The 71684-nt window shown below is 49.6% G+C and overlaps 1 long non-coding RNA gene across 1 annotated transcript; it reads left to right on the forward strand.

Moving 5' to 3' along the window:
- Positions 1-13595: 13595 nt before the first annotated feature.
- Positions 13596-25890, forward strand: LOC102389815. Its single transcript, XR_326458.4, has 3 exons — positions 13596-14102; positions 19611-19796; positions 24565-25890. It is a non-coding gene; the product is annotated as an uncharacterized LOC102389815 (long non-coding RNA).
- Positions 25891-71684: the final 45794 nt, after the last annotated feature.

Genomic DNA, 71684 nt, shown 5'->3' on the forward strand with positions numbered 1-71684 from the left:
TTTCACTTGAAAAAAGGGATAAACAGCTTAAAAATAATTGGAAACCAGTGCACCAAGCCAAGTCAGGTCTGTGGCTTGTGCCTCCTGGATTGGTTTGTGATGAGGTGGTTTTCTGCAGGATGGTATAAGGATAAACTTACCGATCAAGAGATGAGGCTGAGTGGCAGAGAAGGCCCGCACCAGTCGGGTAGGGACAGGGCCTCTTCACTTATTTCAAATTTAAAATCTTTAGCTGTTAAAAAATGGGCAAGAGCCTCCTTGATGTTGGCTAGACTGGAGTAGCCAGCTCCCAGGGCAAAGCATGCGGGAAGCTTTTGTAAGATCTGGGCTGCGAGGCGTGGCTCTCCAGGCAGGCCAGCTCCTGAGACTGTGCCAGTGTCTCTGAGCTCCTGGCTGAGCTAAGAGGCAGAACTGACACCGGCCAACACCCAGCTATCGAGCCCTGACCCTCAGGCAGTGGGTAGGGAGGTTGCCGTCCTCCAAGCAAAACACTTCAGTCTTCTTGGGCCCCTCGGGTCAGCTGGGCAGATGAGCTAGCTGGCAAGGCCACTTAAGGAGTTTAAGAAAGTCTCTGATGTTGCTCGGACAGCTGCACAGGCTAAAACAGCAATTTCCTCTCGGTGGCTGGACACGGCGTTCCCAGAGGAACACGAGGCCCCCAGGTGCTTGTGGGCAGCCCCTGTGGGTCCTGACCCTTTCCCTGCTGCCTGGCCTGCTCCCAGCCAGAGTCAACCTGCTCCAGAGCTGACGGTTCACACGGCAGTGAGAACCAGGGCCAGAGTCACCCAGATCGATAAGACAAGCCCATGCCCCTGAAGAGCAGAGGACATGCCAGAAACACCCGTCCACCAGACAGTGAGATCTGGAGGAGATGAGTATAGTCATGAATACAATTTATTGAGAGCTATTTTTTTTTTTTCTTTTTGGCTGCGTCCGGTCTTAGTTTAGGCACACGGGAACTTCATTCTTTGTTGAGGCATGTGGGATCTAGATCTTTGACCAGGGATTGAACCCGGGCTCCCTGTACCGGGAGCATGGAGTCTTAGCCACTGGACCACCAGGGAAGTCCCTACTGGGAGCTATTATTATCCTGTGCTAAGTACTGTGTATGTATTACTTAACTGAATTATCATTAGCATCCAATGTAAGGGGAGTCCTGTTTCTAATTCCATTTACCAGATGAGGAGACTGAGGTACAGACAGCTTAATTCAAATAGTAAGCAAAAGAGTGGAGCCTTGAATCCAAGTCAGATGTTCATCCTTTACTCCAGGGTGTCTGGAGTGAGACCCCACCTCCACCAAGTCTATGAGCCTTAGTTTCCCTACACTAGACATTCTCAGTAAGGGCCATGTCACCACCCAGGGGACAACAATCGATCTGGTGGGGGTTGCAAAAAATCTGACGTTTTCATATATAAAGCATACATACAGATACATAAGGCTTCCCCGGTGGCGCTAGTGGTAAAGAACCTGCCTGCCAATGCGGGAGACATAAGAGATGAGGGTTCGATCCCCAGGTTGGGAAGATTCCCTGGAGAAGAGCATGGAAACCCACTCCGGTATTCTTGCCTGGAGAATCCCATGGACAGAGGAGCCCCACGGGTGGGCTACAGCCCATAGGGTCACAAAGAGTCAGGCACGACTGAAGCAGCTTAACACACACGCGTGCACACACACACACACACACATAGCGTGTTGTTAGTATCAAAAAATTAATGTGGAATGCAATCAAGAACTATTAGCGAGTGCCTGGAACATAGTAGGAACATCATAGGTGCTCAGTAAATGGTTGCTGCCCCCTTTCACTGCTCACTGGAGCCAAATGTGAATTGGTTCCACTTTGAGCTTTTGTGTCAGCCTTAGTCTCCGTCTGGTCCCACCCAGCTCTCCCCCCTCCATCTTTTATCCTTCATGCTGAGGCCCCTGCGTACTCCACACCCGAGTCTGCACCCAGTAGGACCCAAGTTCATTCCCAGCACCCCTGGTTCCTCCTTAGAGGCCCCTGCTCCTCAGAGTTCCCTGTTGGGACTTGTTATAGGTTAAACAGATATAGACTTAGCTCAGCTCAAATGAAACTCGAACACTTCAGGTCATTGTTGTCAATTCTCCCAACACAGGGAAAAAGGTAATTGTCAATTAATGAGCCCATCAACTGAGGCGAGAGAAAAATCGATAACACGGACCAATACAGAGTGTTCTAATGCCAGTCAGGCTTCCAGGAACGGGAGCCTTTCAAATAGGTACATGGAGTAATTGGCTTCTCCCTTGTGACCCATCCCATGGACTCTGCAACTCTCCAATTAACATGTACCGTTGACAGGCACACAATTATTTGGGTTCACTGTGCCCCAGCCAGTGTTTGTTCAATCAGAACTTGCAAATACGTGGAAAGTGCACAGAATAGCAAATGCAGGGTGGCTCTAGGCGAAACTGAACAGTGAGCAGAACTTAAAGGAACCCTGAACTTGGGATTTCTCTTTCAGAGAGCTGCCCTGAGTCTCCCCTCTGATGCTGGCTCAAGCCCTCCCCACCTCCCCATGCTGGCCAGTTTCTAACTAGACCTGTCCTCATGTGTGTATGTGTGTTAGTCACACAGTTGCATCCAGCTCTTTACAACCCCATGGACTGTAGCCCACTGGGCACCTCTGTCCATGAAATGCTCCAGGCAAAAATACTAGAGTGGGTTGCATTTCCGGCTCAAGGGGATCTTCCCAACCCAGGGATCGAACTTGGGTCTCCTGCATTGGAGGCAGATTCTTTACTGTCTGAGCCACCAGGGAAACTCATTTGTCCCCATCCCCACTGACAAACTCAGAGAAGGTTGCCTATGACTTGCATGGCATTGATTCCTGCAATCTAACAGAGAGAAGGGGAAACCATCACCCTCCAAGCCCCATTAAAAACGTGGGTCTGTGCCTTTGCACAGGAAGCTCCTTCTGCCTGGAAGATAATTCTGGCCATCCATATCAGCCTTTACATCCTCAGAGTTTTTTCCTGGTCTGCCCCAGACTACTTCTGGAGCCCTTCTCCCCAGTCAGCCATAGCACCACAGGCTCATTTTGTCCTTAGTACTGACACCATTGGGTTACCCCACTGGTTCATCTCCCAGTTTACCATCACAAGAGTAAGCCATTTGATGTCAGAAGCTAAGTAGCATTCATCTCTAAATATCAGCACTCAGCATAGAAGGTGCTTAGTGAATGGTTGTTGGATGGATGGATGGATGTGTAGGTGGTGCAAAGGAGCGTGGGCAAGTGGATGGATACATGTACGGGTACATAGAAAAGGTGAGCTTCCCTGGTGGCTCAGTGGTAAAGAATCTGCCCACAATGCAGGAGACCTGGGTTTGACCCCTGGGTTGGGAAGATCCCCTGGAGGAGGTCATGGCAACCCACTCCAGTATTCTTGCCTGGAGAATCCCGTGGACAGAGGAGCCTGGTGGGCTGCAGTCCATGGGGTCACACAGAGTTGGACACGACTGAGTGACTAAGCAGCAGGAGCAGAACAGGTAGAGAAACAACTAGTTGGGAATGAAGATGGGTGAGAGAGTAGAGAATGAGTGGCGAGGGATGCACGGGCTTGGGTGGATAGTGTGTGGGTACTTGAAAGGCCACTTAGCACAGCAGTTGGGTGTGTGGGCTCTAAAGTCAGAGCTCTAGGTTTGAATCTTAGCTCTGGTGCTGTGCTATGCTGTGCTTAGTTGCTCAGATGTGTCTGACTCTTTGTGAGCGCATGGACTGTAGCCCACCAGGCTCCTCTGTTCATGGGGATTCACCAGGCAAGGGTACTGGAGAGGGTTGCCATGCGCTCCTCCTGTAGATCTTCCCAACCCAGGGCTGGAACCCAGGTTTCCCACATTGCAGGTGAATTCTTTACCATCTGAGCAACTAGGGATGCCCAAGAATACTGGAGTGGGTAGCCTATCCCTTCTCCAGGGGATATTCCTGACCAGGAATCAAACCGGGGTCTCCTGCATTGCAGGCAGATTTTTTACCAGCTGAGCTACCAGATTTTTTTTTATCTGGTATATCCTGATAAGTGAATTGCTCTTTTTGAGCCTCAGTTTTCTTATCTGTAAAGTGGAAACAACAATAAAATTTCCTCTTAGGCTTGTTGTGAGGACTAAATTGCACCTATGAAAAGCTTAAAACAGTGACTGGCACAAAAAGAGGACTGAATAACCATTAGCCATCATGATTTTATTATTATCATTATTGCTATTAATAAGATGAGAACTGAATCGATGCATGGAAGGATGGATGAAAGATGGTTGGGTGGATGGATAGATGGATGGATGATTTGATAGGAGAATGGGCAGATGGATGAGAATGCATACACAGATGGGTGATAGGTGAATGGATGGATGATGAGAATGGAGAGGACAGGATAGAGGAATAGATCTCTGGGCCAAAAGTAGTGGATGGACCTCTTGCTCCGGAAGCCCTCCTCTGAACTCACCCCCAAGCTATCAGAGATGGTTGTCTACTGAACTCCCTCTACTTATCCAAGTTTTATTGTGGGAAGTCCTATGGGATTCCTGTCTCACAAATATCAAGGCTGGCTCCTTGTATGGTCCATGATAATTCACAAACCCAAGCTGTCCTTCTTTGAGGGTCCTACTGGAACTGAAAAACTAGCAACTTGGTCTCTGCCCTCCTCTCGTAGAGCCATGACCAAAGCCCAGGCTGACTCTTCCTAGAGACTGACACCCTGTGAGCCAGGTCTGAATACATCTGAAGTCTTAAGCGTGGATGTGTGGGAGCAAGACACAGCTTTGCTTCCATCACTCGTTATTACTCTTAGGTCATGGAATTGTCCTCAGGCTCCCAGGCAACTAAGGGAATTGACTGAGCATCTACTGTGTACCAGACCTGGCGTTTAATATCATATTTAATCCTTATTAGAACCCAAGAAGGTAGAGTATAATTATCCTTGATTTAGACACAAAGTCAAGGGCTCATATCACAGCATAAGCGGAAGAGTGAGGATTTGGACATGGGTCTCCTACTCCAATACCAAGCCTCTTTCTACAATCCCAGTCTTCTTGGGGTCCTCAGAAGAAGGTCTCATCCCATTTCCAGGGTGCATAAAAAGTGCTGGTTGGGGACAAAAGCTGGAGCTGTGCCACAATTCTAGACAAACAATGCCTTCTAGGCATAAAATTCTATTTCTTAATGATTTGATGTTAGAACTACTTGGCTGAAAGATGTTCTGTTTATCAGTTTAAAGAGTTTGACTGTCCCCCACCCTCCACCATCCTCCAAGCCGATTTGATATTGACAGTGAAGAATATGGACTTATATCTCCTTCGCTTGCCAAGGATACCATTATCTAATGTGTTATCTCCACAGTGGAAGTGGTCCTTGTACTGGTAAAGTGGGCGAATCAGCCCGTCTCTGCCCTGTCTCCTGGGAAGCTAATCCTGAAATTAGCTTCAGTTGTAACCCACTCTCAGGGCTTCTTGGATATTAATGGGACTCTTGAGGACCAAAGACCCTCAAGAATCATGGATATATTCTGAACTGTGGAATTCCAGGCACTGTGCCAGCCAGGCATCTCACACTGTCTCATGTATAGAATCCAACATACCTTCTGGCCAGGTAGAGCTTCCTCTTCCTGAGCCAGTCTAGAGATTCTTGGAGGCAATTATTAATTATCTAAGTATTTGGAGTGCCATATAATGTTCAAAGCATCTTGTTATTGGATCTTCAAAACAGCCCCAATAAAAAAAAGAAATTATAGATCTATCTCACTTATGAACTTGAGCAGGAAAATTCTAAATAAAATATCAGCTAGTGGGACTCAGCAATATATTTTAAAAAATATATCATGATCAAGTAACGTGTAACTCAGGAATTCAGAGTTAGTTCAATATCAGAAAATTGATTATATAATATAGCATAGTAACAGATTAAAAGAAAAAAATTAGAGGGTCATCTCAAATGATGCAGAGAATGCACTTAATAAAGTCAACACGTGTTCATGATTTAAAAAAAAATCTTGGCAAAGTAGGAAAAGAAGGGCATTTTCTTAATCTGATCAAGTGTATCTGTCTTATTAAAAAAGTAAGCAAGCATTGTGCTCAATGATAGAGCTTTAGACATAGTTCCACTAAAGTCAGGAACAAGATAAAGAGGCCCTCTCTCATTGGTTCTGTACAACATTGAGCTAGAGACCCTAACCAGCACAATCAAGAGCAAATTGCACAAGAATTGGGAAGAAGGAAACATAACCTGCTTTCCTTAAATTTCTGTATAGAAACTCCCAAATGAACTACAATCTTCTGGGATGATTAGGAGAGTTTGCTATGGTTGCCCAGAATAAGTTCGCTATTTAGGTATCAGTTGTATTTCCATTCACTTCCAGTGACCTTCCATTCTAGTAGAATGGAGGACTTGGAGGGTGGAGGGTAGAAGCCCCAAACTGAAAAGAAGGTGCTTCAGCTGGACACCAGGCCTAGCACAGATGCAACTGCCATTATTACTTCCCCATGGGACCCATCCTGAGGAATATCCACTCAACTGCTGTGGAATGCTAACCCTCCAGCTGAATTTTGACCAGGAATCCCCATTCTGGCAGAGTGCTCCAACCTTGCTGAGGATGCGGGGGCATCTGAAGTCAGTCAATCAGACAACGTCATGTCACATCTTTCTAGCATAACTGGCAGCCAGAAACTCAGCACATACTCGCTTAATTTTTGTTTACAGTTGGGAGCCTGCCTTGTGGAAATTAACTTGCTCCTGGCCTGTTTTAGCTCTCTTCTCTCTGAATCACAGGGTTTTAGCAACACAAGGGAATCCAGAAGCTATGTCATTTGTCATTGGAAAAGCTAAAGCAGAGTAGGAAGGCAACCAAGAAAATGGCTATAGCCAGAAGAAGCAGGGCCTGGGTTGTCCATCCATCCGTCCATCCACCATCCTTTCACCCGCATGTACGTGCACATTCTATATGCACACACACCCACCAAGTACCAGGCTCTATGGTAAACCCAGGGGAACTGCTGTGATTAACAGACTCTACCCCTGATCTTTTAAACTGCACAATCTTGTAGAAAAGACCACCAAGAACAAATAAATCTCATTAATCAAATGTGCACAAAAAAATTAAATAACCCCAAATGAAAAATGCACAAGTCGTGTGGGAGACCTTCATGCTGCCCAGAGGCAGTGGGGTGTCAAAGATTGCTCCAAAATGGACTTAACCTATAAGCTGCAAACCAGAGAAGCCTCCACTAAAAAACAAGCAAACCAAACTGTAATAGGAAAAAAAAGAAATATTCCTTTTAAGATAGCAAGCCAATCTGAAAGACACCTAGGGATAAAGACAGCAAAAGACATGCCTGACTTTAATGGAGAAATTTATAAAGCATTACAGAAAGAACTAAAAGAGTTGGGACGACGGAGGGGATGATGGGAAATTAGGAGGAGAGAGAGGAGGCGGGCAAGGGGGTCCCCAGTGCCGGTGCCGGGTGGACTCTGTACGCACTGAGATGAAAATCAATGGAAAAAGCAAAGAACAATTTGGATGCTGGACTCGGGGCTCTTGAGGAAGATTTTCTTTCTGGTAATGGACCATAAGTTCATGCTCACTTGTTACAAGCATAGCTAATGCACAGGCGATTTAGTAACCAGTTTTCTTCCCACTTAACATATAGCCTGGATATTTCCCATATCATTAAATAGTGTTTGATGAAAAACCATAAGAATGGTTCTCCAAGACAGACAAGCAGGGGTGTTTCCTCTATTTTAGAAATGAAGGAGGAACCTGAGGGGTGGAGGAAGGAGGTTCACATTCACGCAGCCTCTATTGTTGCTGCTCTTCAGTTGCTCAGTCGTGTCCGATTCTTTTGTGATGCTGTGGACTGTAGCCCACCAGGCACCTCTGTCCGTGGGATCTTCCAGGCAAGAATTCTGGAGTGGGTTGCCATTTCCTCCTCCGGGGGATCTTCCCAACCCAGGGACTGAAACTGCGTCCCCTGCATTGGCAGGCGGATTCTTTACCAAGGAGCCACCAGAGAAGCTCATGGCATCTATTACATGCCATCTAATTCTCACACCCACACTGGGATGTGGAACTTATCCCTTTATGTTACAAAGGAGGGAAGATGGGTGGGGGTTCAGATTCTGGCTGCTCAGTCGCGGGCTGGGATTGGAACCTGGGTCACCAGGAGTCTTGGCTCTGGGCGGTTTCCCTGGCTGAGGGAGGGGACATCCCACGCCTGTGCTTCTTTGTCTCACTGAGTGCTGTCCCCCTGCTGTGCGAAAGGACATTTGTTCAGTCACTCTGCATGTGGGTGATCACTCTGCCTGGCATGGTGCTAAAACTGGGGATGCCATGGGATGAAACCAAGATCTCACCTGAGTTTCCTAGGACTGATACAAATGGCCCCAAGCTTGATGGCTTAAAACAAGAGAAATGTACGGTCTTGCAGTTCTGGAGGCCAGCACTCTGAAGTCAAGGTGCTGGCGGGGCCTTGCCCCCTCTGCAGGCTCCAGGGAGAGCCTGTCTTTGCCTCTTCCAGCTTCTGATGGCTGCTGGAATTTCTTGGTTTTTGCCAGCATTGCTTCCTCTCTGCCTTCATCTCCATGCGGCCTTCTTCCCAGTGTCTCTGTCCCTCAACTCTCTCTGTCTTTTCTTGGATTTGGGGTCCACCCTAAATCCAGTATGACTTTATCCTGAGACCCTTAACTTAATGACATATCTGTAAAAGCTATCTCAAGATAAAGGTCAAATTCCGGCCACAGGGGTCAGGACTTGAACATATCTTGTGTGTGTGAGTGTGCATGCTCAGTCATTCAGTCGTGTTTGACTCTTTGTGACCCCATGGACTGTAGCCCGCTAGACTCCTCTGTCCATGGAATTTTCTATCCAAGAATATTGGAGTGGGTTGCCATTTCCTATTCCAGAGGATCTTCCTGACCCGCCGGTCAAACCTGCATCACTCGCATCTCCTACATTGGCAGGCAGGTTCTTTACCGCTATGCCCCCTGGAAAGCCCTGGACGTATCTTTTGGGGAAACACAATTCAACCCATTATACAGACCCACATTCTAGTGGAGGGAAGTGAAGAACAAGTAAATATATAGCATGTTGGATGGCAAGAAGTGCTCTGCCACGGGAGGTGGGGGGGAGAAGGAAGACGAAATAAGTGGGGGCAGGCATTGCAGTTCTAAATAGATGCTTAGGGCAGGGCTCACCGTGAAGGTAACATCTGAGCAAAGATGTGAAGGCGGTGACAGAAAAAGCCAGGTAGGTGTCTGCCTGGAAAGCATTCCAGGGAGAGAGAATAGCAAGTTTAAAAAGCCCCAAAGAGGGAATAAACCTGGAAAGACTCAAGCATGGAGAAGTGAAGGAGGGAGGAAGTCCAAGCAGAGATGAGACAAGTACCAGGAGGGTCTGTGGAGCTTGGTTGCCCTGAGAGAGGCAGGGCCACTGTAGGGTTTGAAGTCAAGGTTGATATGACTGTTGCGGAGACCAGAGCGGAGGGAACTATAAAAATCCAGGTGAGAGACGCTGGCTTGGACTGGGGTGGCAGGAGCAGGGGTGGGGAGAGTTGATGGCAGTCCAGGTACATTTTGGAGGTAAGTTCAACAGGATTTCCTGACAGATGGGGAAGGTGAGAAAAAGAGAGGAGTCCAGATAAGAGCAAGCTGTTTGGGTCTGACCAACTCAAGGATGGAGCTGCCACTAACTGAGTTGGAGAAGGACTGCAGGGGGAGCAGAACTGTGTGAATGATGAGGATCTGAGTTTTGGGCATATTGAGTGTGAGGAGGAGATGCTGGTTGGGCAATCAGATATTTGAGGCTGAAGTTTGGAGCAAGGTCTGGTCTGGAGCTGGAAAGGTGGGCGTTGCCAGTCTAGAGACGTAGTTTATAGTCACCCCAACAGGGAGAGACCGAAGAGCGGAGCCAACACAGGAGGCGGGAAGGCAGGACGGGTGAGGCAGGAAGAAAGCCAGGGACGTGTGGCGCCTTGGAAACCAATTAAGAGCGATTTCAAGAGGAGGCGGTGGTAAATTATGTCAAACGCCGCTGCCGGGCCAAGGGAGATGAGTGCAGAGGAGTGGCTCTCGGGGTCTTAGAGGTCTTTGGTGTCTTTCTTGAGAGCAGTTCCACTGGAGTGGTGGGGTGGAAGCTGATTGGAGTGGGATTGAAAAGGACTGCAGGAAAGAAACCGGAGACAACCCGCAGGGACAGCTCTCTTAGTGTTTTGATGAGAAGGGGAAGAGAGAAGTGGAGTAGGACCAGAGTAAAGAGTGAGGTCCAGAGATGCTTTATAATTTTCTAGGAAGGGAGAAATAACAGCATGTTTGTATGCTGATGGTGATGATCCAGCAGAGAGCAGAATTGGCGACAGAGGATAAAACAGAAAATCTCTGAACGTTGGGCTCCAGGGAGCCAGAGGGGCTGGGATCCAGGGAACAGAGAGGGGTGGCCTTAGTCTCAGGGACAGTCCATGCTGGTAATGGGGGTGGAGGGGAGGGAGGCAGAGGACTCGGACATATGCGCTGGAAAGTGGATACAGGGGAGGCAGGAGCTTGTGGAAAGCCTCTATTTTGATTGCTTCTATTTTTTAAAAGAACCAAAGTAAGACCTTCTGCTGAGGATGGGGCTGGAGGAGGAAGTGCTGGGGGTCTGAGGCAAGAGGAGATGGTGGGTCTAGGAGATGGGGGACCAGAATGTGATGGAGAAATAAAAACCTCAACTGCAGATACCATCAAGGGCCTGCTTGAGAGTCATTTTCTATGTGCTGGTTGGAAGGATAAGTGAATGAATGAGTGATTTTGAGATCCATGAGGTCAGAAAACCCTCTCCTGTGATCACGGCTATGTATGTTTCCAGCCCCCAGCACAGAGCTTGGCACTTGGTTCATTTTATTGATGACTGAACAGGTGAACAAGCATGTGACTGGCAAAAAAACAAAAACAAAAAACAAACAAAAAAAACAGGCTGTTCTAACCATTTGAAAGTGTTTTTCTCTTTGTTGTCATCAGTCGCTAGGTCCTATCTGACTCTTTGCAACTCCATGGACTGCAGCACACCAGGCTTCTCTACAATAATTGTCCTTTATGGCATCAGACTTGACTTTCACCCCCAGACACATCCACAATGGAGTGTTTCCGCTTTGGCCCAGCCCCTTCATTCTTTCTGGAGCTATTAGTAATGGTTCTCTGCTCTTCCCCAGTAGCATATTGGACACCTTCCGATCTTTTGAGCACAATAATCTTAATAAGATGGAGCGAGACCCCGGGCAGCTGTAAGACCCATGGCAGCAGCCATCTTGCAGGAAGCTAATTACCTCTGGGCATTTCTCCTTTCTGTTCTTAGTGGTGGAGAGCAAGCCTTTGTCCCTGACAACCTCAATTATTTCTTGCTTCTCTTGAGCTCCCCTCCCTGACTAGAAGGCTGATGTTCTGGTCACCAGCCTGCTTCTGGGCAACCAAGATAGCTTGGTTTCCCTTGAGGCCACTCCACCCTCTCAGACTCAAGACACCCCCTGTGCTGGATGGGCCCAGGGATAACAGCAGGATGGTGCCTGACCTCACCCAATCCATCCTTGTTGGTCAATGGTTTGGACATCGAGGGACTGCCCTGGGCTCACTGCAAAGCCCAAGCTCCTGGCCCTGCCCACCTCTACTACAGTCCTCCCCACTTGTAATGAAGCCCCTTTCCTGGGTTCTTCCCCCAACCAGGTCCTGCCTGGGCATTTGCTTTTTCAGCACCTTGGCAGCAGTTCTCATCTTCTCCAGATGGGACCTTTGGCCAAACACACTGGGGTTAAACCCCAGGAAAAGTTGAGGCTTTAGAGGCACTCCAGCACCTGTAATTTAAAAAGTTCCCCAGATGTTTTTGAAACACAGCCATGGTTAAGAACCATTTCTTTATCCATAAAATCAGCCTTGTTGTTCAGTATCTAAGTCATGTCTGACTCTTTGCGACCACGTGGACTGCAGCACATCAGGCTTCCCTGTCTTTCACAATCTCTTGGAGTTTGCTCCAACTCATGTGCATTGAGTTGGTGATGCTCTCTAACAATCTCATCCTCTGCTGCCCTCTTCTTCTTTTGTCCTCAATCTTTCCCAGCATAAGTATCTTTTCCAAGAGTCAGGTGTTTGTCAAAGTATTGGAGCTTCAGCTTTAGCGTCAGTCCTTCCAATGAATATTCAGGGTTGACTTACCTTCAGGATTGACTGGTTTGATCTCCTGGCAGTCCAAGGGACTCTCAAGAGTCTTCTCCAGCACCACAATTTAAGGGCATCAATTCTTCCACGATCAACCTTCTTTATGGTTCAACTCTCACACCTGTATGTGACTACTGGAAAAACCGTAGCTTTGATTATATGGGCCTTTGTCAGCAAAGTGAGGTCTCTGCTTTTTAATATGCTGTCTAGGTTTGTCATGGGCTTTGCCGGTGGCTCAGATGGTGAGGAATCTGCCTGCAATGTGGGAACCTGGGTTCAATTCCTGGGTTGGGAAAATCCCTGGGAGTAGGAACTAGAAGCCCACTCCAGTATTCTTGGCTGGAGAATCCTGTGGACAGAGGAGCCTGGCAGACCATGGGGTGGCAACGAGTCGGACACGACTGAGCAACTAGATGACGTGATGAGATTTGCCCGAGCTTTCCTTATCATTATGAGGAATTTTTTTTGTTGTTGTTCCCTTTCTCATTATGAGGAATGAAAAGCAAAGCAGAGTGGACACTGTTGATCCAGCAGTCTTGATGTACCCAGAATGTTAGTTGTTGCTGCTGCTGCTAAGTTGCTTCAGTCGTGTCCGACTCTGCGACCCCATAGACGGCAGCCCACCAGGCTCCCCCATCCCTGGGATTCTCCAGGCAAGAACACTGGAATGGGTTGCCATTTCCTTCTCCAATGCATGAAAGTGAAAAGTGAAAAGTGAAAGTGAAGTCACTCAGTCGTGTCCGACTCTTCACGACTCCATGGACTGCAGCCCACCAGGCTCCTCTGTCCATGGGATTTTCCAGGCAAGAGTACTGGAGTGGAATGCTAGTTACACCTTCTTTAACTTCCATAGCAGATGTGGGTAGATATCACTAGTCCTGTTTTACAGGTGGGGAAGCAGATTCAAAGAGGTGAGTGAACTTGCCCTTGGGTATTGAGCTGGTAAATGGCAGAGCTAGGGTTTGAACCCAGATCCATGTGCCTTCAAGATAGCTGTCCATCTGTACCTGGCACATAGTAGGCCTTTACTCACAGAGGATGTCTTCTTTCTCTTCTGTCAATTATCAATATATATAGATAATGATAATCCCAGGTAGGAAGAGTAAAGTGGGCTTTTTTTTTTTTTTTTTTTTTTTACTGGTCTACAGACACAGTCCTATAGAAGTCTGATGGTTGATGCAGTCCATCCTACCTAGAAGGTGTCAAGAAGGCTTTGTGAAGGAGGGAAAGGGGTATGTGAACTGGGAATTTAGGAGCCACTGAAGGACTTGAAGGAGGAAAGGGATGTGATCAGAGCAGGAAGAATCAAGTTTAAGAAGGGAACGAGAACAGACCATAGGGAGACCAGCTGGGAGCCTACCGCACAGACAGGGTGTTCCAATGGTCCAGGCGCGGAAACAGGAACAGACGAGTCGAGATGCAAACAGGCCAGCAAAAAAGGCATACAGGGCAGGACCCTGTGCCTGGCTGTCTCTTGGCTGGACAGCCACGCCGTTTTCACAAGGCAGCTGGAAGCACTCTTGGGCAATCTCATCTCCAAAACGACCGCATTTCATTATCATTTAAGTCTTTCTTGGGCTCCACCAAAGGCTACAAGTGTCTTGAAAAAGAGAAGCGTCTCTTTCCTCAGGTGAGGGGAGAGCATGCCAGAGCTTTCTCTTCTAATATAAACTAGACAAGGAGATGCAGCTGAACTTGGCAGAGCCTGCCGGAGAACACTAATAGACTCGACGAGGAGAGAATTATAGGAGGAGACAGCTCCAGAGGGTGGTGAGGCAGGGAGAGGAAGCCGACCTGGGAGTGCCAGCCCCAGGTGGCCTCACAGGGAACCGGGTCAGTGTGGGCAGCCCAGAGAGCCCCAGGGCCTGGCCAGGCTCAGCTTTTCACCCAGATAGAAGCTTCTCCCTCTCAGGAGCAGAGGTAAGACCCCTCACCCCCAGCCTCCTTCTTGGTGGGTTTCTAAGCAATCTCATTAATTATGGAGGCCCAGGGACTGGAATGGAATCCACAGCGTTTCCTGCCTGGGAGTTCCCATTGGGGGAGTATAGAAGTGACCTAGAAACATTTAGCTAGGAAAAAAACAAACAAACAAACCAGCCCCCGCGGGTTTGACACTCCCACCAGAGACAGGGAAGGGGTTGGGGTCTACTGTGTGTGTGTGCAAGGCTGCAAAATATCCTCTCAGGCAGCGAGCTGTCCCGTGGAACGTTTGGTTCTGACCACAGTGCTTTGCTTTTATAAATCAGATTATTTTCCTTCTGCCTTTAAAAAAAAAAAAAACAACAACCCAGCTTTGGTCTCTGACTCACAGGCTCAAAACAGCCTGCGCTGGTTACAGAGGTTGGGAATTTCAGCAGTGGCACAGGCTGGAACTGTTCTCCAATAGGAAATCGAAGACCGGGAGACAAAGGAGGGGAGGCGGAGTGGGGAGGGCAGGCAGAGCAGGAAATAGTGGCAGAGTTAATGTTCAGCTGGGGAAGGAGCTGGCTCCCGGGTGCCCCCCCACAACCGAAAGGTTGCTCAGACCCAGGAGTGAGGGGGGCAGGATCTTGGCTCCCCGCAGGTCGCCCATTAGTCCCCTGTGGGCATCAGTGGGCTGCTCATCCCAGCTCCTGGGTCTTAGGCAGATGCTGAGCTGAGTGAGAGGCTGTCACCTCCCCCGGAGGGCACCGTCACTCACGGTTGATAAGGTGGCATCAGGGTTGCGATCAGCTGGGGGCTGCAGAGGCGGGGCTGGAGGTGGCGGGAGGCCCGGGGAAGCCAGAGCTGGCTGCTAAGAGAGGTGTCCCCTGTTCTGACTTGTGTCTCTCCTCTCTCTGCGCCTCCCTTTGTCTTCCTTTTTCTACCTTCCTTTGAGTCTCTGGCTCATTTTAACTTGCTGTCTCTCTCATTCTTTGTCTTCTCCCCCTCTTTTCTCTGCCTGAGTCTCTTTTACTCTCTGAAGAAAAATGGCCGAACTTGTGAAACCAGAGATCACACCGCCACCCCCGCCCCTACTCCCGCCCCCAGGCTGGATGTGTGAGAAAGGAGCATGGCTTTCACCTCCAGGCTCTTGTTCTGCTGTGTGGAGGGTTCCCTGAGGAGAAGAGGAAGGGCTGGGAAAAATCAATGCAAACCTGTGTCATTTTCTGGGCCTGGTGACAGGGGGCTGGAGGGCTATGGCGGACAGGGAAACCCGAGAAGGGCCAGACACTGGCTCTGACCGAGGCTGAACACAGCCAGGGCAGGCCGCCACCCCGCGGGAGGAAGCGGGCTGTCAAGGCCAGGATGCCCCAGGGAAGTCAGGAGGCAACGAGACTGCAGTCCGAGGACCGGGGCAACCTGGTCAGGTCCCGCTGCTGTTGCACCAAGGACAGAAGGCCCCAGAACTAGGGGCTGTAGGATCATCATTGCATCAATCCTCCTAAGAGCCCCGTGAAGGGGCAGGGGTTCTCATCTGAAAGGTCAGGGAGGCTCAGACAGGCCACGGACAGTGTCCATCGCGCCCAGCTGGGAAAAGCAGGGCCGGCTCCTCATCGTGGGCTTTTCCTACTAGTGCTGCTTCCTGGAGGAGCCAGATACTCAGCCGCTGGTAGGTTCAGAGTAGAGGGAATCAGGTGAGGATGAGCCCAATGATGGAGAAGATGGAGGGAGGAGGAGGACGGGAGAAAACTGCCCTCCAGATCTCTCCCTCTGGAGACTGCTTGGGAAGGCAGTTCACGGTGTCCACGTCCGCTTTGGGAGATGGAAACGTTCTGCCGCTCTGAAGAAAGCAGAAGGGGAGGAGGAGGAAAGAACCCGACAGAGACAGACAGAGAGAGGGAGGCAGAGTCCTTCCCGCTTACTCCGGTCCCCCGCTCTCCTCCCTGGAATGCAGGCCTGTGGGCAGACAGGACAGATACAAGAGAATAGTTACTGAGCCTACTGTGAGCCTGTGCTGTGCGAAGTGCGGTCACAAAGGGGCTCTTCTGTCATAACACCCCCATCTTTATTTTATAAAGAAGTAAGCTGAGGCATGAGGTGGCTTCCCTCGTGGCTCGGCAGTTGAGAATCCGCCTGCCAATGCAACCCACTCCAGTGTCCTTGCCTAGGAAATGCCATGGACAGAGGAGCCCGGCAGGCTACAGTGCACATATCACAAAGAGTCAGACACAACACTGAAAAACAACAACAAAAGGGAGGCACAGAATGCAGTTTGCTCACGATCACACAGCTAGGAAGTGGCAGAGCCAGAGCTGACTCCCTCCATTTTCCTTGGCCCCAAGCTCTGTCTCTGTCCCCATCTTCTAGCATGGAGCTGGGGGTGGGTGGTCAGGGTGAGGGGGGACACATCAGCTGATCTGCTCAGCCCCCAGGGGGCAGCGGAGACTGAGCCAGGCCTGCTGGGGTGGTACCCTCCGCTGGGAGGGGAGGAGACCAGTGACAGAGCCAGCCCACGGGCAGTCCAAGCTACCTCCTCCCCACTGCCCTGCGATGCCTAGAGAGTGGCAAGCCTGTGTGGGGCCCTCATTGGCCAGCTGGAGGAGCAGACTATGTCCAGCATCTTCTCCAGGGAGCACAACCGAGGCTGCACGTGGCCGTGGCAGGCGGAGCAGCTGGGTCTGGAAGGGGGCTGCTATCAGGGGCCCAGGGAGTCCGTGCCACAGTTTCTGGTGGACAGCTCTACTCTTTAACACCTTGGGGCCCCCAACCCCGCGACTCTACCTGGACAGGCTCTGAGAGGGAGAGGGGACCATCCGCGAGGGGCGCAGAGAGCCAGATGCGGGGCTGCAGCCGAGGGACATGCACCTCGCAACACCCTGTGAGCTGACATGCGACCCTGAGACGTTCACGTGACATGAGTGCACCCACCATGTGGCTCGAAGATGAACCTGCCGCGTAGCACTAACAAAGAGCTGATGTACCCCTAACATCACTTCCTCCCCGACCGACCCGTGCCCAACTCGGACACACTGGAAAGGGTGTAACTCAAATATGTTCTGACATTCAATGCTGTTTATTTAACCCATGACTGATATGTTACTTTCACCCATATTAAAAAATTTTGGAACCGATTTTTCAAATTCAGGGTATTCACGTACAGATCAGAAGCTCTGGCTCTCCCAGGTGCCTATTCCCCACAGGGCTGCAGTGGCTGGAGCTGAGAAGGGCACCCCCTCCAGGCAGGGCAGGGCTTTTGAAACTAACCAGGAACTCTGTCCTGCCCACTTCACTCTTTCCCACTGCCTGCGGGCCCCACAAACCCCAGGGCTTGGGACAAAATCTGACACATGCCTGTGGTGGCCTTCATAACACCATCTTTCTGGTCCTTCTCAAAAACGCAGCCACTTTTCAGCTCAGGAGAGGATGGAGGCAGCCTGCTACAAGCTAGGAAGCCTTATCCTGGGTCCTTCATTTCTGCCACTCTGCAGATGACAGACAACGTATTTCTCCGAGGGACACCCAGAGTGGACAGGCAGAGCCTGTCATGGTAACAAATGGAGTCCCCATTGCCTATTCCTGAGCTGCCAGGGAAGCCTTTCGGCCTGTCCATCATGCTCAGAGAGTCAGGCCAGGCCGTCCTGGGCCTAAGGGGGTGGTTGCCATGGGAACCAGAGCTGGAGCTGGACTGAGGAAGGCAGGGTCTTAGCCCTTCAAAGGCTGCATCTCCTTTTTCAGTTCTGGTTTAAGGAATGTTTGTCGAGCGCTGGTGACTTGCCAAGCCCTGTATGAGATTTGGAAAAGAGACTAAGATTCATCCCCTTGCCTTAAGAAACCCATGGTTTGATAGACTAGGAGTTTAGGATTAACATATACACACTGACATACGTAAAATAAACAACAAGGACCTACCATATAGTACAAGGAACTATATTCAATATCTTGTAATAACCTATAATGGAAAAGAATTGGAAGAAGTTATATATACATATATGTGTATGCGTGTGTGTGTGTGTGTGTGTGTATGTAGCTGAATCACTTTGCTGTACACCTAAAAATAACACGACATTGCAAGTCAACTACAGGGGAGAGACAAGAATGGATCACACATCCTGGCTGGATTTACAGTTCAAGGTTAGGGAGAAGCCCAGTCGAAGGCTGAGGCTGAGAAAAGTCCTTCAACTGGGGCAAAATCAGGACAGTTTCATGCGGAGTATGGTTTTGAGCTGGGCCTTAAATATCTCACTAAGGAGAGGGGGTGAGAGTGGGTATTGGGAAGGGGCTGGGGTCTGGGGGAGCGAGAGGAGGAGAAAGGTGTGGAGATAGCAAGTACAGAATAGGGAGCACCCATCTGGCTACAGGAGCGGGTTCATAGGGACTGATCTGCAGGCTGTTACGGTCCTCCATGGTCAAACACATATGGGGAAGACTGGGTTCATTTCCAGGAAGGAAATAGAGACTCTTCCAGGTATATTTGCCCATAGTCCATCCCTCTGCCCATCCCTTTCAATTTGCAGCTAGGGGAGCACCACGGGGTAGGGGAAGGGAATTGCAAGGGGAGGTAACATGCAAAAGCCAGGTCATGCAGAGCCTTGGGTGACAGGTAGCAGCTTTGTTCTGCAGAGAATGGGAACACTCAAAGTTTCTAAGCAGAAAGTGACTTTATCAGTCTTGCTAATATTTTAGAAAGATCAGGGACCCCTGGAAGAAGAAGAAGAACAAGGTGGGGAGTAGAAGGGGCAGGGAATGTGGACGAATCCTCCAGCTCTGGACCAGCAAGAGGATGTGGGAAGGAGCCGGAGGGGAGAAGCATTGGCTGGCTTCCCCGTGGGGCTGCAGGGCCTACTCAAGGAGAGTGGCCAGTGGCTCCCTTCCCAGTGATGTGGAGCATGCCAAGGGTCTGAGAAGGCTGACCATCCACCTGGGAGAGCTGGGAGGTCAGGGATGGATGCCTCATTTATAAGGGCATTCATCCCTAAAGGTCGGGATGCACCCCTTCTCTGCAGGAGTGTAGGGGCAAGAAGAAGGACTCCACAGCTGTGTGGACTTGACCTCCTGTGCCTCCATTTCTTCAGATGAAACAGGGATAGAGACAAACTGGAGGGAAGGGGGCTCCTGGAGGATGAAAGAGCCACGAGCACCTTGTGGATACTCAGGGGAAGATATTCCCATGATGCTCAGCTCCTAGCCACTTCTTAGGTGCTAAGGTTCTGGAGTCAGGCAGAGTTGGGATCAAAACCTTGCTTTGCTCTGGGCTAACTGTGGGGCCCTGATCAAGTCACCTCCACCCTAAACCTCAGCCTCCTCGTCTGAAAACGGGGCCACATGAAGCTCTCCCCTCAGGAGTGGTAAGGGTTAAGAGAGGTTGCACTATCGTTTAAGGGGCTAAATGGTACCTGACATGGTAACTGCTCAATAAATATTAGCTATCATTAATTTTTAATATTAATGAAGTGTTAGACTGTTGGTAGTAAAAGTTCAATTTGGATTCTATCACAGAACTTTTAAAAGCAATTTTATTACTTTCAGGTACAAACAGTGACCCCTGTTGGACTACGACGGTGTTGGCAGGAAGAGTCTTGGGGGCTGTCTTGGCCCCTTTGAGCTGCTTACAGAATACCACAGACTGGGTGGCTGACAAATAACAGAAGCTTGTTCCTGACAGTTTTGGAGGCTGGAGGTCCAAACTCAAGATGCTAGCAGATTTAGGGTCTGGTGAGTGCCCGTGTGCTGATTCGTAGACTAACTTTAAACTCACATGGCTGGGGGGTGGGGGGCAAGGGATCTCTCCCAGACCTCATTTAAAAAGCGCATTACTGCCTGAAGGCCCACCTCCTAATAGCATCACAGTGGGCATTAGGATTCAGCCTATGAATTTGAGGGATGCACAAGCATTCAGTCTAGAGGTCTCTGTTTATCGCTGGATAATAAAAACTTGACTCACTCCTGTATCTTCAAAGGTGCTTCTCAAGTACTTAAAAGTTTCTCCTGTTTTCCCAGCCCCTATGAGCCCTTAGAACGTGGACATCAATGCTTACCTGCTGCCCAGGGTTCTTTACTGAGCAGCAGCACCAAGGTCCAGGCCTGGTTCAGAGTCTCCGCCAGCCAGGAATGAATGGTCAGCTGGGAGGGGGGCTGAGGAGAGGCCCGGCCACTGAGAGCATTGTTTACAAAAAGAGCAGACTGAGGTCAGAAAAGGTGGGGAGAGAGGTGGTGGTCTCTTCTTAGGAGTGAGTCTCTTTGTTATAGCAGCTTGGCTTCCTCTAACTGATACAAGGAGCTTCCAACGAATATGACAAAAAAGAGTAAGAAAGTGCTTGGCAAGTCACTTCTGAGTCTGTGACTCTTGGTTTCCCTTCTGTAAAACAGAGTTAATGTCCAGTATCACCAGCTCACATCTAGGATTTTTTCACTGAACTTCCACCATATGTCCAAGATGAAAAGAGGGCTAGGGATACAAAGAAATAGAAAACAAGAAAAATCTTCAAATTCCTTGACCCATCCCAGTAGGACCTTAGTGAATGACCCAGCTCACCTTGTCCAATCTCACGACACACCTGCGGGGTCCACACCCTCTCCCCATGCAGGCCTCTGCTCAAGCTGGGTGGTCTACCTGGAATACCCGTCCCCTTCTTCCTTGCTGCAGAAGCGTCCCTCATCCTTCCAGACTTCCTCTGGGGTAGAGTCAACTCTTCCTCATTGGGTGATATGACCAGGAAGGTACACACCCTTCTGGCTTCTATTTAGCTACTAATCAACTTTCAGCTGTGCCAAGTCACTTTCGTCGTTTCTGACTCTTTACAACCCCATGGTCTGTAGCCCACCAGTCTTCACTGTCCATGGGATTCAACTTTCAACTACTAAACTTGGAGTGACTAGTACTGAGCACAAGGCCTGTCAAAGAGCAAGTGCTGAAAAGTGTACATTCACTCAAAAGGCACTAATGAGGCCCTGAGCTACAGATCAGAGGCAACATCGTGAAGAAAACACACACTTTTGCCCTCAGGCGGCTTATATTCTCATGGGGAAAACATTTTCCCCTGGTAGCTCAGACAGTAAAGAATCTGCCTGCAATGTGGGAGAACTGGGGTTTGATCTCTGGGTCAGGAAGATCCCCTGGAGAAGAGTGTGGCAACCCACTCCAGTATTCTTGCCTGAAGAATTCCGTGGACAGAGGAACCTGGTGGGCTACAGTCTGTGGGGGTCACAGAGTCAGACACGACCGAGTGACTTTCACTTTCAAACACACACACACACAAGCAAGCATATACTTACACACAGTGGTGAATGATGTAAGGAAACCAGACAGGCATGGTCCCAGAACATCTCAGCGCGCTGACTGATTTTAGATAGGATGTCAGGGTGGGCCTTATTGAGGAAGTGCCATCTAAGCTGAGACTTCAAGGGAGTGGGCTTTGAGAAGGTGGAGGAGGGTGTCTGGGGTGAGGATGCTGCTCCAGGCGAAGGCACAGTGTGTGCAGAGACTCAGAGTCAGACAAGAACTCCGTGTGAGATTATAGGCTGATGAGCAGCAGAGAGTGGAAGGAGCTGGGGCAGAGTGGCTTGAGGATTTGGGGTTTTATCTGCTAAGCACCCAGCAGCCATGGAAGGGCTTTAGGTAGTGGAGTGACCTGTGTGGCTCCCATGAGCAGGAGAGGAGGTTACTGCCATGGTCCAAACCCAGCAGGCTGCAGCCTTGGACCTAGGAGGTGGCCGTGGGGGAGGAGACAGGTGGGCAGGACAGTGCTGTGGGAGCAAATGGAGGTACTGAATGGGACCGTTGAGGGAGAAGGTTTCTGGAAGAGGGGAAGGACGGATATCAGAGAAATAATGAGGAAGGAGAGAGGACCTCCGTCTTCAAGAATCGTATCTGGAAAACCGGTTGGAGCTGGAACAGATGGTGCGTGAGGAAAGCTGAATGACTAGGCAGAGCTTGCCAGAGAATGACACCATTGGCTTCTTTAAACAAATGCTGTCAACATCTGGGTGAGGCGGAATGGAATTTGCTAAAGACTCAGGCCTGGGACTTTCCTGGTGAACAAGTGGTTAAGACTCTGCCTTCCAATGCAAGGGGTGCAAGACTGATTCCTGGTCAGGGAGCTAAAATCCTACATGCTTTGTGGGATCTTATACTATCTCACCTTAATAATGGTCCACATAAAAAAAAAAAAAGACTCAGGCCTGTAAGAAACGAAAACAACCAGCACATCCATCATTAGGTAAATACTCCAGGGGTCCTCTACAACAGACAGCGCGGCCACATCAAAGAACAAGGGGGCTTGACACAGACAAGCAACTGTCTCCAAGAGGGACTGAGGAAAGGCCGGGCCCAGACGGTGGGCATTGCACGTGGCCATTTATATTATATTGGGGGAAATATACAAATGCTACTTAGTGCAAAGTCACTTTAGTTGTGTCCAACTCTTTGTGATCCCATGGACTGTAGCTCAGCAGGCTCCTCTGTCCATGGGATTCTCCAGGCAAGAATACTGGAGTGGGTAGCCATTCACTTCTCCGAGGGATCTTCTTGACAATATAAATATACAAATATAAACTGTAACTATATTTTCTTCTGGAATAAAAGTAAACTATCTCTTAGAAGCACCCAAGAAACTGAAAACATTTGTTACCTCCAAGAAGTAAAACGAGATAGAGGAACACCTTTCACTCAACATCCTTTTGTGCCTTTTGGATTTTCAATCATGATAATGAATTAACTGTTAAACAATTAATAACTGTCATTAAAGAATAAGTTCTGGCTTAAAGATTAACCGGCTGTTACACAAAATGTATAGATCTAAGGAGCTGCTCTTAGAGAGGAAGTTTGCTTGCTCTGGTGAGGCCCCATCTACTACCTGCCCCCACCGCCATCACCTTACCCCCACCCTCTGGCGCTGGGGAGGCAACAGTGAGCTGGGGGGATCCTGGCTCTTTGCCTCCCTATCCTATAAACCAGTGTAGAGTAGGACAGGTACCAGTTGCAAGGTTCTACAGTTTTGATTGGTGCTATTAAAATTGATTTTTTTTTCTTGAAATCACCTAATATTCAGAAAATATATGGCCAGTTCCACAGCAGCAAAGAGCCTCAATCAACATACTCCAAGGTCAGAATCCCAAGCTAAAAAGTTTCCACTGAAAGCAGGTCCACATGTCATCCAGAGGGGACAATCCCCCTCGTGCCCTTGGAGGCCAAGTCTGGTGAACCCAGGGAGGGCCCAGCCACTGCTGGGTAGCCCCCTGAATTCTGCACATGGGTGGCCCCTGGTGGACCAGTGATGGGCCCAGGTGCCCAATCCAGAGCAGGACAAGACAGGAGATGGGAAAAAAGAAAGTGTGATGTGGTCTGCAGGACCCAAAGTTGAATGAAAAGGAGAGACTGCTCAAGACTTAGTAGAGATTCCAAGATGGCAAGAGCATAGCATGAACGCAAGTGTAGGGCTCTATGTGATCACAGAAATCCCACACCCATGAATCAGGTCTCGTAATGACCCTCTAGGGTAGGCCACCCAGAGGAGGCTCAGATGAGGTTCAAAGAGACGTCTAAGGTCACAGGCACCTTAGTGGAGGTACCAGGATTTGAACTCATGTAAAGGCCATGCTTCCCGCACACACTGCACCAGAACAATGGTAATTGATGTCATGGGCACTCACTCCATGCAGGGCCCTGTTCTTAACGTCATTCACATATTCGTTTAATACACACAACCATCTGCTACATACATTAGTATCTCTGTTTTACAGATATGGATGTAAGTACAGAGAAGTGCAGTAACTTTTCCAAGAACACACAGCTAGTGAATGGCAGAACAAGCATCCAGCCCCAGGTGATCTGATCCCCAAAGCCCAGTTTCACCACCACACTCTCCTGGGAAAGGTGGTTCAGGGGGTCAGGGGCCTGAAATCGACCAGCCATCCAGAGTGGGTGGGTCAGGCTTGGGAGCAGAGAAGAAGACTTTACTGTGACCAGATTCTAGATTAGTCTGGGACAATTCAGGAAGTTCTGTATCATCGCCGCAGGGCAATTGTGCAGATTTGAAACACTCTGCCTGTTTGTAGGAAAATGGGCAGCCACATCTTCACTGACGGCCTCAGACTGGTGGGACAGCCGCTTGCAAAGAGGAGGGATAAGGTAATGGAAAATACTGAGAGAAGCTTGAATGTTTATTCCTGCTCCAGTGTTTCCTCCATGAGGCAAACAGTGACTAACACCAGGGGAAAAGTCCCCTCGCCTCCTCCAAGTGGTATCCCCATGGGCACATCAAGGGCCCCCCTCCCCAGCCCAGGGCCGCCTGCGTGTCCTTGCCCAGTCGACGGGACGCTGAAGCTGGGTGAGGACGAGGAGTGGGCATCTAGCAGTTTAGGGCAGGAAACTCGCATTTTGTGCCTGTGGTTAATGGGAAAATCAGCGCTTTCGTGGGAGACAGAGTGGACCCCAGAGAAACAAGAATGAGACTGACTAAATCCTCTCTCCTCCTCATCACAGTGCTGCGGGATCCCTGAGCTGCGCTCACCATGTGCTTTGTGGCAGCCTCACCCAAACCTTCAGGAATAACTACGTGAGTGTTCCCATGCTCTCAGTGGGAAGGCTCATACCCTTGAAACAGGAAGTAACCTGTCCAAGAATGCTCAGTGGACAAAGGCCAGAGCTGGGATCCCAAGACCGGTCTATCTGACTCCAGCGGGTGCATGGGTAACCACCGTGTTATGCCCCAACACTAGGTCACCTGGGCAAGGTTCTACTTCCGCATCGGAACATGAAGACTGAATAGGTATAGCTCGTGGAACCATGAGAAAGCTAAAATAAGACCCTGTGTGGAGAGCTCCTGGCACAGCAGCTGGTATACAGTAAGTGCTCAAGAAATGAGCTGCAGAAAAGAGCACACTCGGCTCCGGGCTGCTCAGACCTCCCGTATTAGATGTGAACCCACTTGTAGCAGGTTGTATGGTTTCGTTTTATCTCAGACACCTGATGTCTGGACCCTAGACTTCCGCACACTAGTGAATGTAAATGAGACGCAAATCAAACTGGCCCCCAGATAAACAGGGAACCAACCAGCTGGAGATCAAGGGGATGGGCTGCCTCTGAAGACGAGCCGATGCTCACATCCGTCGGATTTACAGGTCATCACCAGTCTTCCCAAACAGATGATGGCACCAAGCACTTAGTGAGGCAGAGCTGCCTTCACAGCCCGATTCTGGGCATCTCCCTTCTTCTCTGTGCCCTTGTAGGAGCCAGGTCCTCACAGGTCTCCATCAAACCTGCTCAGAAGATGTGGAGAGATTTCCTCTTGCTCTGGACTTAGTGACTGAGATTCATTTGAAGTGGCAGCCCTACCAGAAGTGTCCACACCACAAGAGAAGTTAGGACAATCACAGGGGTAGATGGAGCTCTGCATAGAATGATGTAATGCAGAGAGGCAGTGTGCTAATGACATGCAAATACCCAGAGGTAACGTGGGCAACGAAACCAGGTAGGTGGAAGGAAACCACCAGCGCAACCCAAGGACCCTAATGTCTGGAAGCGGTAGGATCTGGGGTAAGGTGAGCACCTTCCCTGAGCCCAGCTGGCCACCCCAACTATGCAGAAGCTGCAGACCCAGACAGCCCGGTCTTTCCCAAGACAACTGCAAATCTTTGAACATGACATTCTTGATTTCTGGTTCAGTTTGCTCTAAATACCATTAAGCTTAACAAAAGTTTGAGGTTTTCTGGCTCACGGGCCTCCTGCTTATAGAACTTCTTACATGAGTGGTTCTCAACCTTCCCTGGGGTCATGGGCCTTTTGAAATTAAATAAAGTCTAAAGAAAAGCCATGGTGTGAAAAGATTCTTGCAACTCCGATAAGGGCAAAGGACTGATGTCTGGAGTACTTTAGTACAAGAACAAACCAAAAGTCCAATACGAATTGATCATTAAAAAATAATACAACTCAATAGAAAAATGGGTAATAGACCAGAGCTCTGCTTTCCAGAAAGGAAACCCCAATGGCCAATAGACATAGGAAAAGTGACCACTCTTACTAATCATCTAAGAAATACAAATTAAACAACAGGGAATTCTCTGGATGTCCAGTGGTTAGGACTCTGAGCTCTCACTGCCAAAGGCCTGGGTTTGACCCCCCAGTCAGGGAACTAAAATCCCACAGGTCACATGGCATGACATAAATAAATAACATTACCACCCTTCCACCACACACACATACATACACCAGATTGGTAAAATCAACATGCCTGACAATGTGGACCACAGTGAGATATCAAGGAACTGGAATGTTTCTCTACTGCTGATGGGACTATAAATTGGAAAAAACACTCTGGAAAACAATCTGGCAAGGCCTAGGAAAGCTGAATGTGCACACAGCCCAGGACCCAACAATACCCCCCAGTTACTTTCCTTAGACAAACTCCTGCATGCACACAAGAAAATGTCTACAGAACATTGCTCATAAAAGTCAGGCCCTAGAACTAGCCCTCATTTCCAGAAACCGGTGAGCTGCAGCTGAGTTATGCAGCACAAGACCACAGAGCAGAGAAAGGGAGCGAATGTCAGGTTCACACTCGACTCGACGGATCTCAAAAACAAACGTCGTGTGTTCCTTGGGAAGCAAGTCCGGATATTCACGGTCAGAGTTCAAAAGCAGGCGCCACCGAACAAGCTGTCATTTAGGAATAGGCTCCTAGGTGGGAAAATGATAGAGGCAGCCAGGAATGATCATTAAAAAAAAAAAAAAACAAACCAGGAGAGTAGTTACCTCAATGGAGAGGAGGATGATACAATTAAAGTGGGGCTCACTCGGGACCTCCAGCTACGGACAGTGCCGTGTTTCTCAGTGCAAGGATTGATCCCCAGCACTGTCTCCGTTATTCTTTCCATTATTTGCAACCCCATGGACTGTAGCCCACCAGGCTCCTTTGTCCATGGGGATTCTCCAGGCAAGAATACTGGAGTGGGTTGCCATGCTCTTCTCCAGAGGATCTTCCCAACCCAGGGATCGAACCCACGTCTCCTGTGGCTCCTGTCTCGCAGGAGGGTTCTTTACCACTGAGCCACCGGGGAAGCCCCCTCTTTATGTGTATTCCATCACAAAATAAACATAAAGATCATTCTTCTTTCTGCTATTTAAAAAAAAAAAAGATCTGATGAAATCTAGGGATCTTCCTTCCAGAACTATGAAAAAACATCATATATTTCATCTAAATGCAGGGGGCTCACAGGGCCTTTTGAGGTCCTCTGTAGGAGGAACCCACCGAGGCTGCCACAGCTGACTCACACACTTGTCATCCCGGGAGGTGGGCGGCCATCCTATCCCACTGGTGCAGGGACGCAGCTCAGGCAGCAGCCAGGAAAGGAATGTTCTAGGACCGGCGGAGCCAAGCTGGCACCCCAAAGAGAAGCTCTCCACATCTGCACGGCCTCCTGCCACCAGCCTCGGCACACTTCCTTCCCTTCCTGGAGCATTTCTGCCTCCAAGACCCCAGTATTTCCGTTTGCCAGCTCTGGCTGGCACCCCTAATCTGCAGCTCCCCCAGAGTTCAGTCCTTTGGGGGAAGAAAGAAGTATGGAAACACCAGAAGGTAGCTAATCGCTTGTGTTACAAATAGTAATCTTGCTTTTTAAACCTTAGGAGGATAATGATCTGTTTTTGGTGTATTAAAGCTTAATTGTTTAAGTAGGGGAATAAAAATCAACTTCCAAACAGGGGAGTCTAGAAGCAGAACAGACTTCCTGCAGAAGCAATGCTGTGAGGTGGTGGAAGAAGACTCACCGTGTGGCTTGGGGAAGACACTTCTTCCCCTTGGGCCTCAGCTGCCCATCTGTTCAGTGGAGACGCTGGGTTTCTAGAAGACGCCTGAGAAGTCCACAGCCCTGACATCCCGGGGTTCTGACCTCCAGCTTCGTCTGCTCCCTCCTGGAATTAGGTGAGGTGAGAATGGTCTTCCTCATCACCGCCTGGGGCCAGGCACATGGTAGATGCAGGCTGATAAGGCTGTTGACCTTACTCTACATGCTCCATATTCCTCGCAGGGCTAATCACAGACAGAAGCCTCGCTCTCCTCATCTATAAAGTGAGAAGTACCGTGTGGGGCCAACATGAGCCATGCAGGATGTGAGAGCCCTTGCCCAGTTCCCTAGGACACAGTAGGTTCCATCTGGTTGGTCCCATCTTACCTTGGCCGCCTGAAACAGTGCTCCTGCCCTGGCTGAGCTCACCCTCTCCCAGCACACACAGCGCAGCTGCTCACCCCTGGGTCCCACCGCCATCCCACTAGATGGGCCAGTCCATGGGCAGACAGGCCCTATGCTGTACTCCAAGTACAAATAGAATACCAAGCCTCTCACTCCCAGGAGGTTCTAGGAGCCTCTGTTTGTTGGACATCGTTTCCAGAGCTTTCGGGGCCCCAATACCCGAACAACTAACTGCACACCCCTCTCCCTCAGGGCCAGGGTCCACAAATGTTGGGTCAAAAGTGAGGGCAATAAATCCATCTAGTAAATGAAACACTCTGTAATAGACCCATCAAGCGCCTTGAAATGTAAAGACAAGTGAAATAACGAAATTAGCAAGCAAAAAGCAAGAGCAATTCTGACTGAAGAGTGGCTCCTTTGAGGTGTTGGCTATTAAAGGAGGTCAAAAGTGGGAGGTGGAAAGACAGAGAGGAGAGAAAAGGAAAAAAAGAAGAGGAAGAAGGAGGGGGAAAGGAGGCAAAGAGGCAGAGAAAAGAAGAGGGTAGAGGGAGACAGGACATAGAAAAAGATAATTTCAGGTCCTGGTGGTAAGGGCTTTGAATAAATCTGATTTGGTGTCAGCAGCTCGCCGTGGCTTCTCCGTCTGATTTGCTTTGGGTGAGGAGGCTGGAGTCAAGACTGTAAATCCATGCTGACCTTCAGATAAGCTGATTGTTGGCTAGGGAGGTCCACTGCCTTGCTCACACCCCAGAGGAGACAGATACTCAGTCTCTTGGGGCGTAGAGTGACGAATGGGGAAGAGGGGTAGCCTCTGTATTCCTAGACTGAAGGTCACAGCTCCTGCCAGGTAACCTTCCCCACACAGGCCTGGGGCGGTAACGGGAACCACAGTCCCCCAGGGCACTGCACTCTTCATTGAGATTTCCCTGCATCCCACCCAGGTCTTCGCGAACAGTCCCTTTATTAAACCCTTCTCCAGTCACCCAACTTGAGTGAGCTGTCTGCTTCCTGCTGGGACCTGCTTGAAACAAGCACACAGGCAGTGATCCTCAAGGCAGCCCTACCTGCAGGGTATCCCCTTTCCAGGTAAGAACACTGAGCCCAGAAGCTCAGAGAGGGCAAGTGACTTGTCTGAGGTTGCACAGCTGGTAACAGAGGAGCTGGGGTTACCACTGGCACCTACTGGTTCCCCAACCTGCCATCAGGTTTCCAAACTAGAGGGAGGGCTTCCCAGGTGGCTCAGTGGTAAAGAATCGCCTGCCAATGCAGGAGATGCAGGTTCAAGCCCTGGGTCAGAAAGATCCCCAGGAGAAGGAAATGGCAACCCATTCCAGTATTCTTGCCTGGGAAATCCTGTGGACAGAGGAGCCTGGCAGGCTATAGTCCATGGGGTCACAAAAGAGTTAGACATGACTTAGTGACTAAACAACAGCAAACCAGAGAGAGAAAGAAAGGGAGTGGTTCAGCGATAGAAGACCGGGCCAGAAGTCGGGAAGCTCAAAGGCTAACAGCATCACTGCCCAATTGAGTCCTTTCTAAGCAGGAGCCTCAGAGGCTGCTGGGAAACCACCTTCCTTATCTCCCAAATCCCTGTCAATTCCCAGCATCAAATGTCTCCATCAAATCTTCCATCTCCACTGCCAGTGTCCCAAGAGACTCTTCTTCGTCCCCTCCTACTTGGTCAAAGTTGCCTGGCTGCCTCTTACCACCATCAGCTTCTCTACCATGGGAGGGATCTTTCTAGAATGCCCGCCTCACTCTGACATCTCTTCCTAGAATCTGTCTCTCCTTCTTCATTGCCTGTGAGATCAAGTCTAAACTCCTAGGCATCAAAACCCTTTTCAGCTTGGCCTTTGCTGACCTTACCTCTCCCAGTGACCTCCTTACCACCCGGCGTGGCAACCTTTGGAACATCTGCAGTTAACGTGTGCACCCTGCCCTACCCACCTCCGGGCCTTTGTACAGACTCTCTCCTCCACTCGGAGTGCACTTCTGAGCTATCTGTTTGGGGCAAACTCCCATTTTTCTTTCAAGATCAAGCTGAAACATGATCAAGAGGAAGATCTCCTAAGTTCCCCCACTGTCATCCCTTTCTCTGCCCTCAATCTCCCTCCCTGACCATCTCTTCCACTATTGTCCTCAGAATCTTTGTTCCTGCCTCGTCACAGCTTTTGGTTTGTATTTTCTGCATCAAAAATCCTTCAGGAAATAAACCGTGGCAATAAATCTAAAACGAACCATGAATTTCTTTGCCCCACACAATAATCGCTAGCCTGCCTTTCTCCCTTGCTGTTCTATGAATGTCTGAAGGCAGGGATGTATCTTCATCCTCTAGGTTCCCAGGTCAGGGCCTGGACACCTGCAGTGCTCAGTACATCTTGTTGACTAAGCCACTAAGATCACTGATCCTTGACCGCGTGAATAAGGAGCCTTTGGACCTGAGGCCACTGTGTGGCCTGGGGCAAGTGCCTGAACCTCTCTGTTCTTCTTCCTAAAGTCTCAATGGTAAGCCCTTCCACTTATTCTTAGATATATAACTACCCTTTTCTTCCTCTTCCTCAGAGCCCAAGCCCTCTCCCAAGTGCTACAGCACTTTATATTTTATGTTTATCCCCAGAGCCCTCTTTTAAATTCTCCTCTTTGAGTTTCCCTAAGTTCTCCTGCTGTTGATTTACTTATGCTCAGAGGAGAGCTTGTTGGATCACAGAGGTGCCGCTGGCAGAGCCCGGGAGCCCCCACGCATGCCCACAAAGAGTTTTCTCATCCATAAAGGATTCTGGCTCCAAGGCAAGTGTGATGGGCCATGGGAACACACAGGCCTTCTTGGTACCCACAGGCGTGTGACGGCATTCTGGACCAAGACTCAGGACTCTCTGAAAACCCAGCTGGGGGTGTGGGGCATCCTGAGCAGCACTCCACCTCTTCTTAGGATCATCAGGCAGCATCTGGGGTGACAAATACCATTCTCTGCTTGCGATTTACTTTTCCCTGTTGCTACACCCCCATCCCACCTCCCCCAGTCTTCCAATAAATGTGCTAACCCCCTTGAGGCAGAAGTCATCCAGAAGCAAGGCTGTGTGAAACATCAGGCTGGTAGCAGACACCCCCTGGGAAGACCTGGCCTCTCCTGTCACCTCATTATAGCAAGCTTTCCCACATACCACCACCGAATCACCAATCCCAGGAAGCCAGGAAGCCAGGAAGCCATCCCCTTACAGTAACGTGACTTATGATTTACGGTTGTGATTGCAATTCCCTTCTCCACCCCCCCATTTTTTTTTTTTTTGCAAAACATCTGATTTAACGGGGAAAATGCTATTCAGAGGAGCCGTGAGCTGTAAAATGCAATAGCAGGGGAAAATGCTAGTATATGGTCTCTACTAGTAACGGTTACAGGGATCTGCTCTCAGATCGGAAACAGAGGCTTCTCAGGAACTGGCCTGTGACATTCCTGCCGCTGGCTGAAAGAGACCCAGGCTCAGCCCCAGCCTGGAGAGGCAGCCTGGAAGGAAGGCCCGTCTCTGCCTCCTTAGCCAGCCCCTGCCTTTCATCACCTGCTGGCCCTCCCTGGCTTGCGCTGTCAGCGATGGGAGAGGGGCAGAGACCTTAGACTCCGGGGCCAGTAGCTTCCTGCCAGGCTCCTTGGCTGAAGGAGGCAGCCAGCAGCTGCTGACAGGGCTTTCAAACCTACCTCTTTCCTCCAATTACAAGGTGAACAACCCTGACTCAGAGGTGCGTTTAGCTACTTTAACTCCTATGAGCAGCCTGGGGTGATGGGAGCTCTGCTGGCTAGTGCCCAAGACGCCTGGCTTCAGGGACTTGTGTGACCCTGGGCAAGTACCTTCCCTCTCTGGGTTTGCTTCTCTGTAATATGCGACAGGTGGACACAGTCTTGAGAGCCCCTTGGACTGCAAGGAGATTCAACCAGTCCATCCTAAAGGAACTCAGTCCTGAATATTCATTGGAAGGACTGATGTTGAAGCTGAAACTCCAATACTTTGGCCACCTGATGTGAAGAACTGACTCATTGGAAAAGACCCTGATGCTGGGAAAGACTGAAGGTGGGAGGAGAAGGGGATGACAGAGGATGAGATGGTTGGAGGGCATCACTGACTCAATGGACATGAGTTTGAGTAAACCCCGGGAGTTGGTGATGGACTGGGAAGCCTGGCGTGCTGCAGTCCATGGGGTCACAAAGAGTTGGACACGGCTGAGCGGCAACTGAACTGAACTGGACAGGACCTCGGGGTAAGCAGGACGACCTCTCTTCTCTCTTCACTGGAACATGAGCTCCAAGAGGGCAGGATTCTCTAACCTGCTGAGTGTCCAGCACCTAAAATACAATGCCTGTCACCTGGAAGTCACTCCAAAAAATAAATAAATAAATAATAAAATCTGATGTATGAATTCTGTAGAGCCGCAGACTCATAGCCTGAAGGTTTATGAGCAGAGGTTTGAGAAGGACCTCAGAGCAACTCAGAGATCCCAGCTGAGGCGAGGGCTTTTCCAAGACTCCTCTGCTCCCTCACCAAACCCTTGTTCCCCCACAGGAAGCTCCTTCATTTTCCTTGAAGGAAAGTCATGTTCCTGGAGCTGATGCTCCCAACCCCAGGTCAGCCAGTGGGGCTGACTCCTCCCTCCCACAGAAGCAGGCCTGGCCAGTGGGCCTGGGTCTCAGGCCATAGCGGCTGCCGCCCCTTCTAAGAGGCTTCGTCCTGACTTTGAGAGCCAATTGCTCTAAGCCCATGTCTGGATGGGCCTCTTGAAGCTCTGCCTGCTTTAGCAAGCAGGACAGCAATTGGGCAGTTTCCAAAAATCTTAAACTTTGGCCTTTGATGGTTGAAAGTTGCAATGGACACACAGACTAAGGAGATCTCAGGACATACGAGGGTATGAGGCGCAGGGCCGTGACTGCGTGGTCATTCAGTGCCCTGCTCCCCCGTGTGTGTCGGCGCCAGGGAGCTTCAGGGACCTGGAGGGGCTAAAGGAGAGAACGGAGGACCCCAGGGCCTCCCCCAGGGCCCTCCCATACCCCTACAAGCGCCCACTCCCCAGGAGTGCAGGCATCACTCGACTAAGGGGCTCAGTGCCCCCTTTGTCCAGGCCTCTCTCTTGAGCTCTGCTAATTAGACACTTGCCCCTTCTGCTCATCCCTGCAAAGTGTCAGAAATCAGACTCAGCATCTCCACCCAAACCTGGTCCTCTGGGAGCTCAAGACGCGGCTCTCCCTTGTGGTTGAGGAGAGAGACAGCTCAGAGATCAAGCTGGCAGCGGCAGCAACAACCCTAATATTAGTGTGAGGCAAGCCTGGACAGAGGTCCTTCCCGTGGGTCTGGGGTCGGGCACGCGTCGTGCCCATGGCTGAGGGTCTCTAGACCCCCTGGCCCGGCCCCGCTTGAGAGGATCAGTCCCTTTTTCTGCCCTCGGACGGGGCGCTCCAGGGGCCCTGGGAGCCCTGGGAGCCAGTTTGCAAAGCACAGAGCGAACAAGGGTGCTGCCTCTGCCTCCTCCCTGCATTCCGACACACAGTCTGGTCTTTGTAACAATCACTTGTTTATGACTGTCTCAAATTCTACGGGTGGAAGCACCGTAATTGAACCGGCTGCAACAGGAAAACGCTTAGGACAGCGAGGGAAGAAACCAGAGTACGTTCATTCCAGTTGCGCCTGTCTCACGGGCCACCACACCGCACCCCTCCACCCCGCCCTGGAAGGGGATCAGCCAACACAAAGCTGTTTTCCGCCGCCCTTTGCCACTGGGTTCTTTAATATTCTTGCTGCTGTGTTTTCGCTTTTGTTTTTAAATTGTGTTTCAAACCTCCCTGAAGCCGTGACAACCTTCCAGCCTCTTTTGCAAACTCTGAAAGTAACTTTTGGGGGAAGAAGAGGTGGAAAGAGGGCAGAGTTGGGTTTCAGTAGAGCAGAAGCCAAGGTTCCGAGTGAATAAATACAGAGACTGGTGAGAGTTCCTTCATCTCCGGTTTGCACCGTGTGAGCTGGGAGTGAGCTAAGGTTCACGAGGGAGAGAGGCAGGTGCAGACTACCCACGCCCCTAACCAGGCTCCATGGGCCTCCTGGGGCTGGGCTGTCTGGGCAGGGAGCAGCCCTGTGACTGTTGGTGGCTTTCCTATGTCAGGGGTGCCAGCCAGTGCAAAGGCAGGACCCTGCTTAATCGCTTTTAATTTTAAAATCCTGACTTTACAAAAGGAATCTCCCACCATAATTCCCTAACTATTCCAGGGGCTCAGAGACACTTTCCCCTTGGGAAATAAAATCACATTTCCACAGAAGTAACTTCAGGACTCCAAAAGCAAAGATATAGTCCCTCATCCAGAGATCCCAGAGCTCAGACCTGCATCTCCAAGGCTGAGACTTGCCCCTGGGGGAGAGGGTGAGTCATCCTGGACAGAAGGCAGGTCTCCTCTGCGACCAGACAACCTGAAACCAAATCCTAGCTCCTGTAAGTCAGGGAACCTTTCTGAGCCTCAGTGTCCCCATCTGTAAGATGGACCTACTAGTCCCTGGCCTGACCATCTCCTGGAAGCCCTGTGAGGCTGTCAAATATGGGCATGCATGGATGTGGCAGTGCTTTGGCAGTGGTTAAAACTTGTGTGCCGTCAGAAGGGCTCGTTCCTCTGCAACTGGTAGGCTCTGCTCACCAAAAATCACAGCGTTTGTGAAATCTGCACCAACCAAGTACACGTGGCTGCAGATTTTAGCTTGTCTCCTTCTGCTGTGGATGAGGGAGGGGTGGGGTGGGGGGGTCCTGGCAAAGCCTACCGGCAATCTGAGCTGATAGAGAGTAACGGAGGCTTTTGTGGGGGAAGGAAGGGTTGATCATCAAGCAGCACAAATAAATAATGACAAAAAAATGTTATTTTGAACATTTCCTCTGTGCCATGCACTTTACATCTGATATCTTTTCCAGTTCTCATCCCAACCCTATGGCAAAGGAACCATGCTTTTTTCAGATGAGGACATTAAGGCCCAGAGTGACTCAGTAACTACCTGCAGCTCACCACAGCTGGGATGGGATCCCAGTGCTGTCTGAGCCTGGAGGTCACACCCTCCATCACTAGGAAAACTGCCTCTCTGTTAGGACAATGGCCCTGGTGACCCCCAGGGAAGAGGACACCAAAGTGTTGCTTTATCTCTTCAAGAAGAGTACAAAGATCAAAGAGGCTGTGGGGCAGATATATAATCACTGTATCAGTTAGCTATTGCTGCATAACAAATCATCCCCCAAATTAGTGACTTAAAACGATAGCTATTTGTTAGTGTTCACAGTCTGCAGTTTGGCTGGGTGACTCTTCTGTTCTCTGTGGTAAGGTGCAGGTGGGGAGAGCCCTGCTTTTCTGGGCTGTTGGCTGGTCTGAGATGCCTTGAGTCTTCTCCACAGGTCTCTTCAATCCTTCCAGCAAGCCAGCTGGAACACATTCTTGTGACCAAGGCAGAGGAGCAAGAGGGACATGAAAATACTCAGGTGCTTTTTCAAGCCCTGCCTTGCATCAAGTCTGCTGCTGTTCCATTGGCCAAAGCAAGTCCTGGCCAAGCCAGAGTCAGCGTGGGAGGGTGCTACCCAAGGGCAAGGAGACTGGAAGCAGGCAAAACGGGGAACGGTATTGTCAGCAGCCCCATCTGGCAGCACAGTCTCTGCTGGCTCACAAGACCCTCCTTGGTAGATCCCCAGAAAGCTCATCCAGGCTCACAGACGATACCCTTATAAGCACTGGGAAGTCTTTCCACTTTCCTAAGAGCCTCCTGGTCTTCACTCATCCACAGGACAACTCTGAGGGTCTGGGACCAGGAACCCCTGTTACTGGCGAAGAGACTGACAGACCTTTACAGTCAGTCACAGAGCTAGAAAGTGATCAAGTCTAGTCATGCGTTCATTCCACAAACGTTTCATTCAAAACTCACTCGGTGCCCTTGACACCCCACTCCTGGTAGCTGAAAAGCCCAGGTCACCTGCTTCAGGGGCCAGAGCAGCTGGAGAGGAGTCTCCTGCAGGTAGGAACCCTTTCCAAAGCCTCTCCCACCCTCTCAGCTGTGAACTGGAAGGCCATTTCCTCTCATTTACAATTGACGACACAGAAACCCAGAGGGGACTAGTGATCTGCTTGCCTGGGGTCACACAGCAAGGGCACCAGAGGGTCCAGACTGAAACCTGGGTCTTCTGGAACCCACAAGGGCACTCTTCAGAACACCAGCGCTTGATTAGTCCAATTCTGCAGATTCTTTTTTTTTGTTGTTTTTAAAGAACTTCTGTGAAGTCCTCTTCCCTCCTCCCCGACCCTAGTCATTCTCAGCCTCTCTGCCCTCCCATCCCTGTCATTGCAGGATTCTGCAAGAGCCCTGCTGAAACGGAGGCATGGCCACGGAAGGGGTTAAAATCCTCAGAGTCTCTTATAAATATTTCATGAAAAATATCTGCTGAGATAACCCCAGACTGTTGATGTCGACATTATGGCACCTGCACATTTTAATTGGTCTGAGAGAGCTGGCCCGTAATTGGTGCCTGGAAATTGGCACAAACCTGACTTGGTTGTAAAAGGCAAGAGTGGATTCTCCAGAGAACTGGGCATTTTAACTCCTGCCTGGCCGAGGGATGGGAAAATGTGGAGGAGAGTCATCAGGGAGAGGAGGAGAGGGACAGGCCCGCCCGAATGTTCCAGCCCCCAAGCTAGTCCAAGCTTCTGACTCTGCTGGAGTCAGGAGAAAAGGGAGAAATGAGTCAGTGGTTAGGAGCGCAGGCTGGGGGCAGGCTGTCTTAACCTTTTCTATGTCATGACCCCTGAGACTGTTTGGTCAAGACTGTGGACTCTTTCTCAGAGCAATGTTTTTAAATCATAAAATATGTATGATTACAAAACAAGCCAACTTTGTTGCTTTTTTAAAAAAAATTATCAAACAATTTTAAATTGGGCTATAGCAATGTATGTGTCGACAAAGATCTGTAGAGTCAAATCTATGGTTTTTCCATTAGTCGTGTATGGCTGTGAGAGTTGGACTGTGGAGAAAGCTGAGCGCAGAAGAATTGATGCTTTTAAACTGTGGTGTTGGAGAAGACTCTTGAGAGTCCCTTGGACAGCAAGGAGATCTGACCAGTCCATCCTAGAGGAAATCAGTCCTGAATATTCATTGGAAGGACTGATGCTGAAGCTGAAACTCCAGTACTTTGGCCACCTCATGCAAAGAATGGACTCATTGGAAAAGACCCTGATGCTGGGAATGATTGAGGGAAGCAGGAGAAGAGGACGACAGAGGATGAGATGGCTGGTTGGCATCACTGACTCGATGGATGTGAGCTTGGGTGAACTCCGGGAGTTGGTGATGAACAGAGAAGCCTGGTGAGCTGCAGTCCATGGGGTCGCAGAGAGTCGGACACGACTGAGCGACTGAACTGACTGTGCTTCCTTATTCCTGTTACGTGGCAAGATCCAATGTCAGGTGTCACAACCACTGTGCTTTCAGAGTAGAAATGAGCACAGATGATATTTCAGGATCTCTGCCACAAGTGTGACATGGAAACACCTGTGATTTCGACTGGGGACAAAGTCAGAGGTGCTGTTACTATAACTGGGGTGTTGCTTACATTTGCACTTGAAGGAAATACTAAATTTCAGTTAGAGGTGAGTGAACATAAAGTTGTATTTCTTCCCACCCATGTTCATAGACCCCAGGCTAAGGATCCTGGCCTCAGAGCCTCACAGCTCTGATATTTCCTAGCGAGTGGCCTTGGCTTCCCCTGGCCTTGGTTTCTTCATCTGCAAAGAGGGCTTGGGAGGTGGGCTGAGCTGGCTTTAAAAGCAGCTCTGCTGCTCGGGTGTGTCTGCTGCTTGGCTGGGCCTGGCTAAGCCTCACTGGCTGCGGAAGGGGACTCCTGGCAGTAGCACCCTCAGGCTGATCTGGGATGGGATGAGATCGTGCAGGCAAAGTGCCCAGCAGAGTGCCCAGCAGAGGAGCTCAGGACGATGTAGCAACCCCAGGATGAACCCAGTGCTTTGGTGGCCAACCCAGGCTTCCCAGAGGCAGATGAGAAGCCCGTGTTTCCCCCACTAGACCTCAGATGCTCAATCAACACACTTAATCTGCCATCCTGTGCGCATCTACTGTCCTGGCCTCTGCTGCTTCCTGCCATAGCCCAAAGAGGGTCCTGAACTCCGGAACACATCACTTCCCGAGTAGGGCTGCTCTGGGATGTTTTCAAGTTGGTACTCACCAAGCCAGCTGTGGTGGGGAAGCCAGACCCATGTGGTGACTGATACATCCCTGCCTTGGGCGGAAGTGCCAACTTTAAGAGTGTTCCTAAGTTCCCAGCTCTCCTGCAGCGTGGGCAGTGAGGCCACCTCCCCTCCCATCCCCCATGCCTGCTGAAGGGCCTCCTGTGCAAGCCTCAGGCTTTACCCCAACACCATGCTAGTGATGGGGAGGCAGGACCGTCCTCAAAAGAGTCAACCCCTTTAGGGCAGTAAGGTGGGAGCAGTGACCGACCTTGGCCCCACCAGTCCTCTCTGGGGCTTCTCCTAGACCCAGGAGGTAGATGGACATCTCCTGTTTTGGAGTGACAGGAAAGGTTGCCATGGCTACCTGCCTGTTCTGAATCCCATCCAGCCCAAGCCCCGCCCTCTTCCTTGACTGGCAGCTGCAGAGTTGCAGCAGCCCCTCCTGGTCTTCCTCTGCTCTTGCAAAGCCAGCCAGAGTCCCTGGAAGTCAACCCTCCACCCCATTCCTGGAGAAGCCCTCCATCCCCCAGGAGACCCCTCTTCCTGAGACTTGCTGTGGGTTCTGGGGGAAGCCATACTCTAATTTTGGACATGTTTAGAGCCCATCAGTGCCAAAGTGAGCAGAGAGACAGTGCCTTGGGAGAGCAGAGACTGTGGACCTGAGACGGTGGGGCAGCTGGAGACATCCTTGTGAAGCCCAGGTTGGGTAACTGTGGAGGCACAACAGGGGACAGATAGGCAGGGGGCTGGGGGGCCAATGGCCCTTCTGCGACCAGGTGCCCTGCCCTAGGGTCCTGGACCTTTGCAGGCTCCTGCTCCCCGGCTCGCCACAGACCCCCTGGAAGGAGGGAAAGGGGGGCCAGTGAGCCTGGATGCCTGCTCTGTGCCTGGACACATCGTTCCACGTCCCAGTGACTCTCTGGGGCAGTAGGAGGGCTGATTTGAGGCCCACTTTACAAACAGGACGCTGAGGCTCTGAGAGGCTCCGTGATTTGCTTAAGGTTATGGAGCTAGGAAGTGGCAGCCCCAGAACTCAAACCCAGGCCTCCCTGATGGGTGAGGCTTCCATGAACCACAAACTTCCCACTCCAAACCTGACCCTCAAAAGCCAGCCTGCCAGTTTCCGAGTTGTATCTGTGTGCCGGGCACTGTTCTAGACTCTCCAGACGCCGTGGACATTCCACATTAGGAAAGTGAAGAGGGACTCAGAGCCCAGTGTCACACAGCCTTGAACCGGAATTTAATCTGATGTGTCTGCTTCCAAAAACAATGATCTGAGTTCAATTCAACCAACACTAACTAAGCATCTAGTATGTGCCCAACCTTGACCTTAGTGGGGCTATGGCAGCAAACGCAAACGAGACACCCCAGGCCACCCCACACTCGCCCCGTGGAGCTCACTTTCTAATTAGAGCTTACTCTCTTACAAAAATAGTGGACAAAAGGTAAATCACCTAATATATTAGGTGGTGGTAAGTGCTGGAGAAAAATTCACACAGAGTAAAGGAGGGTGGGTGTGCCCAGAGTGGGGTAGGAAGGGGACAGTATTAAAGACGGCAGACAGAGGAGACCCCAGTGAGAAGGTGACCTTCCAGCAAAGACTCGAAAAAGTTGAGGGAGGGAGTCAGGTGTCTTAGCAGTTCCTGGCACATAATAGATGCTTAGTAAATCTTTGCTGAAAGGAGGAACTAATTCCAAGACCCACCGGGTAATGGTATTTGCAAGCTATTCATAAATAGTAATAGTTACCACCCATCAGCATAGATCTGCGTTCCCTTCTGCATTCTGTGGACTTCATTTACAGCATGTGTGGACACGGCATTCTATGCTCAGTAAACATCTGTGGACTTGAACATGAAAGGTGGGCAGGCTCGGAGGGAACGCTTAGTGCATCACATGGAACAGCCTGGGTGCGAGTTCCCCCGCAAGATGGCTAAATCTAGTGCTGTCTGCAACTCCTGACTTTTCTGCAGGGTGAACCACTGATAAACCCAGATATGCATGCTGAGCAGAAACCTGTGTACAGGCCAGACAGTCTAGGGTGGCTGGTAGGCGATTGTGGCTTTGTGGTTGGGTGCTAATCAGGGGACTCTAAAAGGGGACCCGGGTCCCTCTCAAGCCTGCTCAGGGCATTTCAGCACAGCCTGGCTCACTGCAAAGAGACCAGCTGAGATGGTATTTCTGAGGTTAATGCCCAGTGGGATGTGGGCAGGGGCCTGGGGGGTTGGAACACTATCTGCAGACTCTGCTTGCAGGGGGAAATCCTGACAGTGCTGCAAAAGTAGACTGTGCTTCCCTATAATTAGATACATATTTATTTAAAGAGGTTATAATTTCCTACTGGTTTGCTGCTTGATAAATACCGAGTTTATTATTATTATTTTTTTCTTAACTGCAGCTTTGGAAAAAAACAAATCCAGGTTTGGGCTTGAATAGGGATGTATGTCATGATGATTCTAGGCAGCAATTCTCCTCCAAACTCCAGCAAAGCCAAGAGCAAGATGGGGTGGAGCTGGAGTGAATGTGGGGTAAACAAGATGTGGCGGCAGGGGCGGGGGTGGGGAGGGCAGGCAGAAGGGTGGGAGAGAGGCCTGGGTATAAGTGGAGTGACAGCATTACTGCCCTGAGATTCCCTCCTCCGTGCTTCCACTCCTGCATCCCCCTCTGCCTGGAATGCCTTTCTTTCTCCATAGCTGCATGTCTAAATCCTACCTATTAATACATGGCTGAAAGGCCACCTCCTCCAGGAAGTCATCCCGGATTCCCCTGCTTGCCAAAAGCTGTCTTTAGCCTGATTTCCCAAAGTCCACCCTCAACTCATCTAAGGCGGTTGCCACAGTGCATTGTGGTTACTTGGTGTTGTGGGTTGAACTGCATCCCCCTCTCAAAAAGATACTTTGATGTCCTAACCCCTGGTTCCTATAAATGTGATGCTATTTGGAATTTGGGTCTTTGCAAATGATGTTAGTTAAGAAGAGGTTATACTTAGTTTGGGGCGGGGGGCAAGTCTAGTAGTATGACTAGTGTCTTCATAAGAAAAAGAGGAGAGACACAGAGACGGACACACGCACAGAGCCCCATGCGACCACAGACGCAGAGTTTGGACCCATGCGGCTGCAAGCCAGGGATTTCACAGCCTCCGCCAGAAGCTAGGAAGAGGCAGGACAGGATTCTATTCAGAATCTCAGGGGGAGCATGGCCTTGCCCACACCTGTACTTTTTTATTTTTAATTGAAGGGTAGTTGATTTACAATGATGCTGCTGTACACCTTCATTTTAGTTTTCCAGCCTCACGAACAGTGAGAGGGCAAATTTATGTTGTTTTAATCCATTTAGTTCATGCTGCTTTCTTACAGCAGTCCTAGGAAATGAACACCCTGGGGGACAGGCCTTTTCTTTCTCCTGGAAAGATCCCGGCTGTAGCACAGCGGGGCACAGTATCGGTGCTCAGTTAACACTGATTGATGAGTGAATGGCTGGATGGATGTCTCCCTGGAGAGGGGGATCCACACCTGGTCTTTGTGTCCCCAAATGCCTTGTGTGGACCGAGGTCCTGGCCTAGCTCGTGTCCCTGTGGCTTCCAGTCTAGGTCACCACAGTAGATCCCCAACTGGCCTCCCTGCCTCCACTCTTGTCTTCCAACCACTTCCTCAAGCTTTGCTGAGCTCTTAGGTCATTCCACACTGAGAGGACTTCCCCATCTCTGGGCCTTTGCCCAGGCTGTGCCCTTGGCCTAGAGTAGTCCCCACCCCAGGCAAACCCTCACCCATCGTGCCAGCTACCCTGCGCCTTCTGTCTGTTCTGTTTCTAGGATAGCTCCTTTCACCCTGGGTTCCAGTTACTTGTCTCCTTCTCTGTCCAACCTCCTGGCCTGTTAGTACCTTATTTTCTGTCTGTGTCCCTGTGCCTTCCCACTGAGGAGGGGCTGGTGGAAGCCTGAGGGGTGAGCTAGGGCATGGATCCGGGCTGAGTGGTGAGAGGAATGGTCCTCCCTTACCTTAGCTTGTTGAGTGATTTTCACATCTGTTTCACCTGCTTTCAGGGCTCGGGGTCCCAAAGAACAAGGCTTGTGGGGAGACCTGATGGGCAGGGCTGGAAGTGGCTCTAGAGTGGCTTCCTGGCCACCCTTCTCAGGTCTGAGATCACAGGAAAGGAAGATGCTTGTCCCCTCCCAAGGGACCATGTGCCCAAACCCCAAGATCTGCTTGGAGCCTCTGGTCTGCTTACTTAGTAAGACTCTCCAGCCTTAGAGGCTAGAATTGAGGGAGCTGATGGGGAAAGAAGGAAGGAGAAGATAACCAAGTTCCTCAAGAGGAGATGAGAGTCAGACTAACATTACATCGGCCACGTGCCAGGCCCCGAGCCAGCTGCTTTGACACTTTATCTGGAATTCTCAGCATAGTCCTAGGAGGCAGGTACTATTAACAGATGAAGGAACTGAGGCTCAGGTGCCCCAGGTCCTGCAGCTGCTACAACTGGGATTTGAACCCAAGCTTTCTTGGCCCAAAGGCTATGAGCTTCCTACTACACTGTGGTGTCTTCCACGAAGGGCACCAGCATCTGAGTCAGGCCATGGCCCCAGAGACGGCCAATCCAAAGGGGCAGCCAACCCTTTGTTCTCAGATGCCTGGAGAACCTTTTGTAATCTATGTTTTTCAAAATGGAAGAGAAAGTTCTGGGGTGCTCAGGCCCTTGAGGAAACTCTTCTTTCCAGTGGAACAGTTAAGTCAAGTGGAAGAGGGTAAGGATCCAGGCTCAGGGCTCAGACTTGGAGGATTCCATTCACAGCATTGAAGGGACTAATACAAAGGTCACATTAATGGGGGTGTAGTATCCAGAGGAGGAGGTGATTATTCTGTTGGCCTTGCAGGGGCCCAACAACGGTCTGAGCAGGGTCCACTCCTGGGAACTCACGTTGCCTGGTGAGGGGGCTGGGGATTTTTCACCCAGAGAAGATACATCGGGAATTGAGAAATGTCATTAATACCTCAAGGGCTCTCCAGTGGATGAGCAATTAGACAGATTCCTTCTGGTTCTAAGAGCTGAAGCGAGGACCAGCTGCTGGAAGGCACAGGAAGCCAGACCTCACGTGTCTCCTCTAAAAACACAAGGGGCTCCCTTGGTGGGAATTAGATCTCTATGGCAGGAGTCATTCAAGGGAGATGGTAAAAAGTTGAATCGGCATGAAATTTTGAGTTGGACCAGGTGCCTCACCACAGATGAGAATGTCCGGCCTCAGGAGATACTAAATAAGTCCATCCTCATCATAATATTTTCTATCGCAATACATTAAGTGCTTGCTAAAAAGTCAGAGGCTCTGGTCTTTTGAATCAGGCATTTCCCTTGAGAGTGGGGTTCTGGGAATCTGCATTTTAAAGCGGTCCTGTTATGCATCCAGGTTTGAAGGTCACTGTCTGTGAGGTCATAGGGGCAGGGACATCCCTCAACCCCTTCCCCTAATTCACATCACAGAGATGCTCAGTGTCTCTCATTCAACCCATGAGCCTCTCAGGTCTTCTGCCCCAGACCTGATCTGCTGCAGACCAAGGGCCGCTGACTGCTCAGGCTGAATTTAAGCCTGCTCATTGGTCCCTTTCCATCATGATCCTCTGGGGAAGCAGGAACCAAGTGTTGCTATTACCTGGTCTGGAATACAGGGTAGGGAGAAGCATCCTTGAGGCCCAGACTATTTCTCCGGTATGTCTGGCAATAACAGACTGCTGTTGTTATTTATGTTGCTTCAGTCATGTCCGACTCTTTTGCGACCCCATGAACCGTAGCCCGCCAGGCTCCTCTTTCCATGGGATTTCCCAAGCAAGAAGACTGCAGTGGGTTGCCATTTCCTTCTCCAGGTTATCTTTCTGACCCAGGGATGGAACCCACGACTCCTGCCTTGGCAGGCAGATTCTTGACCACTGAACCACCAGGGAAGCCCCATCATTAACAGGGAATGGTGGTTAATTATCTGTGTCAAACTGGCTGGGCTGTGGTGCCAATATATGGGGTCCAACATCATTCTGGATGTTTCTGTGAAGGTATTTTCAGGTGATATTAACATTTAATTTGGTGAACTTTGAGCAGATTTGCCTTCCATAAGGTTGGGCCTCATCCAATCAGGTTAAGGCCTGAACACAATATTGACACCCCTCCCCCCACCCCGAGTTCTGCAGCAGAAGCCTTCAAGCTTGAGTCACATCCTTGGCTCTTCTCTGGGTCTCTAGCCTATTGACCCATCCTGCAGATTTTGGACTCGCCAGCCTTCATAATTGTGTGAGCCAACTCGTTGAAATGAATCAAGTGTATGTACACACACATATGTGTATGTTGTTGTTCAGTCGCCCAGTTGTGTCTGACTCTTTGCCATCCCACGGACTGCAGCATGTCAGGCCTCTCTATCTCTCACCCTCTCCCGAAGTTTGGGAACTTGAACTGCCCAAGTTCATGTCCATTGCATCTGTGATGCCGTACAGCCGTCTCATCTTCTGACACCCTCTTTTCCTTCTGCCCTCAATCTTTCCCAGCATCAGGAACTTCTCCAGTGAGTCAGCTGTTCACATCACATGATTGAAATAGTGGAGTTTCAGCTTCAGCATCAGTTCTTCTGTTGCAGGAAGGGGGTTCCCTTCCAGGGCCCAAAGCTGGGCTCTTGTCTAACACTCGGAAATGAATTGTCCGAGGAGACACATGTGCTGACAAAACAAGAGATTTTATTGGGAAAGGGCACCTGGGTGGAGAGCAGCAGGGTAAGGGAACCCAGGAGAACAGCTCTGCCACATGGCTCGCAGTCTCGGGTTTCATGGTGATGGGGTTAGTTTCCGGGTTGTCTTCAGCCAATCTCTCTGACTCAGAGTCCTTCCTGGTGGTGCACGCCGTGTTCAGCCAAGATGGATGCCAGAGAGCAGGATTCTGGGAGGGGGTCGGACATGTGGTGTCTCCTTTTGACCTTTCCCGAACTCTTCTGGTTGGTGGAGGCTTATTGGTTCCACTTTCCTTACCAGGACCTCCTGTCGTAAACCAGCTTATGCAAATGGTTACTATGGTGCCTGGCCAGGGTGGCTGGTTTCAGTCAGTGTGCTTCCCCTAACACTTCCAACAAGTATTAAGGGTTGCTTTTCCTTAAGATTGACTGGTTTGTGTGTATGTATATACACACACTCATACACCCCGATCACTATACCTGGTGATGTAGTATATATATATACACACAATGTCTCTCACACACATGCACACACCCTATTGGCTCTGCTTCCCTGGAGAACCGTTACTGAAACACAGGACGACAGACCAAGACAGTCCACAGAAGCGTCCACAGAGTCGAGCTCCCTGGGCCCCCGGGGCTGCCAGGCATAGAGGCGGCACAGACAGTGAGGAAACTCAGTCTGCCAAAGCCTTTTGCCTCTGCTCTGAAGTCAGTCTCAGAAACACAGAGCGCTGGAAGGTGCGGCAATTCCATGAAGCTCCTCAGAACCTTCTCGGGAAACGCCTAGTGAAGCAAACCCAGAGGCCCAGTAATTGGGGAGCCAGCAGGTAGGCGGGGAGGGCTGATTGAGAGGCATGCCTTCACTTGTCCAGACACAGGAGGGGATGCTGAGAGCAGGGGATGGAGGAACGGAGCCTCTTGAGAACCTGGAAAAATTAAATAGAGACCCCACAGAGGCCAGCTTTCAAATCACCCCAAGAATCAAGGGAAGAAAGTTCACAGAGAATATTCCCAAGCCTTTGAGGTCCCAGACTCCCAAATCAAAAAGACCCGGGGCAGGGGGTGGTCATCCAGTCCAGCCCTCTGCCTCCAGACTGAACGGCTGGCAGCCCAGGCCAGAGGGACCCCTATATTGGGAGTATTTGCAAAGGAAAGTGGAGAATCCTGATAACATGATGACCATGACCTTAGCAGATTTTGAGCACCCATTGGGTGCCAGCCAGTGAGCTCAGAACTTTTCAAACATCATCCCACTGAATATGGGCACTAATAATATGCAGTAGGTACTATTGCTGTGCCCATTTGACAGATGAAGAGACGAAGGCCCTGGTGAAGAAGCATCTGTCACGCGAGCGTATGTTCCTCGGCTCTTTGTCTCGTCACAACAAAGATTTGGAATGACGGACATTAAAGCCCCCTCGGCGGGTCACAGCTCTCAGGTCTTGGATAGACCATGTTATAGCTCTCAGGTCGCGAAAGAACAGTGTTATAGCTCTTAGACAAATCAGTGCTACCACTCAATGTCACAGCTCTATTTTATTTAGAAGATAGCAGGAAAATCCATCTTCAAGGCATGAGGGCATGTCGATCCAAAGACGTGAAGAGAAGAGCACCCCAGTGCGTGGGAGGGAGAGCGAGAGAGCTAGCTTTGGCTCCTCTTTTTATATGTTTATCTCTCCCTGGGCCTGTCCTATGTAAACTGGGCCAGCCAGGAGTGTTGTTTGTTTTACCTGAGGTCCTCACTCTGGTCCTCGGACCTTCCCTTGTTCTATTTTCACGGGCTTTTCCCTTGTCTTTTAGCCACCGCTGTTTTGGACTCCTTTTCCCTATTCTGTCTACCTAACACATCCAAATAGAAAGCGATGAAACTGAAATTCACACCCAGGTCAGCCTGATTCCAAAGCCCTGTTCTTAACCACTAAGGAAGGAGGAACAAAAGCTGGTGGAGGGGAAGAAAAAGAGCCTAATCCTGCTGTTTCATGAATAAGGATGAGAGCCCAGGAAGGACAGAGAACTTTCCTGGGGACTTGAAGTTGGTGGTGTGGGCTCAGTGTGAAGGTAGGGGGTCGGTGCGGGGAGCGGGTGCAGGGTACGTTCTTGAAGACTGCAGAGCTGGACAAGCAGGCAAACAGGAAAAGATGCCAGAAGGAAGGCTCCAGGCCTGACCGGTCCACCAACTCCAGTGAGTGTGTCCTCAGGCCCCGGAGACACGATGGGGTGACCTCCCCAAATCTCCCTCCTCACAACCCTGAAGTTCCACCTTTTGAGTAACTTGTCTAGATTTCTTTTTTGAAGTGCAAACACCGCAGAGAGGCAGCACACACTGGGATCCAGTTCGAGCACCTTCAGCAGAGGTGCGTCTCTCTGCTCGCTTTTTACACATGTCTGGCACCTGGAGGTGAAAAAGATTAGCCCACCTTCAGGCCACCCCTTGAACACAGGTATAAGCGGTAAGTCTGAGAAAGATCCACAGAAAGGGATTCTGGGGAGAAAGAGGGAGAGGGGGCAGGGGCTGCCCCAGGCACCCAGGGGTATCTCCCAGGCTCCTCAGATCCGTATTTCCTAAACAAAATGCCATCTTTCCTCCTCAGACCTCACCTCCACCTTGGCCGATGGTGTTGAGATTCTCAGAGTCATTCTGACCTCCTCTCTCCCTCACCCATCCCCCCAACAACTTGTCCTGCAGATCCGGCCTCCCAGGTGGACCTTGAACCTCTCCACTTCTCTTCCCTCCACTGCTATCACTGAGCCATCACGGCTCACCCGGACAATTGCTACCACCTCCTGCCTGGTCTCTCTGCTTTGCCTGTTGCCTTGCAACCATCCATTTTCACTCAGCAGCCCAAGTGGTCTCTTTAAAACACAGATCCAGTCAGGTTCAGGCCTCCTCAAACCCTTTCCGTGAGGGTCCACTGCCTGCAGGACAAAGCCCAGACTGCTAAGCAGTGCTTACTGGGTCTTCTGTGATCTGACAGCTACCCACTTGCCTGATTCCACCTCCTGCCAATGCCGAGGACCCCCTGCACTCCAGCCATCAAAGCTCCTCGGGGTTCCCTCCCTGAGAACTGCTCTCCTGCACCTCCCTGCCTTTGCAGGTGCTGTTCCACCCCGCCTGAATTTCTCCTTCTTTCCCATCCCCTGTCCTTTTGTGGAGCCCACCCTCTAAGGCATCGTCCCCTCTAGGAAGTCTCCTGGGTCTCCCCCACCCCCACCCCAACCCCAGGCAGATGGCCCAGCCGCTCAGCATTCAAGGCAATCTGCACATTCCTCCACACTGCGTTTTAATTATGTGTTGACTTGTCTGTCTCTGCTAGACTGTGAGCATGTGCACTCTTTAAGTAACACAGGAATTGTATCTTTCTCATCACCAGTGACTAGCTCTTCCCAAAGAGCATCTCCGAAATGAAGGCAGGTGGAGAAGCCACCATAATGCCAGGTAGAAGGTGGGAAGAGGAGGGGATGATGAGGGGTACAAGAGAGAAAAATGAGATTGATTCTGTCTCTGGAAGTGGTCGCATTGGAGAGGGGGCCCAAAGCATGGACAGGGTTTCAACAAGCAGAGATGGGAAGACAAGAGACATCTGGGGGCTCTGCTGACCGTTTGCACAAACATATCATAGATGCCGGGCTTGCCTGGTGGCTCAGATGGTAAAGAATCTGTGTGTAGTGCAGGAGATCTGGGTTTGATCCCTGGGTTGGGCAGATCCCCTGAAGGAGGGAATGGGAACCCACTCCAATATTCTTGCCTAGGAAAGAAATCCCATGGACAGAGGAGCCTGGTGGGCTACAATCCACAGGGTCACAAACAATCAGACACGACTGAGTGACTGACACTTCCATTTTCGCTGTAGATACTAGCATTGCATGCTCAGAGGCAGGTCCGAGATCCCACCTTAGCATCCACCAGGGTCTCAGTCCTCCCCCTTTCAACCATGACAGTAAGGGATCTGTACCTCCAGGGCGGGCTGCTATTCCTTTGGGCCACTGGAAAAAGCAATACATTTGGGCCTTTAAATAGCTTGGCCAGATTCTCCGTCGTCCTGAGTTGCCTTTATTCACCATGCTGCTTGGTACTACTCAGTGCTCTTTTCTATTTCCTTGTCTTATCCTCTGTGGGCCCAAGGCCTGCAAGTAGCTGGAAGGGAACCAGAGCCTCAGGGGGAACACTCAGTGACTTGGCCTTTCCTGTTACTTCTTGAGATCCTCTGCTCTTCGGGGCTATGAGCAGAGACTGATGAGAAGACCAGTTTCTGTGCTAAGAAGAGTATTTGGACATCTTGACCAGGTCTCTGTATTAACCAGGAACTTGAGTGTATCCAGAAAGCCACAAACAAGAAAGCATGTTTTCTCCCAAATTGGTTGTTTGTATTCAGGAAGCTGGCTGCGGGCTGGGGGTCAGCACGCATGCGTGCAAGTAGAACCCAGGCAATCGTGCCCCTTGGCTGACTGGCACTGGGAGCTTAGCTGAGCACAGAGGCTCACCTGGTGCCCAGGAGCACAGGATCAAGAGATTTGCTTTGCTGGCAATTCAGCTGTGCTTTTGATCAAGGAACAAAAAATGTGAAAAACCAAACCAACAACAAAACAGAGCCGAAAAGTGGTTCAAGGCGAAATGGTTGAGTTGGGTGGACTTCAGGTGTCTGAGAAACCCCAGCGCACTGTTTCTGGGGCCCGCCCACTCCTGGGAGCAAGAAGTGGGTGGGTGAGGAAGGGAGGGACTCGCCAGGGAGGGAGGGAGGGGGAGAGGGAGGGGCCTTTCTGGAGCACCTACATGCTAAGCACTGGGCTTTGCCTACATTGAGAGGCCAAGGGGCAGAGTGGTTACGGTGGTGGGATGCTCGAGCCAGTCCACCTGGGCTCAAAATCTGGCCCTGTCCTCCCCAACTGAGTGTCCTTGGACTCTGCTTAATCATTCTGAGCCTTTTTCCGCAGTAGCGAAATACAAGTTGTTATGAGGATTCTACGTGTTTCCTAAATGTTCGTAGCGTTATTATTATAATATTCACTTGTTTAATCTTAACCATAACCTATGAGGTATGTGCTTTTATTCTCCTTGGTTCTCAGACCAGGAAACAAGCTCAGAGAGAGCGATTCCCTGCCAGGCCACACAGCTGGTAAGAGGCAGAGATGGAGCCATCCCCTTACACCTGCAGGAGGAGTCGACTCCACGCCGGCTCTGGTTGATGACGGGACTGGTCCTGGATCCTGCGATCTCGGTCCCATGACGGGGGCTCCACTGACCCCCCAACACGAGGCCCCACATGATGGGGATCGTGGGGCAGAATGGGTCTCCCTTGATGACCCCCTTCCCCTATTCTCCTCACAGATGCAGGACCAGAAGGATCAAGAGAGCATCCTGCAGCCCTCCCTTCCCACTGGGATGACAGAGCCGTGGGCTAGCAGTCAGCAGCTCTGCCACTAACCAAGGGCGACCTTGGCTAAGTCGTTTCCCCCATCCCTAAATGGAGCTGGACTCAATCCTGGGCCCTCTAAGGCTCTGCGTTTACAATTTTGAGGATCAGTGTCACATCTCACATAGGAAGATGTAAGAGTGGGTGTTTCAGCCAGTCTGCCACAATGAGAAGTGACAACCTGTTTGTTAAGTGCCCCTTGGAAGCACATCCATGTGGCACATACCATCAATTCCACGGGCTTCGAGAAGAGTTAGAGCAGGGAGAGGGTCAGCCGGGTTTGCTGCGTCCCCGCACCAGCGCTCATCTAATCCCCGTCCCCAGCAGCAGCCCGGTGACATGGGGACTGTTGATGGTGCCATTTTACCAAGGAGGCAGCTGAGGCTCAGAGAAGCCAGGTCAAACGTAGAGATGACCTTTGAGCCGTAGATTTCTGACTCCAAATCTGTGCTGCTCACAAGATTTCAGACAAACCGAACATTGCAAGCAAACAAACGACTTCACTTTTTGTTCTTTTTTTAAGCATCTCACTGTTCTTCCACAGTCCCTCCTCCACCGGCAAAGCGGGGGCTGAGATCCAGTTCATGTTTTACAGCCCCAAACCTTGGCTGCCCTGGAACAAAATAGCCTGATCAGGGCCTGGAAACTTGAATCTGAATGTCTAGCACATGTCCGGCTGGTGTCTTCTGAAGTCCACCGCGCTGGAGCCTGCTTGGGGGCCGAATGGTCGTGTCCCCGGGGGCACAGAACGCACTCCCCACACGTTTCCTCCTGTCCTATATGAGTCCCTTCTTTGCAGGCAGTTTCCCAGATCTCCAGCATCAACCATGTCCTGTATGTCTGGCCTAGTCCTCCAGGCAGCACAGGGAGCCACTGCCCCCATCTGCCCCTCCTTAGGAAGCAGAGCACCCACTGTCTTCCAGGCAGAGTTGGGGGCTTTGGAGTCAGACATGCCTGGGTCCACAGCCTGGTTCTCCACTTTATTCATTATTTTATTAATAATCTTATTTTATTAATCATGGGATCCTGGCAAATCACCTCACCCCTCTGGGCCTTAGCCTTTGTATTTGAAAAACAGGGAGACTATCTAATTCCTTTAAGAGTTGTATGCAGGTAAATGTGCACAATGCTTTAGATCCAGCTTGGGTGGAAGCACCAGGGGGGCTGCTGGGAGGGGGGAGGGGGGTGGGGCCGTGAGGGGCAGGGTCCTCGGTGCCCCCCTCATCCCACCAGAGCAGCTCCCCTGGTGTGTCTGGTTTAAGTAGCAGGTTGGGCTGGTGATTTTGGCTGGTGGAAAGGGTGATGCTGCTGGAAGTATACAACTCATGGCTATAGCTGTGTGGAGGTGCTGGGCACCCAGCGGGCACTTCATAAACGTTCGTGTTTTCCACTCCCTTTCTCCTTGCCCCCATCATTCTTTCCTTCCGGGCTTGTTATTCAGTGTGTGCTTGCTAAGTCGCTTCAGTCAAGTTTGACTCTGTGCGATCGATCCTATGGACTGTATCCCGCCAGGTTCTTCTGACCATGGGATTCTCCAGGCAAAAATACTGGAATGGGTTGTCACGCCCTTCTGCAGGGGATCTTCCCGACCCAGGGATCAAACCCGCATCTCATATGTCTCCTACATTGGCAGTCGAGTTCTTTACCACTAGCGCCACCTGGGAAGCCCCCGTTATTCAGTGGCTCAGCTAAAAGATGAACCCAAATGAATGGAGAGAAGGCAACAGTAGAAAGAGTATGGAGTGCTTTCAAAATGTCATCAGCCCAGGGTGTTGCTGGGGGTCGGAGGTGTGGGTCCAGGAGGCTATGTCAGAGACCCCACGGGGCTCCGTACCGAAGGCCCCCTGCAGGCACTGAACACCAGGGAACACCAGCAAAGACCCCACTCCACCCACAAGCCATTTGCAACAGGCTCTCCTCTTCCTCTTCTGAAGGGAGGACCAAGAAGGAAACCGACCCCTGAAGATGTGTGAAGGGGGCCCAGCAGGTGCGGAGGCCCAGTGCGCTGGCCCGGGGGCTTCTTGCAAACCAGTAGGGTCTGCTGGACAGTGAGGGCCCCGCCAAAGGAGAGAACCTGCCCTCAGCAGTGCCCAGTCCCCACCGTGCTCTGAAACACGCAGACCCGCTCCGGAGAGCAGCTCGGCAACTGGAGCCACAGCGCCACCTTCAGGCTTGCATCCACCTTGCATTTCCCCTGCAAAACCGTCTCGGCTAAAGCGAACCCTGCGGGGGCACTCAGATCCAGTCCACTAATCCTGCAAGATGTTGTGCTGCTGACGTGCTGAGACAGATGAGCTTAGAGTGGGGAGAAAATGTAACGGAGCTACAAGCGCATGGGAGCCAGAGTGTCAGGGCTATGCTCCAGGCAGACACTGTCAGAGCTGAAAGCCGATCTTCCCTCTCAAAGATGGGGAAACTGAGCCCCAGAGACCGGCCCTCAGTTACCTAGTGAGTTGCAGGCAAAGCTGGAACCTGAACGCAAGCTCTTAAGCATCCCATGCCTCTCAACTCGGATGGCTGTTTACCTCTTTAATTGCAGAATGACTTTGCTGGGCAAGAGACAGCTGCCACGAGCCTGCAACACACAACTGCAGAATGGTTTCTTTCCGCCCTGAAGGACCAGAAGATGAGGCTGAGGAAGCAGCCAGAGACGAACATTGGAACATGGACCCCAGGAAGCCCAAGGAGAGGCCTCTGCTCTCGTAGAGGATGTGAAGAGGTTTCATTCACGGGAGTCAGCTACCTTCCTACATACCCTCGCGCGTGGTCTCCCCATCTGGCAAACTCCTACTCCCCTTCACGATCTACTCACAGATTTCTGTCTGCGAGGCCTTCCCTTTCCTCATTCCCGTGGAATGCATCATTTCTGTCTTGTACCACCACTGTACCCCCTTGAGACATTGCATGTTGGAAGGATCCCCCTACATTAGGATGATTTCTGTGTCTATTTACGTAGATGGGGGATTCTGGCCAGGAACCAGATCTTGTTATTCCCTGTGTCTCCAAAGCCCAGCCGGGCACAGAACAGGCGAGGACTAAATGATGGATAATGGATGGATGGATAGGTGGGTGGGTGGTGAATGGGTGGATGCATTGGAAATGGAGTAAGTCTAGAGGACGGGGTATCACTCTAAATTTTGTATCCTGAAAACAGTGATGGCATCTGTCCTAAGGAGACATACATCCAAGAGCATCTGTTTCTAAGCCAACATGAAAAAAGCATAACTGAGGATATATGTGTGAAGAGGAGTGGTGTGCTGACATCACCTATTAGCTACTCCTTCTGCCTAACTCTTTCTCCTGGTTTCCCAGGGACTCTGTCGGAATTCGGTGATTGTGGAGGTGCGGTTCCTGAGATGCCTGTACCAGAATCACCTGGAGAGTTCCTTAAAAGGCAGGTTCCTGGGCCCTGCCCTCAGGAATTCTGAGTATCTGAATGTTTAATTGGCCCCACCCAGGTGACTCTGATGCATAGGTAAATTGGGCCACCACTTACTAAAGAGGAACAGCGGACAGGGACATGCCTTTGTTGACTGGTCCATCCAGAGAGGTTGACAAATTGACCTGAAGTCCCACAGATATTACATGGCAGGAACTGCCTGGAGAGTCCTCCAACACCTAGAGGCCAGGGGGAAAGGAAGGGTCTCTGAATCATTCCCGCACCCCAACGCTGACCTAGCCTGAGGAGGCTGGCACACTCCCTGAAGAGCTGGCCTTCCCCTACACCCCGCAGGCCATGGTGAGCAGGGCCTGCCTGGCGCTCCCATCCCTTTGCAAAGCCCAGAGTGGCCGGGTTTACTCCGTGTTTACCGTGGCAGAGAAGCCAGCAGCTGTTTTCAGTGTCTCTACCTAAACAGAGCTGTCTCTCCCAAACACGGGCTCTGCCAGCAAACATGTCCAGACCTGGAACACCAGCCCCGGCTGTGTTCAGGCTGGAAAGAACTCAAGGATGACGACAGAACCAGAAGACCATTCTGGACCCGGGGATGACCAAACATCCTAGCAACTCTGAGTGGGCAAGCAGCCCTCCCAGGCCAGCTGGTGAGTTCCTGGAAGGAAAGGGGAAAGGCCCGTTGGAAGGCAAAGGAAAATGCACAGCATCACCCAACCCCCTGCCTGCCCTGTGTTCCAGAAGGACCTACCCTCCTGCCATGGCGGGCCTTTTGTCGAGCACCTACTATGTGCAGGCCCTACATTTGGTGCCTCACTGTTTTGATTCATCCTCATAATAACCCTCGGGAGACATAAGGCTGTTATGCTTGTTTCACGTATGGGGCTTCCCTGGTGGCTCTGCGGGGGGCACCTGCCTACAATGCAGGAGACTGTCTACACTGCAGGAGATGCACGTCTGAGCCCTGGGTCGGGAAGATCCCCTGGAGAAGGAAGCGGCAACCCACTCCAGTATTCCTGCCTGGAAAATAACATGGACAGAGGAGCCTGGTGGCCTACGGTCCATGGGGTCACAAAGAATCGGACTGAGCTACTAAACCACCACCACCAATATCCAGAAAGGTAAAGTGACTGGCCTAGATCCTGAGTGGGTCAGACTAGGAGCAGGGTCAGAACTTGAATTCAGGTTTCTCTGTTTTTTTTCCAGGCTCCCTTGCAGCCAGCTGTGCTGTTCCCCACTCAGCCCAAGCTGTCTGGCCCCCCTGCCTCTGTCCAGCTGCTCCCTCAATCCAGAAGGCCTTGTCCCTGATTTCACTGGGAGTCATCCTTCAGCTTCTTCAGACCCACGTCACAGGCTGCTTCTTCCCTAAAGCCCTCCTGGATTCCATCTCCCATCAGAGTAGAGAAATTAATTGCTATGTTCCCAAAGCACATTGGGGAATTCCCTGGTGGCTCAGACGGTAAAAGGTTTGCCTGCAACACGGGAGATCCAGATTCGATCCCTGGGTCAGGAAGATCCCCTGGAGAAGGAAATGGCAACCCACTCTAGTACTCTTGCCTGGAAAATCCCATGGACGGGGGAGCCTGGTGGGCTACAGTCCATGGGGTTGCAAAGAGTCGAACACGACTGAGCGATTTCACTTTCTTTCTTTCAAAGCACATTGCTCAGACTAGTATTCACCTGCATTTTCATCTGCCTTCTAGTCTCTGATTTCCATGACCATCTGCCTAAATCTTAGTCTCCACCTCCCACCCCCAGTTCCTGCCCACCACACCCCTGCCCCAGGGCCTAACTCAGTCTTTTTTTTTTTTCCCTCAGCAGGCAGGCTTTCAGGCTGTCCCTGTGGTTGAATCACACGTGGGGCCCATGTGTAGACTGAGTAATGTGTCCCCATCTCCCACCTCCCTGGCCACCAATGAGGGGGATATGTCTATTGGTCTAATGGAGGAGCCCTGAATTCTAAGTTAGAAGACCTAGGTTTGAAACTTGACTCTGAAGCTGAGTGACTTTGCCTAAGTCACTGAGCTTTCCTGGGCCTCAAGTTCTATTGGTGGGATGTGTGGGTGGATGGAATAGATGATCTCTGTGCTCCGTGGCTGTCCTACACTGACCACGCATTGAGTGTGGCTTCCTACATGGGGCATTTGCATCTTTGATGTTGTTCTGTCTCTCAGTCTTGTCCAACTCTTTGCGACCCCATGGACTGCAGCACACCAGGCTTCCCTGTCCTTCACTATCTCTCTGAGTTTGCTCAAACTCATGTCCATTGAGTTGATGCTGGCATCTGACCATCTCATCCTCTGTTGCCCGCTTCTCCTCTTGCCTTCAATCTTTCCCAGCATCAGGGTCTTTTCCAATGAGCCAGCTCTTTACATCAGGTGGCCAAAGTATTGGAGCATCAGTTCAGCATCAGCCCTTCCAATGAATATTCAGGGTTGATTTCCTTTAGGATTTACGGGTTTGATCTTCTTGCGGTCCAAGGGACTCTCAAGAGTCTTCTGCATCTTTATCAAGAATCTAATTCCCTGAGCCCTCAGAGAGGCTGTGGGGTGCCTGCCTGATGGAGACTAAATCAGGCTCAGCCGGACAGGGGGGTTCAAGTGTGAAGAAATGACTTTGGGTGGGTCAGCTGAAGGGCCATGAATGCCAAGGAAGAAGAGTGGGCTTGATGCAGTGGCTGCTGACCCCTAGCAGGGAAGGACAGGGCAGCAGGGCTGGGCGCCAGTGTTGGGGGTGATGGAAAGACAGCTCCACCCTCCCTTGGACACCACTCAGCAGCCCGAGAGACCAGGTTCTGGGCCAGTATGAGTGGCAGCAGGACTGAGAAAGGAAAGGTTCTGGAAACTTCTCAAGAGAAGAATCTATAGGGCTCAGCGATGCCAGCACGGGGCAGGGAGGAGGAGGGGAAGCAAAGATGGCCCAGGGGTTTGATCCTGGAAGATCAAACCATTGATGAGGCCCAGAAGTGACAGGCAGATGAACCCATGGAGGAACAGCTGAGGGGCTGGGAGCCTGGTGTGGAGGGGAAAGGGGGCAGGGGGCGGGCCCAGCACAGAAGACCCAGCTTCCAGGCTTCTCTGTGAGCAGGTCAGTGTTTTGAGCCTCTCTGTCATCCGTGAAATGGGAGGAAGAATCCTACCTGACAGGGATGGTGGGAGGCTTTTAGCCACTGAGGCATATACGGTGCCTTCCATGATAAGCCTCGTAAACAGTGATGAGTTCGCCATCCATTTGTATTCCACGAAGTGATCATAATAATAGCTAGCATTTATTGATGACCTGCCAGGTGCCAGGCAGCGTCATAAGTGATTTGCTTATACATGTGATCTAAACTCTTCCTCCCCCAAATTCTACAAGACCCCCTGCATTTTCGTGGATGGTAATACTACAGATCAGAAAAGTGAGACGACTTTCCCCAAATCTCACAGCTCGAAAGGGACAGTCACCTCTACCGAGCTTCAGTAAGCAGCTGGAACACGGAGGGTGAAAACCCGGCTGAGGTCTTCCAGGTACCTCGTGGCAGCTCCCAACCTACAGCAGAATAGGTCTCTGGGAGCTATTTGCTCTGGAATTCTATTCTCTCTGCCATGAATGCTGCTAGACCAGGAACAAATATCTCCTGGCTTGACTCTCTGCGAGCTGGGCACTGGGAAAGGATGTCAGGCCCGAGACCATTGTTCACGATCTGCGGCTGCACCAGCCCGCCCGCCCGCCCGCCCGCCTTTCATGCAACTTCGCCGGGTGCTATTATTCAGCTCTGAGCCATCACCAGGAGCTGCAAAGCAGTTAATTACAGAAGTATAATCCCCTTCTTCACAAGAAGCTGATCTTCGAGGGTTGCAAGAAGATAAGATTTATGCCTCTTTCAGTTCCTTTATTCTCTCATCAACATAGATTCATATTTCAGTTTCCCGCATCGGAAACAAAAGAGGAAACTGCTCAGCGCCCTGCTGCTGGAGAGAGATAAATTAGGTTACACAAAGAGCCAGTCCTATAAACTCCATCTCTTTCCCTTCCTTTCATGTTGGTGATTATGAAGAGAGTCAAGGGCAGTTGAAATAGATCCCTCTGCCTGCCTGCCTGCCTGCCTGCCTTGTCTACTTAAAGACAGGAGACAAATGGGTTGATAGCGATCCGCATGGTACCAGGGAAAGAGGCCTGCAACGATCCAACGCCGGCTTGGTGAACAGATCAGATAGAAAGACCTTTGTCTCCTGCCCTTCCCTGGTCACAAAATTGTTTCCAAAGGCCACAGAGAGAAGCTGGACGCTGTGCCACTGTGAATGCTTTCATTTTTCCGATGGCAGCATGTGCGATGCTATTTGCTCAAAAGAAAGGGCTTGCGATTTGGCGGCCCACGTGGCCTGACGGTGCCAGGGCCCCCGGCCAGTTTCAGTAAAGTGGACACAGGTCGCCAGCAGATCAGACCGCAGAACAAGGCCCGATTTAGCAGCCCTGAGGAACAGGTTCCAGCCTCTTCAGAGATAAAAAAAAAAAAAGACCCACTTACTGAGAGCAGTCGCCAGTGACATATTATCCTTCTACAAAGGAATCGGGGTGGGTTATTTTGATCATTGGCCTTTGCGCCTCTTGTGGTGCTTTTCTGGGCTTTGCTGGAGCTATTAGCTGTCAAGAACTCTGTTGGTAGGAGGAACAAGGGGACCCCAGGATTGACCTGATTTGCCCTAGGAAACAGAGCAAGTTGGTGGCAGGGCTGGGGATGGCAGAGGTTCTGAGGGCAACAATTGACTGGGCATCAGTGCAGGGTGCCAGGCACTGTGCCAATGCCCAGAGTCCCTGTGCCAGCCTGCCACGTGATGCCACCTCCCCAGGGTGCTCTTTTCAGACATCCTGGCTCTCCTTGGAGGTTTTCTTTATTATTTTATTTTTTAATTTCTGGTTGGGGGAAGGGAAAATCTAATATTTGAAAGATACAAAAGGGAAGAAAAGAAATTGAAAGCAAGAGCCAAGTTGGCCTCAGTAATAAAATGTCAACCCACAAGACACAAAACAAGAGTCTTTAATAGACTTGGAGATTCAATTATGCCTTTATATTTCCAGCTGAGTCGTCATCATCTAAATCATTCTTTCACTGTAAACACACCTTAATTCACAAATAGAATATAAAACAAATCATGTTTGAAAGTCGTGTCGCTTCTGAGCCATCCCTCTTCAAAGACACACACCTCAGCACTGGCTCCAGGGAAGGTTAAGGAGAGCCTTGGGCACTGTCTCCAGTTCAAAGCCTGTGATCCGTCTCGCAGATGACTAGAGGTGTGCTCAGAGGCTGAGGCCGGATCCATCTTTCCCATTCTGGAACTTTTAAAGGCTGTTCTCCTCTCAGCTGCTCGTCACCCTTCCTCAAGCCCTCAGAGTGTGTGTGTGCGTGCTAAGTCGCTTCAGTCGTGACCAATTCTGTGCGACCCCATGGACTGTAGCCCACCAGGCTCCTCTGTCCATGAGATTCTCCAGGCCATGCCCTCCTCCAGGGGATCTTCCTCACCTGGGGATCGAACCCCGTATCTCTTACGTCTCCTGCCCTGGCAGGCAGGGTCTTCACCGCTAGAACCCCCTGAGATAACAGCTCCTGCCTCTGCCTGGATCGTTCCAATTATTTTTTTCCAGAAGCCATTTCAAATGTGATAGTGCAGGTGAATGCCAGCACAGTTGATTCTCTACCAGCTGCCAGGGGAAGGACACAGCCAACCCAGCCCCACTTGGCTGGGAAGTGGGGCCTTCCTCTGTGGGATGAACCCATTTTGCCAAGAGGGGATACCCAACCCTGCAGGGCACCTGTCAACCAGCTCCCGAACCAAGTTCCCTTCTCAGGCCATTCCTCTCCACTATTTTTTTTCCCTTTTTGGGGGCTTTCTTTTATTATTTTTTTATAACTTACAAAAGTAATACCTGCTCTTTGTAACACATTATTCAATTGAGTCGTGTAAAGCCGAGGTCTCCTCAGTCTTCTCTGACCCAAATTCCGCATTCCTAAGGAGCCAGTTACCAACAGTCTCATGTATGTTTCTTCATGTATTTCTTTCAGTTCATGTAGATAGTAAAGAGTCCCCTGAATTCAGTTTTTGCCTTTTTTAATTTTTTTACAAATATGGCATCAAACCATACATATTTTTCTACAACTTACTATTTTGAATAACAAAAGAACCTGGATATCTTTTCAAGTCAATACAGAGATGCTGGGTTGATTCTGTTTAATAAGGTTGTTTGCATGAGATTGGACAAGTATGGCATGAGTATGGCTATACCACAACTTTCCAAACCAGCCTGGAACCCTTGATTCTTCTGGATGTTTCCTGGATATTTTGATATTGTATCATGTCTGACCCATCGTATCTAAAAAAGCCATGGTTTCCCTCCATTGATAAACTGTCTTTGGCAAGGCCTTTTCCAGGCTGACCCAGCCTTAGGAAGAAAATTCCTTACTCATATGGTGTTCCCCAAAGTAGTTCCTGCCAAGGGAGTCCTGGCTTTTTGAGGCTGGACTCAGATAGACTTGTAAAAGCAGGTTTCATTGCCATGAAATCTGAACTTCCTTTTGGCAATGAAACACACACACACACACACACACACACACAAACACACACACACACAACCATAAGGCATTACTAAACCCTTAAGACATCATGAGCAGGCATGCAAAAATTCTCCATGCAATTCTAGACATAAACCCAATCCCCACCAGAAAGACTACTTCAGAAAACAATCCTTGAGAACACAAAAAGAGACTGTTTACCGAAGAACAATTTTTATAATGCTGTTGCCGCGTTTTATTAGAGCAGGAAGAAGTCTGAAGTGGAGACAGGCTACAGAAGATTTCTGCGCTCATTTAAACTGAATGCTAAAACAGTCTGGGCCTGAAATGTTTCAAAACTGGAAGTAAATTCTTGGAGGCAATCTGCTTTCCTGGAGCTCTTTTATGGAAGTCACATTCAAACAGTTTTAGAAATCAAAATGAAATCTCACAAAATGTCTTAAGAGTTTGTATCCCCTAAAACTAGTGATTCCTTTTCTGGGTCTCTATCCTAAAAAATAATCAGCAGTGCCAGCAAAGATTCACATCAAAGGATGCTTATCCCAGAATTATTTATAATTTTGAAAAATATAAAATAAGCAAAATGGTTTACAACGGGGAAATGTAATATTGCACAGCTATTTAAAAAGATGTGAGCAAAGGGTTGAATACTAAGAATAAATGTTTATGTTACAATGTTAAGTAAAAAAGAAAGATAAATTGCATATTTAAACTGTGCACGAATATACATAGAAACACTGGAAGAACATACAGCCACATAGGGAATAGTAGATATCCCGCTACAGGGATAACACAGTGGTTATCCCTGGGTGGTGGAATAATGTGTTATTTTTAATTTTTCTGTAATTTATAAATTTTTCTAAAATGAGCCTGTGCTATTTTTATAATGGAGTAAATTAGATAGTCTTAAACCACACACAAAAGATAGAGCTGACTTTACCATTTTGGGGAACATGGGGTGGTATGTGTGAGAGGAGATGGGTGTGGTTAGTTAAGGGTTTTCTGGCTTTGGAGGGGCTGTGATGAAGAAAGTCCCCCCACTTTCTGGCATCTTTAAGAGTGTGGGCCATAAAATGAAATATCTTCTGCAGAACAAGCAGCAGAAATGCCAAAGTGATGATACTGTCCACTCACTCGGCATGTGGTGTGCACCAACTACCTGCGAGGCACTTGGGGAGATAACTAACTTTGCGTTCTAGTTTATTAAACAACAAGACTACATTTCATCTCCATCACCAAACAGGTAGCATTAATGATCTTGATTTTCCCTCTACTGTTCTCAGAGAGGCAAGCAGAAAGATAAATGAACAAGTTGTGATTTGTAATGTATTCCCTAGAGAACATATTGGAAGTAGCCCGTAGCCCTGGCACCTTCATGACTCTGCTAAGACTGTGTATTTTTCATTAGAGCCAGCTTGGGGGAAAGATGCAGGGAGGCAGTTATCATGCTAAGGTCTGCAATTTCTCCTGTCTGTTCTGAAAATTCTTGACTGATGGGTGATTTCAGCAGGACCAGTAAAGAGTTATTAACCCATTCATTTAGCAAATATTTATTGGATACCTGTGATGAATTGATGCTATTCCAGGGGCTGGGCTAGTGCAGCAAACGGAATCCTCCACCTGACAGCATTTATATTCTAGTTCAGAAGTGGGCAATAAATAAGACCGTAAACTAAAATCAGCCAGGTCACGATCACCTTTATGGAAAAAAAAAAATAAATAAAGCCAAGTTATGAGCAAAGACTGTGACAAAGGGTTATTTTCTAGATAGAGTATTTTAAAAAGTGCTCCCTACAGAGGGGACATCTGAGCCACTACCTGAATAAACTGATTGAGTGGCATGACCATCTAGAGGAGCTTTTTATGTGGACAGAACAAATGCAAAGGCCCTGAAGCAGGAATGCAGCTGGAAAATCAGTCTGGCCAGAGCACTGTGAGTGACGAGGAGAGTGGATGGAAACTGAAGTCAAGGAGGCAGCCAGGAGCCAGATCATGTGGAGCTTGGTAAGGACTTCAGGTTTTATTCTAAAAGTCAAAAGGGGATGGTTTTGAGATGGGGAGTAAAGTGATCTACGTTTTAAAAGATCACTCTGGTTACCATGTGGGGGATAAGCATATAAACAAGAATTCAGACTAGGAAGCTATTGCAGAAATCTAGTGAAAGATGGTGATGGAGATGGCGAGAAGTAGTAAGATTCAAGATATATTTTAAAGATAGAATTTGTAGGATTTGGGGTTAGACTGACTGTGTGGCAAGAACAAACAGACACAAAACAAAACAAAAATCCAAACCAAAAAATATATCAAGGAACAGTATAAAGTCTTCGGCATCAGAAGCTGGGTATATGGAGGTACATTTAATGATAGGGGGAGTCCTGGGGGAAGCTTGGATGCTTTGCTTGTTTTAAGGGAACATAGAGGATGTTATTAGTGCCCATCTCACAGCCTTTCCACCTCAGTGAACACTGGTTGACTTCTGACTGCCAGCATTTGCATCTCTTTGCCTGAGAGCTTTCTCCCAAGCTGTGGAAACCACTTCTGGGCCCAGCACACCTCATGGGAACTTGTCAATCCCTGACACTCTGCAGTTGATGGATAAATATCCCAGCTTCCTTCCCTGGGTGGGATGAGGGGGCATTGGATGATTCTGACATGTGCCTGTGTGTGTGATCAGTTGCTCAGTCGTGTCTGACCTGTGGAATTTTCCAGGCAAGACTACTGGAGAGGGGTGCCATTTCCTACTCAGGGTATCTTCCTGATGCAGGAAGCAAACCTGTGTCTTTGGGGTCTCCTGCATTGGCCGGCGGATTCTTTACTACTGGCGCCACCTGGGACCACTGCATCTCAGGGTTCACTGTAGCTCTAGTTCCTAGTCACCAGTATCAGCTAGCTTGATAACACATCCCTGTATTGGCCTTTTTCCTTTTCCAGCTCATTCTCCCCAATTCCCTGCCTATGGTTTCTGCACCTTCCAAATAAATAACCTACACTTGAATCCTTGATTCTAAGTCTAGTCTGGGGGATTCCAAACTAAGATGAGGAAAACAAGAGCATCTTCCAATTTCTTACGCCCTGTTCTTTTTCACAGCCACTAATCATCTTGCCTTTGGCCATTCTTTCTCATCACCTCTACCAGAATGGTAGGAGTCAAGATAATCAGTGAACTATATGTGGTAGAGACAAAATGGAATGATTTTAATAAACCAGATAGTCAACTGACCTCCCCATCCCAATCCCTGGCCTTGCTAATAATCAGTTTTCCTTTCTTTTCCAACCACTAAGTGCAACTACTCCACCTTGCTTTTTCATTTTCAAAACTGATTAAGAAAAAAATAGAAAGCTCAATCACCTAAGAACACCAAGGGAGATGTCAAAATGGAATAGGCAGGAGAATGACAGAACTTTTCATCCCCTCCTTCACTGGACAGTTCAGCCAATGCCCGGCAACATGAAGGTCACAAAATATTAGCAGCAGCAGCAAATATTATTTACTAAGCATTGACTCTACGGGCTTCCCTGGTAGCTCAGCTGGTAAAGAATCTGCCTGCAATTCAGGAGACCCTGGTTCGATTCCCGGGTGGGGAAGATAACCTGGAGAAGAGATAGGCTACCCACTCCAGTATTCTTGGGCTTCCCTGGGGGCTCAGACAGTAAAGAATCTGCCTGCAGTGTGGGAGACCAGGGTTTGATCCCTGGTTTGGGAAGATCCCCTGGCGAAGGGAATGGCCACCCACTCCAATATTCTGACCTGGAGAATTCCAAGGACTGTACAGTCCATGGGGTTGCAAAGAGTTGGGCAGAATTGAGCGAATTTCACTTTCACTTCACTTTCAAGCATTGACTTTAGGAGGAACTAGAGTCTCTCATCAAATGCCAGAGGGAAGGGAGACCTGACTTGCCCTATGCTGTACCTCTTGGGGAAGATGCTTGTTTGTAAAGTAGGTTTTATATGTCACAAATGATTCAGAGTCATCACTTTCCATTTTCCTTCTGTTGACATGAATTGACTGTGGGAGGAGGTGGTTTAAAAAAGCAAAAGCTGCACAAAGATCTCTCGGTTTGAACAAAAAAAGGCTTGCTGCAAATGCACTGCCGGCAGCCACCATCAGGCACGCTGTGATCACCAGTGTCCTTTCTACAAACGAGAAGACGACCGAGGCACAGTCCCACTGGTGGCGAGGATGCTGGAATTCGGACCCCCTGGAGGACCAAGGGGTCCTGAGAACCTTGAAATCAGTCAGATCTGGGATCAAGCTCCAGTTTAACCAACTTACCAGCTGGTGGCTTTGCATATATTATCCACTCTGAGCCTTGGTTTCCTCATGAGCTAAGTGAGGAAAACGTACCCACTTCACAGGGTGGCTGAGATAAATCACGGAGAGCAATAAGCACACCATCAATGTCAGCTCTGTTTTCTGGGTAACTATTTGTGCTGAAGGCTGCCTGGCAAGTCTACCCTGACTCAGTAAAAACTTGAGAAAAATCAGCTCAGTGATTCTCGGGAAAAAAAAGGATGACACCCAAATAATTGTTCCTCCCCAGGCCTTCTGCGCTGCTCCCAAAGCCCTCCCATGTGGGAACAGCAGCTCCTCCTGAACCCGTGTCTTGTGCTTCAGTGTCCTCAGCACTGATCACAGGGCTTGGCCCGTAGAAGGGAGCGAGCTTGGTGTCATGGAAATGACATGGTTTTGAGTTAGACAGGCCGGGGTTCAAGTCCCAGTTCTGCCACATGTCTTTGAGCAACTTGCTTCCTTAAACTTCAGGATCCTTATCTGTAAAATGGGTGATAACATCTACTTTTTAAAATAGAACTGAGATGATAGATGTAGAGCCTAATACCAGTGCCAAATTATAGACACTAGAAAAAAAATTAGCATTTATTAACAAACATTTGCTGAATTGACTCATGGACAAAATAACTGAACTCCATTCAGTTGTCAGTGTACACCTTCCCCCATCCAGAAGCAGTAGAAACCTGCCTTAATACCATTTTCTTTCTGCCTCTCAAGATGTAGCCACAGGTCTTTCTTACAGCAACAAAGTTTTGTTAAAAGCACACCACCTGCCCCGATGTGCACACAGAAGGAACATCAGGTCACAAATAACGCCCATCGAGCCTCACAGCCTCTCCCCCAAATATACGTTAATTACAAATGGAGTTCTCCACCTTACAGTGAAGATCCGACAGACACATCTTAAGCCCAGTAGTCACGGTTGTCAACACCAGAATGAAACATGCTGACATCGTGAGCCCCCAGCACGGTACACTGAGGACGCGTCACTTCTGTGAAGGTTTCTTGCAGAAACTTCAAAACCCCCGTCTAACCGTGAGAAAACATCAGACAAGTCCAAACTGAGGACAGTCTGCAAAATAACTCAACAGAGCTCCTCAGAAGTGCCAAAGTCATAAAAGACGAGAAAAACATGAGAAACTGCACAGGTTGGAAAAGACCAAGGAGACGTGAAAATAGGATGCAACGTAGGAAGCTGGATAGGTTCTGAATAAAGTTTGCAGTTCAGCTTTAAAAACAAAAATATACTGCAAGCAGCCTTGAAGGGGTAAAGATTGACAAAGGGTTCAACCAAGAGGTGAACAGAAGAGAGAAGGCTAATCCTAGTCTTCATATAGTGAAGACTATTTGGGGCCCTGGAGATAGAGTAACACACAAGAAAGACAAAGATCTTTACTTTCATTGTTTATGTATTATTGGGGTGGGGTTAGTCCATAAACAATCCATAGGGTCACAAAGAGTTGGACACGACTGCAGCGACTTGGCACACAGTCAATAAACAAAGGAAGAAAGATGCAAGAAGACAGCCGTAATGAGGAGTGTCATGATGAAAGGGAGTTGGGATGGTGTGACAGGGAGCACAGGGGGCCACTGAAGTGTGGGTGGCAGAGGAAGGGCTTATTTGAGGAGATAGCATTTAAACTTAGATAGAAACCAAGAGATTCAAGTCTGCAAACATCTAGAAAAAAAGAAGTGAAACTCTCTCAGTCGTGTCCGACTCTTTGCGACCCCATGAACTATACAGTCCATGGAATTCTCCAGGCCAGAATACTGGAGTGGGTAGCCTTTCCCTTCTCCAGGGGATCTTCTCAACTCAGGGATCGAATCCAGGTCTCCCACATTGCAGGCAAATTCTTTACCAGCTGAGCCACAAGGGTTCCAGGCGAGTAACTCATGCAAAGGCCCCAAGGCAGGTCCAGACTTGGAAGACTGACAGCTTGTGGTGGATCACAGTGAACAGAGAGGTGGAGGGTGGTCACAGGCAAATCCAGGTCACGTAGAGTCTTACAGGGCTCGGCAATTAGTGTGGGACGACAAAGAGAGGTTCAAGGTAGAGGAGTTATAGAATATAATATATTTGTTTAATTAGTCATTTTTGGCTGTCCTGGGTCTTGGTGCTGCCCACGAGCTTTCCCTAGTTGTGGCGAGCAGGGGCTTCTCGTATTTGTGGTGTGTGGGCTTCTCACCACAGGGGATCCTCTTGTTGTGGAGCACAGTCTCCAGGGTGTTCAGGCTCAGTAGATGTGGCCCTCGGGCTTAGTTGCCCCACAGCACGTGGAATCTTCCCAGACCAGGGATAGAACCCGTGTCCCCTGCATGGCAGCAGATTCTTAACCGCTGGACCGCCAGGAAAGTCCCTGATACAAGTTTTAAACAAATATTTTGACTGTTCTGTGGCAGATGGACTGGGTGGGTGCTGGAGGGAATGTGTCATCAGATTAGAAGCAGGGAGTCCAGATTCAGAAGGGTTGCAGTTAAGCAGGCAAAGGATGATGGTGCTTGAGTTACAAAGGTAGGGATGCAAAGAGCAGGTGGGTTTTGGATATGTTTTGGGAGAAAAGCTGATGGAACGTGTTAATGAACGACCTGGGGGGAATGAGAGAAAGAGGATTTCAAGATTACTCCTGGGTTTTTGCTTTGAGCTCACTGATGTGTGGTGTTACCACCAGTTAAAAGGAAAGAACCCTGGGAGGAGAAGAGGTTGGGAATTGGAAATGGAAAGTTTTATTTTAGACATGTTGAGTTTTTTATATTAATGAACTAACTTCCATCTCATACTTTATATGTATCACCAGACAAAGGACTTTGAGATCCCAGATGCTGCCTTCCTTTTCAATTCCTTGTTAAGCAGGAATAAAGAGAAAGATAACCGAATAAAATATTCAGTCTTTTGTAAAACACTTTTATGTTCAGAGGTTTGGTAGTAGAGCCACATCCTTCCTGGGCAGGCGTAAGTAGCCAATCAATCACTGTGTCACACCAAGCAATTGTTCAGGGGGCAAACTAATTAAAAATTTAATCCCATGATTTTCATCTTAATCTCTTTTTCCCATTAGCTTTGATCAATGCCCACAAATACAATATAACAGAACTTTTCATTTAGATAAATGACTGAGTGGGGTTCCTAATTAATCTGTTTGTTATGAACCAACTGATAACTAAAATTATATGCTAATTACCTAAAATTTCACACTAATTTTTAAAGCCCTTTGTTAGTACAAAAGCTATATTCCTGTTATCAAACGAAATGTCCTGTCTATGGTACGTTCACCCATTGTTCAAACCTATTTCTCTTGACCTTCTAAAGTCAAGTGCCAGCATGCTGCGTTCATAAACAGTGGCCTTGAGAAGCGTCTGCTCACCCTTACCCCACACTGTAACACAAATAATAGTGTAAGTTGTACCAACGAAGAGATTCCATGAACTTCTCAGCTACTTAGGAACTTCTGCTGCACCCTGACAAAACTGCAAACAATCAGGCCGAGAACCATGTATAACGTCAGCGAGGATGTGACAAGTATCTGAGAAGGAGTGAATTTTACAGCCTGTCCCAACGCCAAGGTCATTGCTTAGGAGGCTCATGGAGCCTCACTAGATCTTGAAGGCAGGGAATGTTCATTTGGTGACCATTTTATCATCTATAACAAAATGTCTACTGCCTTCAAGTCCCATAGCACCTCTTGGGATGCCAAAATCCTTAGGTTCCTCCAAGTAAAAGAGCTCTTCACTTAAAAAATAAAAGTGGCTCTGAAAGTGAAGTCACGCAGTCACGTCCGACTCTTTGTGAGCCCATGGACTGTAGCCTACCATGCCCCTCTGTCCATGGGATTTTCCAGGCAAGAATACTGGAATGGGTTGCCATTTCCTCCTCCAGAAGATCTTCCCCACCCAGGGATCGAACTCAGGTCTCTCACGTTGCAGGCAGACGCTTTCCCATCTGAGCCACCAGGGAGGCTCTAGTCTCCTGCAATCTTTTCGATCCTCTTTACAGTGATTTCTCCCCTTGGGTTTTCACTGCCACTTCAACAAAGGGTGAGAAGGGCGAAGAATGGTGCCTGCCATTAATGAAAACCCGTACAGACCCCTCCTCTTGCTGGACATGACCCCAGAGACAGGAGGAAAGCTTACCAGCAAATGTGCCCATTTCATGAATGACTCTTAAGGGAGAAGAAAATGGTTTTCAGGCTGCCAAATCCAGTGTACACACACATTTTATGGAGATAAGACCCAGCTACTAGGCATCATTGTTTCTGTCCACATATAGCATCTGCCACTTCCAACAGCCTGATAATCTCTTTGGGGTCAGTTTTCAACTTCAACTTACTTAACCTGACTCCCTCCCCCACTTCTCCCCCCTCCTTTCAGCCCCTCCTCTCATCACTGGCCTGGCCGCCCAGTCAGACAGGGCTAGAGCTGAAGAGAAAAGGAGCAGAGGCCTCTGAGGTTGTCAGCTTCCAGGGGGCTTTAAAGGGTCTCCCAGGCAACAGGAGAGGAAGTGGTCCAGGCTCAGCGCCAGAAAAGGAGGTTGGGTAGAGGGCCAGGTTGCTGCCTTGCATGTGATGGTTGGGACCACACAGCCTGAGGTGCTGAGCTCCGGCTGCCCTGAAGAGGGGGGTAGTGCTCCCTCTCATTCTCATCCCATCATTCTAACAAGTATAGAGAAAGCAAGAAAACTCAAGAAAAACATCTACTTCTGCTTCATTGACTGCACTAAAGCCTTTGACTGTGTGGATCACAACAAACTGTGGAAAATTTTTAAAGAGATGGAAATACCAGACCACCTTACCTGTCTCCTGATAAACCTGTATAGAAGTCAAGAAGCAACAGTTAGAACTGGACATGGAACAACAGACTGGCTCAAAATTGGGACAGGAGTATGTCAAGGCTGAGTATTGTCACCCTGCTTATTTAACCTTCATGAAGAGTACATCAGGTGAAATGCCGAGCTGGATGAATCACAAGCTGGAATCAAGAGTGCAGGGAGAAATATCAGCAACCTCAGATATGCAGATGACATAATTTTAATGGCAGAAATGGAAGAGGAACTAAAAAGCCTCTTGATGAGGGTGAAAGAGGAGAGTGAAAAAATTGGCTTAAAACTCAACATTCAAAAACCTAAGATTATGGCATCTGGTCCTGTCACTTCATTACAAATAGAAAGGGGAAAAGTAGAAACAGTGACAGACTTTATTTTCTTGGGCTCCAAAATCACTGCTGACTGCGACTGCAGCCATGAAATTAAAAGACGCTTAAATTAAAAGACGCTTGCTCCTTGGAAGAAAAGCTGTGACAAACCTAGACACCCTCTTAAAAAGCACAGACATCACTTCGCCAACAATGGTCCGTATAGTCAAAGCTATGGTTTTTCCAGTAGTCCTGTATGTATGTGAGAGTTGGACCATAAAGAAAGCTGAGCACTGAAGAACTGATACTTTCAAACTGTGGTGCTGGAGAAGACTCTTGAGAGTCCGTTGGACAGCAAGAAGATCAAACCAGTCAATCCTAAAGGAAATCAACCCTGAATATTCATTGGAAGGACTGATACTGAAGTTGAGGCTCCAATATTTTGGCCACTTTATGCAAAGAGCCAACTTATTGGAAAAGATCCTGAAGTTGGGAAAGATTGAAGGCAGGAAGAGGAGAGGGCAGCAGAGGGTGAGATAGTTAGATAGCATCACCTACTCAATGGACAAGAATCTGAGCAAACTCCAGGAGATAGTGAAGGACAGGGAAGCCTGGAGCACTGAAGTCCACAAAGAGTTGGATCTGATTTAGCGACCAAACAAAAACAACACTGGGTAGAGGGCAGTCTGCTATGTGCCAGAACCCAGTGGACAGGACCCACTGGTCACTTTCCCTCCTTGCAGTAAAACCTCCTAAGACAGACCCAGAAGCACTAATCCCCTCAGGAGGATTTGGAGCACAAGGCTCAAGGTCTGCACAGGCCCAGGTGGTCTAGGTGCATCTTTGGCAGCTCCGTGGAGTTTGGTGTCTTGGGCTAGGGCCACAGGGTGGTGAATAGAAGCAGGTTTGGAGAAGAAGTTGAAATGGGTGCAAGGGTGATTTGAGTGTGTGGAATGTGAAGGGTTGGGTGACTGCTGAGCTTCTGGGCTGATAGCTAGGTGAATATTGAAAACTAAGATCATGGCATCCGGTCCCATCACTTCATGGCAAATAGATGGGGAAACAGTGGCTGACTTTATTTTTCTGGGCTCCAAAATCACTGTAGATGGTGATTGCAGCCATGAAACTAAAAGACGCTTACTCCTTGGAAGGAAAGTTATGACCAACCTAGACAACAAATTAAAAAGCAGAGACATTACTTCGTCAACAAAGGTCCGTCTAGTCAAGGTTATGGTTTTTCCAGTGGTCATATATGGATGTGAGAGTTGGACTATAAAGAAAGCTGAGCACCGAAGAATTGATGCTTTTGAACTGTGGTGTTGGAGAAGACTCTTGAGAGTTCCTTGGACTGCAAGGAGATCCAACCAGTCCATCCTAAAGGAGATCAGTCATGGGTGTTCATTGGAAGGGCTGATGTTGAAGCTAAAACTCCAATACTTTGGCCACCTGATGTGAAGAGCTGACTCATTTGAAAAGACCCTGATGCTGGGAAAGACTGGGGACAGGAAGGGACAACAGAGGACGAGATGGTTGGATGGCATCACCAGCTCAATGGACATGGGTTTGGGTAGGCTCCGGGAGTTGGTGATGGACAGGGAGGCCTCACGTGCTGCAGTTCATGGGGTTGCAAAGAGTTGGACACGACTGAGCGACTGAACTGAACTGAACATACTGGAAGAGAACACAAGAGGGGAAGCAGATGTGTGGGAATAGTTTGGTTTAG

This window comes from Bubalus bubalis, chromosome 16 (genome assembly GCF_019923935.1).
Source record: "Bubalus bubalis isolate 160015118507 breed Murrah chromosome 16, NDDB_SH_1, whole genome shotgun sequence".
NCBI lineage: Eukaryota > Metazoa > Chordata > Mammalia > Artiodactyla > Bovidae > Bubalus > Bubalus bubalis.